We start from the raw sequence: 68,171 nt of genomic DNA on the forward strand, positions 1-68,171 counted from the left end.
CTCAAGATGCACGGGCTCTGAGGGTCAGGGCTGGTAGGTGGTTATGTAGCTCATCTCAACCTTAGGTTGCCCTCCAGCTTTCTAATCCCAGAGTCCCAGTCTTCAAGCCTGGACTTTCACCAGGTGACGCAGGCAGCGCGTCGGCATCAGTAGGTGTCAACCTGAAACTGGACCTGTGCCTGATTCATCCAGGAAGCTGAACCCAAGCAGCAGAACAAACACCCCTAAGCAGCTCCTGCCAGGCATGGTTGAGAGGTTGTCCGGTCAAACAGACAGCAGCTTTGTTTGCTTTGTTCTCCTCCTCTCTCCCACCCCCACTCAGCAGACTCCCCCCTTCCTTTCTCTCTGCCCATCTCTGGGTCAGGAGCTGTGTGGGTTTTTTTCCAGATGACCTAAGAAGGCTTTTTGATTTATGTACTTTTTTGGTGAAGGTGATTCTTGAGCAAGAGGCTTAGGGTTGAAAGGGGTACAACCGGAGTTGATAAAGGGGTACAGTGGGAGCTTCTGGGAGGGGAAGCCAAAAGGGGGAACTGGTTTGGATGGGGGTTAGATGGAACAAAAAGGTGGGAGATCTCTGCCCCCCGGGGTGACACCTGTCTATAGTTTAGGCAGGTCCTGCTCTTCTGGGACAACTCCAGCTTGACCTCACTTTCTGCGTTCATGGCTAGTTTATTGTTTTTGACACTAATTTCTGGACACTCAAGACCATTTAATTTTGTTTCACGTCCCCTCCTTCCTCCTTAATACAAATGAAAAACAGCGTGGGAATCCCCTTTCAGAGGAAGCAATGGTGCAGCTTTAAGAGAAAGGGAACGGAGGAAGAGGGCACTGACTCAGATCCTCCTACCATTGGCTGCTGGAGGGGATCCCACCTCAGGGATTGGTCTTGACAGAGTCCGCCTCCTCTTGCGATTGGCTCATCCAGGGAGATATAAAGGGGCTGTGCTGGCCTCCTTTTCAGTCGGAGGGAGGCAGGGAACCCGGCTGAGTTTGCGTGCTGAGACGCACCTGGCGCAACCCTCCTCTCCGAATCCGAGTCCAGGTCCCGCGGAGGCCGCAGCCATGAAAGAGCGACGGGCCCCCCAGCCGGTCGTGGCCAGATGTAAGCTCGTTCTGGTGGGTGATGTGCAGTGTGGGAAGACAGCGATGTTACAGGTGTTAGCGAAGGACTGCTATCCCGAGGTGAGCTGCTCGCCCTCCCGCTGGCCAGCTTTTTTCCTTGCCTGCCTGCCGCGGGGTAGATTCCCACCTGCCCAGGGGAGCCATCTCCCCCGCCCCGCCCCGCCCCGCCCCATCCTCAGCCGCCTTCTGGCTGCATGACCGCGCTGCCTTAGCCTCCCCTGAGACCTGTTCCACTTCTGCCGCCTGGCTGGCTCCTCCTCACCTCCTCACCCATAGGCCCCGATCAAATCCCCTCCTACCTCCTTTCATTCTGGAGTCTGCTCTCAGGAGAGGGAACTGGAGGCATTTGAGAGTCTGGGGTTTCTTCTTGACGTAATACCTCCCTGTCCTCTCACCCCGTCCTCGAAGGTTCTATGAGCATGTCCCCAGGGAGGCTGCTGTTGCCTGCTTCTGCTGTTCTGCTGGTCCAAGGGGCTTGTGGGGAACAGATGAAGAGCTAGAACTGGCTTGTGGCTCTGAAATTGGGAGACACAAATCTGGGGATGAGAAGACTCTGTGTGTGTGTGTCTCCCTGACCATCTGGGATATGGGGGGCTTGCCCCTGGCTGGAAGTCATTCACATTTCTTACTTCAATGGAGCAGAGTGCCTGTGCCTATACACTCCCCTCCTTCCTGTCCCATGTGGTCCTTCCTGCCCAAGGGATCCCGTCCTCTTGTCTCTTATCTCCTGCTACTTTAGTGTCTCACTAGAGTGAGTGGCTTCTTGTGTAGCCAGCACTAACGGGAGGGTTATGGGGGTAGGGGTGCCCAGGGTGTGACCAGTTCCTCTCTTTTCACAGACGTATGTGCCCACCGTGTTTGAGAATTACACAGCCTGTTTGGAGACAGAGGAACAGAGAGTGGAGCTCAGTCTTTGGGACACCTCAGGTAAGACTGCTGGCCCCAAATGCCCCCTTCCCACCTCCACTGGGCTGCTGCAGCCGCTGTCATTTAGAAATTGTTTCCCTCTTGGATGGGGAGAAGGAATATGGTGCTTGCCAGGAAACTGAAAGAAGGGGACCTGAAGATTCTTTGGTTGGGGATGGGAGAGGGGTATGGTCAACTCGGTTGGCTGGTCTAGGGGTGTAGAGTGGATGAACCCCAGAAGCTACTAATTTCTTTGAGTCTAGCTCCATCCTTCAGAGGGCTGGGATGGTGAGGTGAATGGACCCTTGGCTTCTTCATTTCCACTCCCACCACACACACACACACACACACACACACACACACACACACACAGCTTTTACTGCCCCAGAGGAAAGCCAACTAGAGGCAGGCAGCAGTGGTGCTGCTGGAGGCAGTTGTGGTCGAGGCTGGGAGACAAGCCCGCTTTTGGGGAAATATTGCTCCTGACTCAGTTTTCCCTCCTGCATTCCATCGTGGGCCACTGCTGTCCGCCTGCCGCAGCTCGGCTCCACTCGTCATACCGCTGCGGCTCAGGGACGAAGCGATGCATCATTGATGTTTTGGAGGGTGGGGAGATGGCTTAATGTGGAGCATAGGCACACCGTGGATAGTGGCAGGAGGTGGGGGGGTGTTGGCTCTGACCATTTTTCCCTCTACTGGGCTGAGGTAGAATGCCGTGTCTCTCTGGAATGTAGAAAGCAATATTTTTCCAGACTCTCAGTCCTAAACCCTCAGTGCTTGGCTGTTCTTTGAGTCTGACCCCTTCCCATTATCTCTTTCCCCCAGTCCTTTTTTAATAGCCTGGGCTCAGAGTCATAATGAAGGACTAAAAGCCAGGAATAGGAGAAAGAAAATAAAATCCACTCCTTTCCAAAAATGCATATTCAGGCTGAGTTTAAAGAGGAACTATAAATCACTCGGGGTTTCTTGTTACATATAATAAATATGCCGTCCTACGAGTTCCTTTTCCTATGATCTGATTTGAGGTTTGAAAAGATTGGAAGTAGGGGTGGGTGAAAAGAAAATGAGACTTCTCCTTGCTCCCCCCTCCCCAAAACAAAACAAAACAAAAATTCCTCCACCTGGTATGCTTGCCTCCGTTACAGCTGCAGGGGTTGGGAGGCAGGGTTTGGTTATCCTGGACCGTGCTATGCTGGCTACATCGGACTGGAATGCAGCTTGGTTGCATGATATATGGTTTTTCATCTGCTGTACCCTGCCCACCTCACACTCTTCCCAGCATCTTACTGCAGCTCATCTCTTTTTACTACCACCGCCTCAAAGCTCCCCACCCCTATTGCTTCCCTCCTCCTCCCACAGCCAGAATGCAGCCCTTGAATCCCAATCCAGATAATGGAAAATCAGCAAGGTGGTCTCTATTCCATGTGTCGCATCCCCACCCCTCAATTTCCGAAAGGATGCAGGCTCAAACTCCCTCTTTCAAATTAGGTGCCCACAAGGAAGGAGGAAGTGGCAGGGGTGTGTGGGATGGGGCTTCTCAGCAGTGGGGCCAGGGTCAAACCTGTTCCCATTATTCACTTGCTGGTCTTAGGGGAGGGGGATCGCTTGGAGCCAGATGGAGGCCTCCTCCCCTCCCCCTTCCCCAGTGCTGCAGTGCTCCCTTTGCTCAGTGCTGCCTTGATGAGACCCCACCTCAGAGAGGGGATGGGGGCGGATTGCAGAAGGAGCAGGCAGCTATCCCAACTCCCCTTTACTCCTTTTTTTTTTACAACCAACCCCCCACCCCCAGCTTGGATTCCCCCCGGTTTCCATGGCGATTACGGTGCAGGGAGAGGGGCTGCTTGCTATTCTGAGCACGGATTGTCTGGGTTCCAAATCTGCTACTGTTTCTTCTCCAGGGTGGAGGGGGCAGGCTCAGCCCCTAGCATTCTCCCATATTGGACCACCTGGGTCTGCATTGCCTATTTCCCTACCGGTGAAGGACCCTTGCTTGAGCCTCTAAATCCCCAGCTCTTGGTGCAGCTGTCTTTGAGACTGCCTCCCTGCGATCTTGGGGGATAAGGCTCCAGCTTTCCTTTTGCCTTTTTCAGTGTAACCTGATCTGGGTGGGAGGAGGAGTGGGACGCTGAATCCTTGATGCTCTCCCTGCCCTGCCAGCCTCCTAGAGTTCTGACCCCATGGCAAAGAAGCAGGGCAGCCAGTTATATAACAGGCAGGTTTGCTTCTTCACTGGGGGTACCCTGGAGCAGAAGAGGGGAGCAGAGGTTGGGCAGCAGCAGGCAGACTCTAGAAAAGAGACCTTAAACAGCCCTGGTCCCTCCGCAGTGGTGGAAGCATCTTCCTCTGGGACTCAGAAAACTGGCAGACCTTCACTTCAGCCCACTATAAGACCCAGATGGGGTCAAATTATACTCCACCCCTTTTATTTTGCCCCATTTCTCTTCTTCAGGACTAAGAAAGATGATATTCTTGCACTGCCTTCTGCAGGTGGTCAGGTCCCAAGCTTTTAGGCTGCAGCACATTCCCCTGGGAGATGGGTGGGCCAACTAACCTAAGGGACCAAGAATGGTATTCCCAGGATTCTTTCTGCTTAGATCTGTAGGAAAGGCAAAATGCCTTGGCTCACCATCAGCTGTTTCTCCCCTTTACCAGGATCTCCCTACTATGACAATGTCCGTCCACTCTGCTACAGCGACTCGGATGCAGTATTACTGTGCTTTGATATCAGCCGTCCTGAGACAGTGGACAGTGCACTCAAGAAGGTAAGGCTGGTTAAACTCTACCTTCTCAAGCTCAGGTTGAGAACAAAAAGGATTCTTGGGGACCTTGTCACCTAATCCCCACTGGTGTAACAGGAAGAAACTGAGGCCAGGGAAGGAAGAGATTTGCTCGAGGCCACACCGTTAGCTCCAGCTCTGCAATTAGGACCCAGATCTCCTACCCCCTCTGCCTCCTCCCCTTGCCATGCCCCTATACTGCTCTGCCAGAGGTCCAGAAGGGAGGGTGGTGTGGAAGACTTATGAAGTGAAGGATTGAGAGTCAGAGAACCTTTTGGTGATATGGTTTGAGGGTCGGGGATGGGGCCTTTTGGAGGCAGCTTCTACAGGCCTTGATACCAGGCCCACTGGGACTGGGCAAGCTAGGCAGGCCTGAGCTGAGCTGCTGGTAGGAAATGCCTTGGTCTGGGTGGCAAGGTCTGCCCATACAAGGAGTCCCAGGATACCACTTGGAACTAGCCTAGTTTTCCAGAAGACTCTAGGATTATCTCCTTCCCTGGGAAAGAGACTTAGCTTCCTCCTGGCTTTCTGGACTTGTGAAGCCCTTTGATTGGGTTGAAGGGGCTGACCATGCTCTGTATGCTTGGCAGAGGGTGCGAGGAAATTTGCCCCTGTGCTCTCTCTGGTGATGGGGCTGTTGAGTGAGAGCACAGGCTCTTGGGTCAGCACACCTGTGGCCCCAAAGGCCTCATGGGCAGGAAGATGATGTAATTAGTGCAGTGGTGATGCTGTGACTCAGAGGGAGGGCTGGGCTGGTGATAAGCTGGATGCTGTGCGTAATATTGCCAACTGGGCTTCTTCAGGTATCTGTCAGCCACTGACTCTCCTTCCTTCCTCTTTCCCCCTTTACTTCATCTTGCATGGCTCTTCAGTGGAGGACGGAAATCCTAGATTATTGTCCCAGCACCCGGGTTTTGCTTATTGGCTGCAAGACAGACCTGCGAACAGACCTGAGCACTCTGATGGAGCTGTCCCACCAGAAGCAGGCACCCATCTCCTACGAGCAAGTGAGTGTGTGTGTGTATTGAGGGGTGGGGTGGGGAAGGCCACAGGCAGAGGACCTGAAATGTAGCCCTTGCTCAAACTCTCTCACTAGGCAAGAGAATTGGTATTCCAAGGGGCCATCTATAATCAGCAAACTAGTCACCTGGATAGAGGTGGGGGGTACCTGTTTACCCAGATTTATGCTATAGGTTGACAGGTGAGACATTCCTGTGTGTGCCAGTGTTTCTCAGATTGTTTTTCGTGGACCAGCTACATTATACTCACTAGAAGTGCTTGTTAGAATTCCTGACTCCATACCTATAGAGTCACTCTGGGAGAAAGATACGGGAATTACATTTTTACTGAAATCTCTGGCTAATTTCTTATGCACGTAGGAGTATGAGGATCATTTCTTTTAAACCAGTGTTTCACATTAGAATCATCTGGGGAGCTCTTAAAAATACTAATGCCTAGGCCCTACTCCCAGAAATTCTGATTTACTTGGTCTGGCATCAATACGGTTTTGAAAGTGTTCCAGGTGATTCTAAGGTGCAGTCAGGCTTCACCTTCAGAAAACAGTCAGCAGAGGGTGGTAGTGGGGGACTGGCAGTTGGGTCCCATCTGGAGTAGCCCTGGGGAGTACCACTAACCGCAGAAGGCAGTGTTTCAGAGCCATTTTGGACCACTGCATTGATGACCTCATCCCATACCTATCACCCCTCACAGGGCTGTGCAATAGCCAAGCAGCTGGGTGCAGAAGTCTACCTGGAAGGCTCAGCTTTCACCTCAGAAAAGAGTATCCACAGCATCTTCCGGACAGCATCCATGGTGTGTCTGAACAAGCCCAGCCCAGTGCCCCCGAAGAGCCCCGTCCGAAGCCTCTCCAAGCGACTGCTCCACCTCCCCAGTCGTTCCGAACTCATCTCTTCTACCTTCAAGAAGGAAAAGGCCAAAAGCTGTTCCATTATGTGAAATGGGGGTTGGAGAGGGGAGACAACCTCCCACTTCCTCCCTTGGGTTGCAGAGGCACGGGGAGAGGGAGGATGAGACAATTTAGGACACTGGACACGAGTTTTTCAGACGGCCACGGTGAGGGCTTGGAAGGAGACAGGAATGGGACAAGGAAAGAGCCAGGCCCAGCTTGAGGACCTGACGCTGAGAAAGAACCATCACACCCCAAGCCAGGCACTAGGTGGTAGAGGGGGCAGCTGCTCCAGTGCCCCCCACTCCAGAGGAAGGAAAGGTGTGGGGGTATGGGGCATGCTGGCCTCATGGGCTCGGGGTCCTACAGGAGCCTCACCTTCAGTATCATGCCTCTTCCACACAGCGTTTCCATGCAGGCCAGGGGATGGGAGGGGTCCCTGAGCCCTTCTCTTCCCCCCTGAGGAGGCCGCAGAGGAGTGGACAGGGGGGAAGCCAAGAGGCAGCTCCCTTGGGAGCTGAGCCCAGGTGCTTCATAACTGGAATCAGAAGGGCAGGAGCTGGGCAGAGTCAGTGAGAAGGAAACCTCATCTTTGCATAGCCCATGCCTCACGGAGAGGTGACATCATACATTCACATGCTTCTCACCTAAGTCCCCAGGGTCCAAGGGAGAAGCCCCAGACCCCCTTCTCTCGCAGTGTGGGGGTGGTGGTGCTGCAGGGGGCAGGACTGGGTGGGGGTCACCAGACTCTTTCTGCCCTTAGGGCAGTACAGCTGGCATTTGTTTTATAGACTCTTGTCTTTGGAATCGGGGGGCGGGGGGAGTGTTTCAATCTGTTATATGTTCTGTGTTTAAAGAAGAAAACTTATTTATTAATGAAAAATATAACATATATAAAGAAGCTGGCTCTGTTTTCTTAGTTTCTTGTTGCCTTTGGTCTTTGATAAGGAGGAAAAAGCTGTCCTGGAGCCCTGTCTGTAGGGCTGCCTCCACTGTTCCCTAGCACCTCCAACAAGGATCTCCTCCCTGTCCCCCCACCTCTGCCTCATCCCCAACCCCACCCAAGTCCTACTAAGCCAAAGAGGATCTCCTTAGCCCTAAAGCAGAGTTTTCAACCTTGGAACTAATGACATTTTGGGTTAGATAATGCTTTCTTGTGGGAGCTGTCTTGTCCTTTGGAGGATGTCTAGCAGCATCCCTGGCCTCTACGTGCTAGATATCAGTAGCACCCGCCAGTTGTCACAACCAAGAATGTCTCTAGATATTGCTAAATGTCCCCTGGGGCAAAATCACTCCTGGTTGAGAGAGTCTAGAGAGAAACAAGGTTTGGTGACATCATCGGTAGGGGATCCACGCTGCTGAGATCCCAACCCCTGCCAAGTGTGGACAGACTGAAGCCAACATTGTGGGGAGGTTCCTGGGGTTCTGGTCTCCTCTGAGTTCATGTCTTCTGCTTTCTTGACCTTCCAATTCAGTTGCCTGTTGATGGCAGCTCAGGGGACTTAACATCCCTTCTCTTCAGTGACTTATAGCTCTTTTTTCCAAGTTTCATAGTGTGCTAAAAATAAAAGGCTGCTATGTCTTGAGTACTTACTATGTGCTCAGCACTGTGCTGAGAGCTTTACCTACATTATCACATTTAACCTCATATAAATGATAATAGCTAACATTGTTAAATGTTTACTATGGGTCAGGGGTGGCTATGAGTTCTTCATATGTTATTTATTCCTGCAATAACCCTATGGGGTACTACCTACCTCATTTTACAGACAAGGAAACTGAGGTTCAGAGAGATTAGTTAATGTGTCCAAGGTCACACAGCCAGAAACAGATAGAACCTGGATACAGATCAAGGCAACCTGGCTCCAGAACGTGCACTTTTCACTGCTCTGCTATCCTATCCTGTGAGGCAAGTGGCATTATTATCCCTATTCTATAAATGAGGAAATAGAAAAGCCAGAGAGGCCATATAACTCGCATGAGATCATTCTGCTAGTAAGTAATGGAGTCAGGATTCCAACTGGTTCTCAATGTTAAGTATAATCCCATGGGCCCCTTCTTGCCAGCCCTGTTGTACCTAAATAGGAGATTCTACCTATGGTCCTTACTAGAACGTAGTCCCCCTGTCTCCATCTCCAAAGATGCATGTTTGTGAAAGAACTATCAGGGTAATACAAACAACAATGAGTATCCTTTAAGCTCAGTGTCTTACACGTGTCATGAGAAAGATGTGCACAAGTACTGGGGGAACTCTGCCACTATGAACTTGGACAAGCTTCATCGCCTTTCTAGGTCTCAATGTACTTATGTTTAAAGACGGTTTAGAATGGCAGCCTGGAAATAGGGAAAGAACATGGTCTCTGGGTTTAAAAGAAACTGGAGTTGAATCCTGGCTCTCCTCTTTTAAGGCACTTTGAAGGCATAATTAATCTTTCTGGGCCACAATCTCCATATCAGTAAAGTAGAGATAATACTTATCTCATACTGTTATGAGAACTAAGTAAAGTAAGATAAGTGTCCAGCACAGAGTTGGGCACTTAGAAGATTCTCAGTAAATAGTAGCTGCCGCTCTTAAACATTCCAGTCCGAGTGTTACTTGGAGTTCCACTCTGTGAGTGGAGAGCCCTCCAGTGTTCACTGGGTGAATTACACCTAGTAGATCTCAGACATCGTTTTCCTTCAGTTCTCTCTGGAGTAGAAGTGGGCAGGCCAAAGGCTGCAGAGTTCTAAGAGCAGAAGTGTGCCTCTCCCAGGGTTACTATGGGACATTGTGCGTGATGCTCAGGGCTTTAGGATTATTTGAGTCTATCCTGAGGCGCTGCTTGAGGAGAATTGAAAGCATATTTAGAAAAAATAGCCAGACCTACAGCCATGTGGGATTAAAACCAAAAAGCTGATGCTGGGAAAATGAGAAGGAAGGAGGCATTAGATACTTCCTAGTATCTATCTAAACCATCCTAAAAATTGCAAGGTTTGGGGGGTTCTTTGGGTTTTTTTTGGGGGGAGGGGAGAATTATGAACCATAAGACCAAAAAGAAACAAAGTGAACATACAATTTGGGGTAAAAAAGCTCAGTGGAGGACTGAGGAGGGGGGACTAGGAGGAAGAAAGAAGCCAAAATATGAAGATAGCCTAACAACTGGCCACGTTGCAAAGGGCAAGAAAATGAGGAAGCCAGGGGTTCTATCTGGAAGGCTGAGAAAAATAGGTGCTACAGCCCAGGCGACACCATCCTTCGGGGAGGTCTTTGAAGGAATCCATCGTGTGCGCTCATTTTCAGCTGTTACAGTAACCGGGGGTTGTTACTGCGGGGCCAGGGTTGCTAAAATGTGCTCCTAAACTTGGGATAGTCCCGCACAATGAATTGTCCCACCCTCACTGTGAAATACTAGGCTACTCCTGTATCATAACCTTTAGTTTGTCACCTGTAAAATGTGGCTAATAATCTATCTCACAGATTTTTTTTGTAAAAACGCTTTTCCACACACGGTATTTGTTGGTGTTACTGCAGTTGCTAGTACTATTGATATCTAAGGTAGCCCTTAAATTCTTCCGTTATAAGCCACAGGCCGTGATAGTCCTTAACTGCAGTTTCCAGGAAGACTACACGGTGACAGAACCTTTTTAGGGCAGCCGACCCACGGAAGACTCTTCCTCCCGCTGACTCAAATATTTGGCGAACCACATTGCCCAGCAGACCCCGCGGCTCGGCCCGGCGCTCGCGCCGTGCATTCTGGGATTGGTAGTTCTCTGGCCTCAGTTGTCAACCTACGCCGCCGCAGACCAGGAACTCGCCTTCCCAGCTTGCCGCGCGCCCGGGGGGTGCGTCTCGGCGACCAGGAAACGGGAAAAATGGCGACTGCTCGGCGACGTTGAGGCCGCGTTGGGCGGTTCAGACTCAAGAGTGGTGAGTCCCGGGCGGTGGATGCGGTTCCCACGAGCTTGCAGAGAGGGCGAGAGTGGGGGCACTGCGGTGGCCCCTGCCTCCGGGACGAGGCGGGGAAGAACGCCTTAGGGAAGGGGCACGAGCTCGGAAAGCTCTGGCGAGCAGGAGCGAAGGCGCGCGGGCCCCAGAAGGGAGTGTTGGCTCCTGGGGGCACAGGCCAAGTCCCAGGACGATGTTACGGGCCAGACCTTTGCCCATGGGCACAGCACCCGTGATACCCCCAGTATGACCTTCCTTCCTGTTTCAAGTAGCCCTTGTTCCAGCCAAACTGGAACTCTGGCTTTTCTCCCAGAACCAGTCATGCTTTCCCGCCTCTCTGCCTCCTATATTATTTCTTTTGCCGGGAATGACTCCTTTTCTGCACCCTCAATTACACGTCTTCAAATTCTACCTATACTTAAACGCTCAAGAGCCACTTCCTCTGCACCTCTTTCCAAATCCCGTTTCACAAATGAAAGGAAACTTCTTTTTTGAACTCCTGTAATAACTTAATCTGAGCCTTCATTTTGGTATGTGTCTCATACCTTCTATTGTTCTGTAAGCTTCCTGTGGACAAAATCTTCCTGATTTCCTTTTGTAACTCACACGGCGCCTAGCACGGTTCCTTGCATATAGTGGATGCTTGATAAATACTTCGTTGAATGAAAAAAAGAACTTGCTTTCGCCCTACAAGAACTGAGGAACTCAAAGTTCTGGAAATTTGCAAGGAAGACTGCTGGGAAGCAATGGTCAGAGTGGGCCATTGTGATAAGTAGAATCTATAATAAAAGTTGTCTATTTTTACTGTTTTCTTATTCTCACCTCTTATTGTCTTCTAAAGTCACTCCACTCAGGCTTCTACTCCCTCCATGCCATGGAAACAGCTCTTGTCAAGGTCACCAACCGTCTCCATTTTTCCAAATGCAAGGGTCACTCCTCCATCTCCTAGTCTTTCTCCACTTGACACAGTTAACAGCTCCCTCCTTGGAATATGTGTTTGGTTTCTGGGATGCCATACTTTACTTTTTTTCCTCCTTTCTCACTGGCTGTTGCTTCTTTCCTGTCTTTTTTCCTGGTTCCTCCTGTGCCTGACCTCTAAATGTTACAGTGTTCCAGAGCTCAATCCTGGGTCCTCTTCTTTTCTATTTTCTTCTTTAACTATACTACCTACTTAGGTAATATCATTTAGTGTCTCATGGCTTTAAAAGCCATCTATATATTGATGACTGAAATTTTTGTCTCCAGGTACTCTCTCCTGAGTTCCAAAATTGCATTTTCAGCTGCCTTCCTGAAATCTCCACTTGGCTTTCTTACTGACATCTTACACATAACATGGCCAAAATGAAACTTTTGATTTCCTTCTAAACCTGTTCCTTCCCCAATCTTCTCCGGTCACTAATGGTACCATGAACCATTAGGTTGGTCAAACCATAAATTTGGGAGCTAACTTTGTGTCCTGTCTTTCCCTTTCTCCCTTCATCGCTAAGTCCTGTCAGCTCTGCCTCCGAAGTATACCCTGAAGCTGTCTACTTCTTTCCATCTCTGTTGCCACTTTCCTAGAACAAGCCCCTGGCATCTCTTGCCTAGACTACTATAATAGCATTCTCAGTGGTTCTGTTTCTACACTTGCCTCCCTGCTGTAAATTTTCTCCCAAGTTACCAAAGTAATTCTTTAAAAATGTAAAATTAGATCACATCACTTCCTGTTTAACACCCTTCTAAGGTTCCCATTGCAGTTAGATAAAAATCCAAGTTCCTTTACCCTGGCTCAAAACACATTTCCATGATCTGACTCCTGTTTACCTCCCTGAACTCATCTTGAATCAATCAGTCTTCCTCCCTGGGGCAGTGCCACTCAGCCACACAAGTCTGTTGTTAATTGGCAAACATACTAAGCTAGTTGCTGCCCCAGTGCCTTAGTACTTGCTGTCCCTTCTACCCATTAAGTTCTTTTCCCTGATCTTTGGAGGCTGTCTTTCCCATCATTCAAATCTCAGCTTACAGGTCATCTAAGAAATTCTTTACTGAGCCCTCTATCTCTTGTTCATACCCCTCCCTTTTATATCACCCTGTTTTATTCTCTGCATTAGCGCTATTACTATTTGAAATTTTCTTATCTTTCTGCCTGTTATCTGCTTCACTGGAATTTAAGCTTTATGAGATCAGGGAATTTGTTTTGTTTACTGCTATATCTCTAGTATGTAGAACAGTTTCTGGCACCTACCAGGTGCTCAATGAATATTTGTTGAAAGAATGAATGATGTCCAGGATGCTTTATAGAGAAGATAGCCTTTCTTCTGGCTTGTTTTCTTAGGGCTGTAAGTGGAAGAGACATAAGTATAACTTCCATGTGTTATGCATAACATACTGATAACAAAACATTCAGTAATTTCTCAGGCAGTTGTGAGATAAAATGGGTTGTATCCACCTTTTGAAAGTGTTAATTGTTCATTTTTCTTTTCTTTATACATTCTCCCTTCTTAAAGATATATGGCAGGAAATTACATGGGAAAGGGGGATTGTAAGCTAAGGCTTAGGGAACAGATATTCCAGCTGAACCATTTGGGGATAAAATAAGTTCTGAGAAATGTATCCCAAGTCTTAGGGATGATGATGATGGTGGGGGTCGGGGGGGTAGTAGAGGCAGATTCAGACTTGCTGTCCTTGTAGCTCCTAGCTGAAGTAGATTTTTGTAGTCTGAAGGACAGGTGACAGTGTTGCATGGTGTTCAGTGTCCCAGGCAGGAGGGGAACAGAACGAATTCCTGCTCAGACCTTTCATGGGACTTGGTAATGATCAAGGCTGTGAAGATCTGAGCAGGGAATGTCAGTCAGAGTGTCTGTGACCTCTAGTTTTTGCTTCCTTCCTTCCTCTCCCTTCCTTTATAGATTCACAGGAAGTTGCAGAAAAAGAAGTGCATGGAGGTCCTGTGTACCATTCACCAAGTTTTTCCCGTTGCATAACTAGAAGTACATTTTTTAACATCTGAGTAGTAAAAGTGAATTTGTTTCTCCATTTAAATTTAGCTTTTCCTTAGGGTGCTGGTTATAATCCCAAATCTCAAAGTTAAACTTTTTTTTCTCTTTTGAGCTTTCTTTATGAGCTCAAGAGAACTTACCTTTCTTAGATGTATGTGTTGACTGATCCTGGTGGGCTGGCAGATGTAATAGACTCCTAAGATAAGCCATACAGGATGTTTGTAGAGATAGCTAGTACACTATTCATTCACTAACATTTTTTTTTTTTTTGGTGGGGAAGATCAGCCCTGTGCTAACATCTGTCAATCCTCCTGTTTTTTTGCTGAGGAAGACTGGCCCTGGGCTAACATCGTGCCCATCTTCTTCTACTTTATATGGGACACCGCCACAGCATGGCTTGCCAAGCGGTGCAACAGTGTGCGCCCGGGATCCGAACCGATGAACCCCGGGCTGCCGCAGCAGAGCGTGCACACTTAACTGCTTGTGCCACCGGGCTGGCCCCTCACTAACATTTCTTTTTTCTGTCTTTTTTTTTTTGGTGAGGAAGATCAGCCCTGAGCTAACATCCATGCCAATCCTCCTCTTTTTGCTGAGGAAGACCGGCTCTGAGCTAACATCTATTGCCAATCCTCCTCTTTTTTTGCCCCAAAGCCCCAGTAGATAGTTGTATGTGATAGTTGCACATCCTTCTAGTTGCTGTATGTGGGACGCGGCCTCAGCATGGCCGGAGAAGCGGTGCGTCAGTGTGCGCCCGGGATCCGAACTGATGAACCCTGGGCCGCCACAGCGGAGCGTGCACGCTTAACTGCTTGCGCCACCGGGCTGGCCCCTCACTAACATTTCTTTTAATACTCTTGCAATCTAATTATAAAAATAAGGTATATTCATTGTATACTTTTAGAAATGAATAGATACAAAAAGAAATCACAGAGGGACAGTATAGTATAGTGAACAAGAGTGGGCCTCTGGAGCCAGACTGCCTGGGACTCTGCCACTTACCACCTGTGTGTCCTTAGGCAAGTTACTTTATATACCTGAGCTTCACTTTCCTTGTCTATAAAGTAGACATAACAGTGTATCTACCTCATAGAGTTGTTTTGAGATAGAGTGAATTATATATAAACAGTAAAGAGCAATACCTAGTATGTAGTAAGTACTCCTCATACCCATGACAGATGGCAGGAGAGCTGGCTGACAAGAAGGACCGTGATGCATCACCTTCGAAGGAGGAAAGGAAGCGATCTCGGACTCCTGACAGAGAGCGAGATAGAGACCGAGACCGGAAGTCTTCCCCATCTAAAGATAGGAAGCGGCATCGATCGAGGGATAGGCGTCGAGGAGGCAGCCGTTCTCGTTCCCGTTCCCGTTCTAAGTCTATAGAAAGGTAAAGTAACTTTGTATGTCTGTCACAGGGCAGGGAGAGTACATGTTAGACTTCTTCATTCTTGGTTTTTCTGATGCCTCCGGTTTTAGGACATCAGACTTCTATACATTTCTCTACACCTAGTGACCTAGTGGCTCTTAAAAGTTCAGTTGTAAGCTGAAGGTCCAGATGATCAAGGAAGACAGTTCATCTCTTCACATAGTCCGTGGCCTATCATTACCATTAGCATTTAGCGGTACAACTCTGAGCTTATAACCTATGAGAATTCCCTCATAGGGTATAATGCAAAGTGAAATAAGTCAGAGGGAGAAGGTCAAATACCACGATTTCCTTCATTAAGTAGTAGATAATAACAACAATAAACAAACACATAGGGACAGAGATTGGATTGGTGGTTACCAGAGGGGAAGGGGGGAGGGAGGAGGGTGAAAGGGATAATTCGGTACATGTGTGTGGTGATGGGTTGTAATTAGTATTTTGGTGGTGAACATGATGTAATCTTTGCAGAAATAGAAGTACAATGATGTACACCTGAAATTTTTACAATGTTATAAACCAATGTTACTGCAATAAACAAAAAAATTAAAAAAAAAAAAAAAAAAAAAGAATTCCCTCATAACTTCCCTGGGAAACACATTCCCCAATTTGTAAAATGTTACTTTGGGGAGAAAAGAGCATGAGAACCTTCTTAGGGCTGCAATAAAGCAGCCTTCCACTTGATGGAAACATCAAGTGATTTCTTAAATGTGCTGTCTTTAGAGAGCGGCGGCACAAAGAACGAGAACGAGATAAGGAGCGGGATCGGAATAAGAAGGACCGAGATCGGGATAAGGATGGGCACAGACGGGACAAGGACCGGAAACGATCCAGGTACCTGAGGGAATGGGGGTGGTCTTTAGGGGAATGCTCCTTTTCTTCCTCTCTGCGTCTGAGCTGGCTCAGCTTTGTAGGAAAGTAAATTTTTCTTAGTGGATCTTATTCGTAGTTACTGCAGAGCTGTCTTTTAGAAGGTATGTGTCTTCTTTATAAAGTATAACCAGTTAGTGAAGTCACAACCCTTTGGGGGTCAACTTGTTCTTAGAATTTAGAAATTAGTTTGAAAAGGTTACCAGCCTACAAAACATTCCTTTAGCTTCATCGGACCATTCAGTTTTCTACCCAGGATGTATGATATATATTTGTTGGGATAGCTTAATGCCCCAGTATCTTGATCTTTTTCTTTTGGAAACTTTCTATGCAAAGGTTTTATTAGGCCTTGAGTGTGTAGGTTAGAATTCAAGGCAAAGGACAGAATTCTCATAACAAACACAGTGGGTTGTTTGAGATCTCTTGTAGGTTAAACTTATGGTAGGTGTGGGGAAAGGATTGCTGCGTCTGGTAGGAGGGAAGAATGAGGAGGGGGCATATATAGCAGTATCTGGGAAAGGTGTATGTGAGTGGCCATGTATGTTAAAGTCATTGTGTATTATAAAGTTAAGCAGGATTTTCTTTTTCAATGGGCAACTGCTATTTGGAGGAAATATTTTTGATGGCAGTAGTGAAGACCCACTTTTCTAGAAGAGATTAGTCTCAGAAAAGGAGATTCAGATAGAATGGGGCCAAGACAGGGCTATCATTAGGTTTCAGAGCAAGCAGAGTGACCATGTCTGCAAAGGGAGCTGCAGGACATGATGGATGACCATGGGCCAGTCTTGTTGAGTCATGGGAAAACTTCCATCCTCTTTTTGGGGCTCAGCCTGAACCTCATCGAGGGCTGGGGTAAGACAGTGATAACGGAGCTTTCTTGTTCCTTTGCTTAAAGTTTATCTCCTGGCCGAGGAAAAGACTTTAAATCTCGGAAAGACAGAGACTCTAAGAAGGATGAAGAGGATGAACATGGTGATAAGAAGCCTAAGGTAAAGGAGAGAAAGGATTTTCTTATCTTCCTTTTCAATTCAAGCCCAACTTTGTTGATCTTCAAAGGAAGAGAGCCTTTATGGACTGTGTTTTATCTTCAGGCCCAGCCATTGTCTCTGGAGGAACTTTTGGCCAAGAAAAAGGCTGAAGAAGAAGCTGAGGCTAAGGTAAGAACTTGAGGGTCTATATTAATTATGGCTAGGGCTGCCATAACAGAACACCACAGACTGAGTGACTTGAGCAACAGAAATTAATTTTCTCACCGTTCTGGAGGCTAGAAGTCTGAGATCAAGGAGTCAGTAGGATTATTTCTTCCGAGGCCTCTCTCCTTGGCTTGTAGATGGATGTCTTCTCTGTCTTCACATGGTCTTCCCTCTGTGCATGCACATCCCTGGTGTCTCTCTGTGTGACCAAATTCTCTTCTTATAAGGACACCAGTGAGATTGGATTAGGGCCTACCCTAAGAGCCTTATTTTACCTTAATCATCTCTTTAAAGGCTCTGTCTCCAAACACAGTCACATTCTGAGGTACTGGCGGTTAGGGCTTCAACATATGAATTCTGAGGGGGACGTAATTCAGCTCATAACAGGGTCCAAGGCCTATTTGTGTTTTCCTTACCAGGTTTAATGCCTGAGCAAATATGTTTGGGCTCCCTGCCGTCTCCCCATCAGTGATGTGATTATACCCTGCTCCCAGATCCTTTGTTTACAGTTGTAATGTATTTTGTAGCCCAAGTTCCTCTCCAAAGCAGAACGAGAGGCTGAAGCCCTAAAGCGACGGCAGCAGGAGGTGGAGGAGCGGCAGAAGATGCTTGAAGAAGAGAGGAAAAAAAGAAAACAGTTCCAGGACTTGGGCAGGAAAATGTTGGGTTCGTTTTCCTACCCTGGGTAGCCCCTGAATGGGGTTGGAAGGGGTGGGATGGGATTGTAGTGTCATTCAGGAGACCTAGAAACCTGTTTGCTCTGGAGTTTGGAAGAGGGAAGGATGGGGAAGTTTATGAGAAAAATACCTTCTGTTACGTCTCCATTTCCCTTGTATCATAAAACTCCTCATTTTTTTCTTATTTGGTGTCCGTTGTCTGGATCCCCTCCAGGCCGTCTTTTTTCTTCTGCTGAGCTCTTCTGCAGCTTTGCTTTCTTTGGTCTGCAGAAGACCCTCAGGAACGGGAGCGTCGGGAACGCAGGGAGAGGATGGAGCGGGAGACCAACGGAAATGAGGATGAGGAAGGGCGGCAGAAAATCCGGGAGGAGAAGGACAAGAGCAAGGAACTGCACGCCATTAAGGTACAGGCCTTGGCTCTGTCTTCACCCCCCGACACACACAAAAATGAGGTTTAGTTATTTGGCCATTCTGATCTCTGCATGTGGGGTTTGGGCCTCGAGCTTGATGGGCTTTGTGTTCTGTCCCTGGGCAGGAACGTTACCTGGGTGGCATCAAGAAGCGGCGCCGAACGAGGCATCTCAATGACCGCAAGTTTGTCTTTGAGTGGGATGCATCTGAGGACACATCCATTGACTACAACCCACTGTGAGTGGCTTCAGGCCTAAACTAGAGAGAACTGTGACTACAGAGATGGAAGTAAGATAAGCTGAGATGGGGAAATTGGTAAACCAGTAGTCCGCCAGCCTTCTGGGTGAGGAGGGACCCTGACCAGGAGGGGGGACTGGTACATATTGGCAGTCTGGCAGTCTGCCCGTCCCTCCTACTGCTGTAAGAGCTCCTCTTTTTTCTTCCTCTGTCTCAATTCCAGGTACAAAGAACGGCACCAGGTGCAGCTCTTGGGGCGAGGCTTCATCGCAGGCATCGACCTAAAGCAGCAGAAACGAGAGCAGTCGCGTTTCTACGGAGACCTGATGGAGAAGAGGCGGACACTGGAAGAAAAGGAGCAGGAGGAGTGAGTGGTTAGGGTTGGGGTGGTTGGGCAGAGCCCAGAGACTACAGGAAGGAGATGGGGGAGACCGATCCCACTTATTCCTCACGTTCTGCTCCAGGGCAAGACTACGCAAACTTCGTAAGAAGGAAGCCAAGCAGCGCTGGGATGATCGGCATTGGTCCCAGAAGAAATTAGATGAGATGACAGACAGAGACTGGCGCATCTTCCGCGAGGACTACAGCATCACCACCAAAGGTGGCAAGATCCCCAATCCCATCCGATCCTGGAAAGACTCTTCTCTGCCCCCACACATCTTGGAGGTCATTGATAAATGTGGCTACAAGGTAAGGAGGGACAGGTTGGTCCAGAAGCCTTGACATATTCCTACATTCTGGGGGGTACAAACTTAATTTGGGAACAAAGATCTTTTTTCCTTGTCTATGTGATGGCTTCTCTGCCAGTGGACACCAAGATGACGTTGTTTATCACTTTCTGGTGGAAGTATTGGCGTTCGGTGATTGTGTTTCTTCTTGGGTCCCCATTCCTGTATACTGTGCTTGGTGTCTTCCTGTTGTGCTAGCGTATGTGCCCACTCTGTCAGCCCAGGTAGTATAATTCTGCCTGTTCTATTACTCTCTCTGCGTCACTGCAGGAACCAACACCTATCCAGCGTCAGGCAATTCCCATTGGGCTACAGAATCGTGACATCATTGGTGTGGCTGAGACTGGCAGCGGCAAGACAGCAGCCTTCCTCATCCCATTGCTGGTCTGGATCACCACTCTTCCCAAAATTGACAGGTGGGGTCAGCTGACACCAGTTGGAGTGGGTTTGAGTGGGTAGGAAGGGTGAAAGTGGCCAATGAGTGTTTGGTTTTCTTTTTAAGTCTATAATCAGAAGCTCCTTCTTTAGTCTGGGTCAGATATTAGGGAATGATGGGGTCATGATATCAAAGAAGTATATGATTTTATTGCTAGCAAGGACCACTTACTGGAGAACTTGGCTGTCCTGGAGTCTCTGATTTTTAAGGGAGCTCATTGCATCCTTTTCCCACTACCCTCCCCATTCCTGTAGCTGCCCTTAAAAGTGACTTTGTCTTCTCCTGTTTGTGTTGGATGAGAACCAAAGCTCATGAAACTGTGGGATGCCCCATTTACCACAGGATCGAAGAGTCAGACCAGGGCCCTTATGCCATCATCCTGGCCCCCACCCGTGAGTTGGCTCAGCAGATTGAGGAAGAGACCATCAAGTTTGGGAAGCCACTGGGCATCCGCACTGTGGCTGTCATTGGCGGCATCTCCAGAGAAGACCAGGGCTTCCGGCTGCGCATGGGTTGTGAGGTTCGTTCACCCTGCCAGCAGCCAGCCCGCCGTTTGGGCAGGTGCTGTTTTGGGGCTCTGTTTCTAGTTTCTGCCATAGATGTACAGTCACATGAGGAAAAGGGCTGGTTTATATATATGCTCTTATTGAGAACTGATGCACCAGGGATTGGACTGTACACTTCATTAATTCTCACAACAAACATGAGAGAGGTGGTGGTATCTCCATTTTACAGATGAAGCTGAGGCTCAGGTTAGTAACTTGCCAAAGTCACACATAGCTGGCTATGGGCAGAGCTGAGACTCATAACCAAAGCCTGTGCTCTTAATCACTCTGCCAGACTGAGTCATTGACTTTGTGTGTTGCCTTCTTAGGAGAGGGGAGGAGAGCTTTTTACAGGAAGTCTGCTGTAGAAATTGAGTGTTGTGCAGACTTCTTAGTGTAATCCCTTTATATAACACCCTCCACAGTATCCCTTGGTCCCTCTTCCATCTAAGAAAGTTCGTTTTGGGGCCGGCCTGCTGGCTTAGCGGTTAAGTGCGCGCGCTCTGCTACTGGCGGCCCGGGTTCGGATCCCGGGCGCGCACCAACGCACTGCTTCTCCGGCCATGCTGAGGCCGCGTCCCACATACAGCAACTAGAAGAATGTGCAACTATGACATACAACTATCTACTGGGGCTTTGGGGAAAAAAAGGAGGAGGATTGGCAATAGATGTTAGCTCAGAGCTGGTCTTCCTCAGCAAAAAAAGAGGAGGATTAGCATGGATGTTAGCTCAGGGCTGATCTTCCTCACAAAAAAAAAAAAAGAAAGTTCATTTTGATTTTGCCTTCTCTGTCTAACTCCTGGACCTTACTCAGAGACCCCATTCATTCCTGAAAAAATCCAAGGTAGCAACAATGTCATGCCAGTTCTCAGGAACCTTCCTTGCCAAACATAACTGGAGGTTGGGGTCCAGGTCCCTTAGCATTGGGGGTATGTTGCCCAAGTGGGTGGATAGTTCACAGAAGGGAGAAGACAGGGGTAGTTGCTGGGGCTGCATATGATTCCACTGTACCCCCTAGATTGTGATTGCTACCCCGGGACGTCTGATTGATGTGCTGGAGAACCGCTACCTGGTGCTGAGCCGCTGTACCTATGTGGTTCTGGATGAGGCAGATAGGATGATTGACATGGGCTTTGAGCCAGATGTCCAGAAGATCCTGGAGCACATGCCTGTCAGCAACCAGAAGCCTGACACAGATGAGGCTGAGGACCCTGAGAAGATGTTGGCCAACTTTGAGTCAGGAAAACATAAGTACCGCCAGGTAAGATTGCTTCCCTAGGCTGGGAAAAGTTGGGCAAATTGCCAAACCATCTCTAAGGCCCTTCTTGGCCTAGGTGGGCCCAGAGTACAAGTTTCCAGAGTGGTGAGGCATGCCTAGGTACAGTCCTCTCACAGTCCTAGCAGTGTAGCCCTTTAGCTTAGCCCTGGAAAAATGATTCCAAAGAGCCATGCTACTACCCATCATAGGTGCTAGCAAATGCTCTCAGCCCTTCCTCTCATTGTAAGATGTAAAGTACCCTTACGAACAGGTACTGAGGAGAGAAATGGGAAGGCAAAGGACGCTATTTCCTAAGGTGATGGCTGTCAAAACTTACAGCATGGCTCATTTTAGATTCTTTAGCCTGGGCTGCGCTGCCTGTGCTGATGGTGGGATATGTGATGTGTCTGCCTGGGTCCAGGGCTGAGCCTCCTCTTTTCATAGACAGTCATGTTCACGGCCACCATGCCCCCAGCGGTGGAACGTCTGGCCCGGAGCTATCTTCGGCGACCTGCTGTGGTATACATTGGCTCAGCAGGCAAGCCCCATGAACGTGTGGAACAGAAAGTCTTCCTCATGTCAGAGTCAGAAAAGAGGTATGGGGGCAGCGGAGTCAGAGGAGCCGGGATGGAGAGGGAGGTTTTTTCAGTGGAGTGGTGGCCGGAGGGCGATTGTTCTGCTGTGTTGAAGAGCTTCTGTTCTTGTTCAGGGTGCCATGGGCATTGAAGATCCTGGAATTGGTATTCATGGGTCAGGGTTGGGCGTTTGACTTAAGAGTGGGTGGTAGTATGCATCTCATTTTTATCCTCTTCTTCTTCTCCCCAGGAAAAAACTGCTGGCAATCTTGGAGCAAGGCTTTGATCCACCCATCATCATTTTTGTCAATCAGAAGAAGGGCTGTGATGTTTTGGCCAAATCCCTGGAGAAGATGGGGGTGTGTCTGACAGGGGAGAGTCTGGTCTCTTTGGTGCTGCTTTCTGAAACTAGAGGGGCCCCCTAGGCTCTTGCTTTCAATTCTCACCCATTCTTGAACCTCTCCAGTATTCAACAAGTCATGGCCTGAGGGAAAAGGGCAGTTTCATGGGGACAAGGAGGACTGGTCACTTGCTGGGACTCCCTGTCCATTTCAGCAGTGGCAGCCAGAGGTGGTTGGGTCTTCCACCAAGGAGAGGTTTTGAGACATATCCTGGCAGGCTCTGAGGATGTGGAATAGAGTGGGTCAAAGTTTTTGTGTCAGTATGTTTGGGAGAGGGGATGGTGTGGTCAAGAGGAGATGCTGGTGATCAGTCTCCTTGACTCCTGATACTGGTGTTGGAGGGGAAGGGTGTGTCCCCTCCACTCAGTGCTTAGACCCCCCTTAGACTTCTGGTCCCTGCCTTCCACCCTCATCTCTCACCCTCATTCTCTGACTGCTTCTCATCTGTCTGCCTCCACATCTCACCCCTGATTGCTTTACCTTTGACCTTGCCCTGTCTGTCCCTGCCACCCGCTCCCCACCATGTTCTCTTCTGTCCCTTTCTTCAGCTCACCTCTTCTCTCCTTGCTTCCAATTGCACTCATTCTTTCTCCTGCCTCCTTTCCCATCTCCTCTCCTGCTGCTCTCTGCAACCCTCCCTCTCTGTCCCTACTCCCTCTTGTGTGTCTTCCCCTGACCCCATTGCTCTGTCTTCACCTCACCGTTCTTCCAACAGTACAATGCTTGTACACTGCATGGTGGAAAAGGCCAGGAGCAGCGAGAGTTTGCACTGTCCAACCTCAAGGCTGGGGCCAAGGATATTTTGGTGGCTACAGATGTGGCGGGTCGTGGTATCGACATCCAAGATGTGTCTATGGTTGTCAACTATGATATGGCCAAAAACATTGAAGGTAAGTCCAGGGGAAAGCAGCTTCAATCCAGGTAAAGGGAGAGTCCTTGTCTCTTTCCACTCGAAGTCAGGGCACTGCACTGAGGTGGCTGTTGCTGCCATCTCTCCCAGCTCCGAGTCTAGAATTGCTTGTCCCAATGAGAAGAGCTCCTGCCCTTTATCTTACCTGGGTTTGTTATCCCAGCACCTGAGACAGCTCTCTGTCCTCAGGATGTGGAGAAGAATGGAGCTAGGCCACTCGCGCTCTGTCTTAGCGTGGTAGGATGACCCTCATCAGTGGTAGTAGTGGGGAGACAAACCCCAGCAGAGAGCTGTGGGCACTAGAGGTTCAGGCAGCACGAGCTCATTTACTGCCCTTGGAGGTAAGGTGGGAAGGAGGATGCCTTAGGAAGCGGAGGCTTCTGACAGTGCCCACCAGAGCATCTGGCCTGGTGTCCTAAATGACATTCCTCTCCCTCCGCAGATTACATCCACCGCATTGGCCGCACAGGACGAGCAGGCAAGAGTGGTGTGGCCATCACTTTCCTCACCAAAGAGGACTCTGCTGTGTTCTATGAACTGAAGCAAGCCATCCTGGAGAGCCCAGTGTCCTCCTGCCCCCCAGAGCTAGCCAACCACCCAGATGCCCAGCACAAGCCAGGCACCATCCTCACGAAGAAGCGCCGGGAAGAGACCATTTTTGCCTGACACAGCTCTCTCCCACAGGGTTAAGGACATGCTCTGAAGCCTATTCTTCAGGACCCTCACATCTCTCTTTCCAGGTCCTCACTCTTGGGTTATGGGGGCTTAGGAAACAATCAGACTCCTTGGCCCAGACCCTCAGGTCTGAAGGCCTGAGTGTGCGGCTGCAGACAGAGAGGAAGCTGCTATAGGAGGCAGGGAGAACAAATTACCACAGATCTTGGCCCAGCTCTGCACCTCTGGTGGGCTTTGGGATTGCATTGGGCCATTGGCTCTTGCCAGTCAGGGGGGCAGCCAATTGACATTGCCTCTCAGACTGAACAAAAACCTGGCTGCCGGCTGGGACTTCTTCGGCACAGATGTTACTGCATAGCTGCAGCAAAGTCATTGCCCTAGATGACCCAGGGGATCTGGCACTGTGAGGATTATGGACCTTGGACTCTTATTGTCATTTTGACAGCTGTTTGCCCATTTGGCTCATAAAAGAAGTTGAGAGCCTTGTTTAGAGCTGTGCACGGCCCCTGTGCCAAGGGGTGCTGTGCACTCTAGGCATCCGTCACCCAGGGAATTTTTTTAGTAGATGTGGGGACAGGGTGAGCTGGCTGTGTCCATCTTTAAGTCACTGAGTGAAATTTCTGTTTTCTATTCTCTGAGAAGATGAGTTTGTATGTTCTGAGAATAAATACATGAATATTAAGGCTGTGTCTAGTTCTAGCCAAACGCATCTCCCAGGTTCTCCCTGGTACCACAAAAGACAGGACAGCATTGGGCACGGTTGACTTGGGAGATGAAAGAAAATCACGTCAAGAGAAGAGCCTAGGGTCTCAGCTGATAGTCTAAGCCTACAGGTGGCACTTGAGGGGAGATGGAAAAGCCATTGACAGCAGAATCATAATGCATCTTATCTGTCCTGCTCCAGCCTCACATAACTTGTAGCTCTGGCCTGGACACCCTCTAGGGAGCTTTGCAGGAGGAGGAGGAAGGAAAGCAGTTCTGAACTTTGACAGGCGAGGCAGAGTCAGAACCCCTCTCCCACCCTGCTGCAGTGTGCCTGACAGCCAGTCATCACTACCTTTGCTTGTTGCTCCCTAATTGCTGAGCCTGCAGCTCATGGGAGGGGATGAAGAGGGCCACCAGAGGCATCAAAGAATGATGAGCTGGACCCAGATGAGTTAGGTTGTGGGGAGAGGGCTGCAGGGCCTACTTCCTCCCCGCCAGTACTGCTCTTATTCACATGCTCTTCCTTACCCCTCAAAGAGCTGGGCAAGAACATGGAGTTCAAGTTGCAACTACTTCTAGGGCCTTTTGGCCTGCAGCAGGGACAGTGTAAAGCTGTGACTAATCAGCCTCTTCCCCACCTCCCAGAACAAGTGCTTTCTGTGTTGCTAAATGCTTCCCTCCAGGCACCTGGGCAGGAGAGGGTGGGGAGGGGGGCCTGGAAGTATAGTGCTTCCCCCAGCTCTGTCCTTTTCTCTTCCCACTCAATGGATCCTTTGTGAAAGAAAGGAGGCAAGGTTACTTCACCTCCTCCAGACTTGGGCCACGCAGTGAGGAACTCAGCCACCTGAGCCAGCAGACATAGAACAGGAGCCTGAGGGACTGTGCATGGTGTTTATTAGTGATGACAGTGACGTGGGGCAGGGTCTTGTGGAGCATGCTCTGTAGGTCACACACTAAAGCCATAAGGCAAGGGTAGCTGGGTAGACAGGGCCTCTGGGGGCTGTCACTGCATCCTATCTGTCCCCATCTAACCCTAACTTAACAAGCAGCAGCTATGAATCAGGAAATAAAGTCTGGGGTCCATACTCCCCAGGAGACATGAGGGCCAAGAAGAGAAATGACAGGATGCAAGAGCAAAGAATGAGGGGGACAAGGAAGCCCCCAAAGCTGTTCCATACATCCTCTGCTACACACGCCCTCCCTTTCCAAACCCCCAATCCAGGTTGGCTCCCGTCCGCCATTGCGTTTGACCATGGTCCTGGTCCCTGATCCTGTCAGATGTTAAGAAGCTTCCTGGCAGGGTGAGGAGAGCCCTTCCCTTCAAGAGCTTCAGCTGTGAGGCCTCTGGCCACAGCCTAGCCTGCCTGCTGCTCCAGAGCCTTGTGTGTGCATGCCCTGCCCCAGCTGATGGATGGGAGTGCCACCCTGTCGGGCTTTGATTGTCTCATTTCTAATGTGTGGCAGTGAGGTGAATGGAGGCCCTCGGACCCCAAAGCACAACCCCTGAGTCCCTTGACTGTTAGGACTAGTGCCTGCTCAGGGACCTTGTTTCTTCCTCATGCCATGCTGCCCACACTCCCACCCTCTTGTCACTTTGAGGGGGCATCCCTTCCCTGAGTCTGGTGGGAAGGCCCCTGCTAAGGGGATCCTGGCCTGAGGGCACTGCCCAGTGGGGCAGCTTCTTGTGCAGGAGAGGAAGGTGCCAGGGGTGCAGCACACACAGCTAGTACCTGGAATGGGATCCTAGGGGGGTCACTGTGCCCAGGAGGTGAGGGGGCCCCCTGCTTCTCCCAGAACCTTGGGACCACAGGCAGCCTTGGAGCTGGGGCTGGGCAGGGGGTTGTGGGGGCTGAGCCTAGTGCCAGCCTAATGCCAGTCTAACTCCAACCTGCCTGGAGTGGGCGCCCCAGCCAGCTGTGCCTGTGCCTGCCAGGGTAGGGCAGCAGGGGGCTGTCAGTAGCTATCCTTGGGCCAGGGCCGGTTGCGCTGCCAGTTCCGGTCATTGTGGTTGTGCTCCGAGTCCTGGGCTAGGAGCCGGTCTTGGGGGTCATGCCCATTAGCACTAGGCAGCCCCGAGGTGTGTTGGCGGTGAGGCTGGTACAGGTCCTGGTAGGCGTCTGCATAGTCCTCCTCCAGGTGGCGGGAGCTACGCTGTGAAGATCCTGTCCAGGCTTGGCGGGAGCTCTCGCTGGCCTCATCTGAGGGCATCAAGCTGTCCCGCTCGAGCGGTGAGTGCTCCTCACCACGCTCCCCCAGCAGCTGCTGGTTCTGTGGGCAACACAACAGCTCTAAGTGACGCAGTGCAGACCTCGCCTTGGCCTCCCTCCCACCTCTAGTAGGTGGGGGATTCTCCCCGCTCCACTCTCAGTTCCTGGGTAGGAAGTACTAGTGCAAGGAAGGGAAGCATACTGGAACATTCTTCCACCTCAGACATGGAAAACTGGAGCTTTCAACTCCCGCAAAATTCAGGCTCTGCCTTCCAGACAGACAAGGAGAAAGGTTTAGAGAGTGTGTTTGTTTTGAGCCCTAGAAAAATGATCTCTTTTACCAATCTAAGGATTGAGTTCTCCAATCCTTTGGCCTTCGAACTGGAGGCCAAGGTCGATCCTCTGTGTGGGGAGGGAGCAGTGCTTTGGCTGGCTCAACCTGAGCATCTGTGCCCACTGGAAATGATTACCTGAAGTCCGGGGATGGCACTAGGAGGGCCCAGAAGTCCAGGGCCGGGGGCTGGGTGGTGGGTGGCCCGCCAGTAAACCTCCAGGTACTCAGCCAGGTGCTCACAGGCATCCTCTAGCTGGTTCTCATCCAGAATCACATCAAATGATTCCTGGGGTGTGAAGAGAAAGGGGGAATGTTGGCTTCCTCTCAGCAGCAGCCCCCCCACCCAACTCCATCACTCCCCCAGCCTTGGAAAAGCAAGAGTGGGCACAGGAGTAGCTGCCCCAGGCACTCACCGGTGGGCACTGAACCAGCTTATCATATGCCATCATCTGTACTGTCAGGTGCTTCATCTGTGACTTCCCCCGGGAGCGGATGAGACGCTGGAGTACCTGAGGGGAAGGGCAGAGCTGGGCCCAGAAAGAACTCGGTACGTCCCCCACTTGTGATACAGCATCAGTAGCAGGCAAGGATGACTCAGAAGGGTGTTAAGGGGCAGCAGGAAAAGGGAACTCAGGAGCCCTTGGGCATGGACCAAGCTGACTGGTGCTGCATTCTAGGAGGCAGCCCTGCCGGCCTCCGTCACCACTGCCCACTTACCTTTGGTGAAGATACTTTGACAAAGACGATGATGGGGGCCAGTGAGGTCTTGGCCAGCTGTGCTGGGTGGTTGATGGTGTCAGCATCCAACACTACTAGCTGCAGGGACTTGGCCAGCTCGAATATGCGCTCGATCTCACTCTGTACTTCAGCTGTGGAGGGAGCCAGCGAGCAACAATGCTCACCAGTGGCTCCGCCCATTTATACTCCAACAGGGCTTTGGGGGCTCCCAAATAGGGGACGGGAAGGAATTGGAAGGAGACAGTGTTCATCAAGGCCCGGGCAGGCAGAGAACAGGGAATTGAGGAGACTGGCGTGGGTTCTTGCCAATCCTGGGGCAGGTAGAGAAGGAGATGCGCAGGAATGCAAGTTGTGGGGAACAGAAAGGAGGAAGGCTCTCTGCTGGAGGGGGCAGAGGGCAGGATGGGGACTTCTCACCAATGCTGGAGCGGGCGGAGGAACGCTCAATGATAGTCCTCTTGCCAGGATTGTTGAGCACAGATCGCTTTGCCAGTGAGAGGTCAGCTGTGACTCGGGTGATGGAGATCCTGGGGTGTGGGTGGAGAATCACAGCTCACCTCTAAATTTCAAGCCCTAGGCCCCTCCTTACCCAGGTCCTACTGACTTGCTACAGGCATCTGGAAGGCGGCAATGATCTCCCTGGTTCTCATGCCACCCCAGGCGAGGGCAGCTTACCTGCCATCAAACCTATGTTTGAGGAAGTCGAAGAGAGCCTTTTGCATCATGTCTGTGACCTGGGTGAGAGGGGTGGGGGGAAAGGCATGGAACTGACTGAGGGCCCTTGTGGAGAGTGGCATGGCCCCCCAGGCATGGCCCTGGAGCCCACTGCCTCCACATACAGACCTTGGAGGGGAAAACACCCCATCCCACTGTCACTGGGGCCTTCCCATGGCAGGCTTGGTAGAAGTGACTCTTTGGGGTCAGGGACCTCCTCTCACCTCATAACCTTTCAGAGAGGGTCCCACCAGTACCACAGGCCGCATGGAGGGCACCACATCATATGGGGGAACATGTTCTGCCTGCAGAATTGACCTGAGGTTAGGCAAAGTCATGGCCCTGTGGCCTGCCCTCTGCCTGACTGATGTGGGCAGATTCAGAAGTCCTGGGCTCCCTCCCCTCTGTGTTCTTCTGCCCCTCCAACAATGACTGCCCAGAAACCTGTCCCCACAGCCATAAGGCGTGAGCCCCCCAGTCCAGGTCCCTTCCTTGACTCACCTGCTTTTGCTTCTGCTTGGCTTTTTGGAAAAGGAAATAAAAGATTAAAGTTGGTGAAGGGGGAAAAGGCCCTGGGGGCATGGTGTTCCCTTCCCCATGGGAAACACTGGGCTTCTCCCAGCTCTTTGGATCCCTCCACCAACCCCTTCCCTCACAGTTCACCTGGGGAGAATCTCCCTCCCCCTGTATCTTAGTTACCCACCCACCCAAGGCTGCTGGTGGTGGTGGGGAGGCTACCTAGAGATGGAGGAGGGGAGCGTCGGTTGCCAATGTCACTCAGGCTGGAGGGGTTCCCGGATCTCCTGAGAGCAGAAAGAGAATGTCAGTAAGCGTCTTTTTGTGTGTACGTTCTATACATAATTTAATAACTATACGTTTCCTTATATTGTAGCTAGTGAGGGAGATGTGCGTGTGACATAGGTGCATTTGTACGTGTGACATAGGTGCATTTGTACGTGTATGCGTGTATATTTGTGTAAATGTGTACAGCTGGTTATGACTTTGTGTATCTGTAGGGGGGATATGCATGCATGTGTGGTGACGTGGACTGTGGGTAAAGTGCACACATTTGGGGTGTGTGTTTATTGAGTCACAGCCCTGCTCTCACCTGGCCTTCTGCTCCTGCTTGAGCCGGATACTCTCCAGGCGCTGGGGGCTGGGGATGAAGGCGATGTCCCCGCCCTCTTTCACTAGCCTCCCGATCCACCAGTCGTTGCTGTACTTCTGGGGGTGGGTGGAGCAGGAAGGGGCGGTGAGAGGAGGCGGTCCAGCCCTCAATCCTGGCTCTTCAACTTGAAGGAGCCAGGAAGGCCTTCAGAGAGCTGGTAGAGGAAGGCAAGGCAAGGGGAGGGGGGCAGAAGAAGGTGCCAGAGAGAAGGGCAGCCAGGGTGAAGCCACCGAAGATTTCAGCGTGAGGCATCACAGCTGTCACAAGGGACCTAAGAGGCAGCTAATCTAACTGCGCACTTTACAGACATGGAGACTGAGGCCCAAGCCAGGTCTCAGAAGGATGGAGACCCTGGGGCTTGGGTCTTGGATATGAGGGGTGTACAGGTGTGTGTTAAGGATAAGAGTTTAGGAGTTTGGGGACTTGTTTATAAATGAGGACTGAAGTAAGAGGCATGGGAGCTGGGGCAAGAGCAGGGAAATTAAGTGGCTTCTATTTGGTGGGAGGGGCTGGTCACCTCTTTAATGTGCAGAAAATCTTTGGCCTCAAAGTTGACTCCAGAGCCCTGGACTGGGCACTCCTCGTCCAGTACACCACAGTAGCTGACATTGGTCCTCACAGCAAATGCCACGGGTTTGTGCTGGAGAGTTTGGCCATTGGTGCAAATGAGGGGAGCCTCAGAGCACCCCTTCCAGTTTCAGCGCCCCATCCTTCCACCCATCACACACACACTCTTTCACACTCCCGTACATCCTGCCCATTGACCCTCGGGACTTAGGACAGAGCACAAGCTTCCACCCCGCCTGTCCTGTCCTACTGTAAGCCCACAAGATGGTACCTTGGCCCTTTCAAGCTGCTGCTGAGCCTGGCTCTCCACCTCGCGCCGGGCACTCTCCCGGTCCTCCTCCAGGGAGACGTCTGAGTCCAGAGATGGGCGGCTGGTATAGGAGTCAGCTGAACCCTGGCAAGGGGGAGAGGCTGTGACCCCTGGGCTGAGGTGTGAAGGGCACTACAGAGGCACCTTCTGAACCCTACAGCAATGCCTCCACCAGCCCCAGCCTCTCCATGTCCATGGGGGTGGCTAGGCCCCAATGGTCCCTCCTATCTCTCTGAGAAGGGCCCCCGTGCCTCTGGGGCTACAGGAAAGCCGGCCCAATCAATATGTGCTAAGATCTAGGCCCCTTCCCCCAGGCCTATTAATACTGCAGCTTTGAAGAGAGCCTTGACTTCCCTCCTTCCTCCCTTTTCTTCCCTCTACCATGTCCTCCAAGGCAGAGCGAAGGGAGATGCATTGAAGATGATATATTGGAGATGACTCTGAATCCAGGAGACCCAGCCCTCTTGTTCCTATCAGTCTGCAAAGCAGCCTGGACATTTTCCCTTTAAAATCCCTGGCAGGAGTACAGCCAACAGGGAAAAGAGATGCTGGTTGGCATGGCACTGGTCCTGAGTGTCGGGATATAGCCATCCACCCCCTTAGAGCTCATCTCCCCCAGTCCCTACCCTTCCAAGGTGAAGAGGAGGACACAGAGCTGCCAACTCCTGGAAGTCACTTCCTCTTTACTCTCCCCACCCCCTACTTTCCTCTCACACCTGCTGGGTCAACTGGCCAGGTGTGGGCAGCAAACAACACACAGACTGAGAAGGCAACACAAAGCTATCTCCCTGGGCCCCAGTGAGGCTGGGCCATGCCTACCACCTGGCCTACATCTCCCCACCCCTTCCCCAAGGGGGTACCAGCCCTGGAGCAAGGCCATGTTTGTGCCAGGCAACTCAGCCAAGGAGCAGGAGCCTGGGGATATAGGGAGGGGTTTTGGTAACTTGAGCCAGGAGAGTCTCTGCCCACAGGAAGGGTCTTTGGGCAATGAGGATGCATTTGGAGGGTTGCAGAGCCCACCTTCAAGGCCTTGAGGGAGACGCACAAATGAGCAAGGGAAGCTGGAGCTTAGGACAGGAGGATAGAAATCAGGATGTCTGGGGAAAACGGAATCTTTTGTTTTCTGCCTCAGTTTCCCCTCTTTATGATCAGAGGCCTGAAGTGGTACTTCCATCAATTCTGAGGTTCAGGTGGCAGAGATAAGGTAGGAGCCTAGATAAGGAGTCCATGTGGGAATGTGTGTGTGTGTGTGTGTGTGTGTGTGTGTAGGGAAGGGGTTTTACAATGTTCTCAGGCTGAGGAACATTCCTTCAAGCCCACTGTGCATGACCACCTACAGAAGGCAGCAGAGGCCAGACTCTCAGTGGGGAAGACAAACACACACACCTGGTGTCCGCCATGCCCTCTGCCCTAGCTCCACCTTGGCCAAGAGGGCTCGTCAGCATGATGTCAGCCCAGGCCCTACAGCCTAAGCTAAAGACAATGTCTGGTAGCCCAAAGGCATGAAGATAGCACAAGGGGGAAAAGTCTTCCATTTTAATGTAGGGTCTGCCTGCTGGAGAACAAAATCAGGCTGGCTTGGCAGCAGGATAAAGAGCAACTAAGCCCCAGGAAGAACCTTTGCACTGTCAGTATAGTGGGGGACCTCCTTCCAGGGGCCTTAGACACAGGAGATACCTCTGTGGGAGACGGCTGTCTGAAGTGCATAGGGGCCACAGGCGGCGGGCAGGAGGCGAGGCAGGATGACCCTCACTTTGATAAGTATACATTAGATGCCTCCTAGATGCCTAGACCTGGGCGGAGAGAGGAGTCTGACCTTACTCTCTGATCTCCAGGCTCTCAGCCTAATTTAGTAATCTTAATGTCCCTGCCTGGGACACCTGGGTTACCTGGCTTCTCACCATAGGATGGGAATGACAGGATCTCTCCCTAAATGTTTAATGAGTCGTGCTCAGAATGGACCCCCCTCTGCATTATTCCCAAGTCGTCAGAACTCACCTATCTCTCATGCGCTGGTATCACTCGGGGAGGCCAGGGCTGCCCTGCCAAGCACACTCTGGGGTCTTGCCCATCCTTACCCTCTGTTATGCCAAAACAGCCAGAGGCCCAGTACTTTGGAGCTGCCAGGAGTTGGCACAGTGCCCTGGTGGTGCCCCCCTTGCCTGGTGAGTGTGTGGGCAGGCTGCAGCTCCACTCTTGCCTGGCACGGGGGAAGGAGAGGAGGGAGATGAGCCGGTGGATTTATTTAGAGCCTGATCTCCCTCCTACTGCTTCAGAGGGGGCCTCAGAGAGAGCAAAGAGCCAGGCAAGAGAAAGAGAAGTGGGGGAGGGTGATCCAGGAGCCAGAGAGGGGTGGGGAATGAGCGAGGGGTTAGCAGGCTGACCCCCACACCATCCACATGTCAGTCTTTACCTTGCAATAGCCCTTGCCTTCTCACCAGAGATAGGAAGAACCTTCTAGGGCCCTCCAGCCCCACAGAAAGGTTCATTCTCAAGCTCACCCTGGCACCCTGGGCCATGCCAGCTGTCCCTTCAACCATCAGAAAGAGGTGTCCACCAGAGCCTTGAAAATTATCTGCTCTCGCTGCATTGTAATTAGCCCCAGAGGCCCAATGGGAAATTGGGCCCAGCAGGAGCCCAGCGCCAGAAAAGGACTGATAGCTGCCTATTCTGAGCCCTAGAACTCATCTATCCTGGGCAGCAAGAGATGGGAGAAGACTCAAACACTCCTCTTTCGACCCTGGAGTGCTCTGCCCTCCGCACCTATTAGGGACCCCTTCCAAGCCATCTAGTTGTCCTCTCCTAAGGAGGCCTTCTTGCAAGATGTTTCAGAGGAGCGATTAAGAAGCTGCTCCCCATCCTTGCCCTCTCTTTCCAGGCACTCACCCTGCTCTCTGAGCTCCGGGAATCACTGCCTAATGAGCTGATTTGTCTCAGTGGGTCAGGAGATAAAAGCAAAGAGGAGAATTAAATATTTATCGGTTGCCTGGTTCTCTGAGCAAAGAGCTTCCTCACCATCCCCAGGCCCTCAGCTCCTCTGGCCTCACATCCAGGCCCTTCATGCTGAGCAGGAGCTCAGGATGCCCGCTGCTCTGAGGATGCCGCCTCAGCAGGAGTCGTGGAATGGATGGGGCCCAGTCAGCTGGCCCACCCATGTGCTGGGTACCCAGTTTCCAGCCTGGGAGAGAAGCTGGGCTAGAGGCAGGGTGACCAGATAAGGCAAGGCTGAAGGATGGACTGAGGGAGAGAATAATGGAGGTCTTCAAGTTTTATGATCCTTCTGTCTGAAGAGGCTGGTACCTGACTCTCTGATGCTCTCCCAGGCTCCCTAAATTTGTCCTTTACTTGAGGCACAGGAGGTCAGGATTGTCCCGGTCCCCAAGAGCCCCGGCTTCTCCTGTAGCTGTTTGAGACCCCATAAATCCTCTCTTGGGAACTCCAGATGTTGTGTGTGCCCGCTTTAAAGCCTCGGTGCCCTAACCCTCCAGCCCTTCCTCCCTCTACCCTCTGTCCCGGGCTTGGAGCCACCTGCTTGAGCCTTTCCCCCACGCTGCCCCCCTCCTTGCACACACCCGATGACCCTTGGTCTAGGACTGGGGCACTGGGGAGCCCTTGGCATGAAAATCCATCTCCCCACTTTCCTGGAGCGCCCCCCTACACGCTCTGCCCCGCCACTGAGGCGTTTTTCAAAGTCCTGAACTGGGGGAAGGGTCCAAGGGAGAGGAGGTGTCACCCCACCCCCACCCTCACCGTGGGCACTCACCGCCTCCGAGTCCTCAAACCCGGGCACGTAGGAGTCGTCATACATGGGGGAGTCCGGGTGGGGGGAAGCGAGCGGCGCCGGGGGCGGGAGCGGCCCGGAGGCAGGGGCGAGAACAGCGGGCCGCGCCCGAGAGATGCCACCGAGCCCCGCAGCCCTGCGGGAGGCGGCGGAGAGCGAGAGAGCGCGAAGGAGGGAGCGAGCCGCGAAGACCAGCTGCTCCAAGCTCAAATCACCGTTCCCCCCACCCCACCCCCCTAAACCCTGCCGGTCCCACCCCGAGCGCGGCTGAGGAATCTGGCGCCGGCTCCTACAACAATAGTGCCCGCCCACCTGACCCCCCTCCCCGGGAGCAGGCGAGGGTGGCGGCGGGGGGCGCCGGCCACCCGGGGAGCCCGCGACCCGGCCGGGAGAGGGGAGCTGGCCAGAGCTGGGTAGAAGGTGGGTCCCCAAGCACCTATGGGGCTGAGGGGCGGCGGGGAGGAAGGGGAGGAGAGACTGCGGGCGGGGCGGATCCAGGCTTGGAGGAGGCGGGGCGAGGAGAGATGCGGAGACAGAGACGCTCAGCAACCCAGGAAATACTCCGCCGGGAAACAAAGGGCTGGAGCGGGGGAGGGCAGGGCAGGGGGCGTGCCAGACTTGGGGGGAGACGGACCAGAGGAGAGAAAGGACAGGGCGCAGGTTACCGGTAGGCAGGAGAGAAAGGAGGGATGGAGGCAGAGGGAAGAAGAGAGGAGACAGGAAAATGGTGAGACTGGAGGAGACGGAGGAGGAGGCGCGGAGGCGGGGGACGGGTGGCTGACGGGGGAGGGGCCCCAGGTGCGAGGGCGGCGTGCCTGGGCCCTGGCGGTCCCGGAGACTCCAAAAGCAACCCCGGCAGTGGTACTGGGGAGTAATGGGTTTGGCGACCCCAGACTAATGCCATGAAAGTAGTGCTTGCTCCACCAGATGCTGGGCCCCCTCGGTCCTGGGACCCTGCAGCAACAGTCCCTGTCGCTCAACCCGTGCAAAGGGGGAGGTTTTGAGTCTGGCCGCCCCACACCTGTTGCGCGGGCAGATTTCATCCTAGTCTGGCCAGGATGGGGGTTCCCGTCCTCACTTCCTTGCCAAGGACTGTGCCAGGCGTTGCCAAGGCATCCGTGGGAACTGGGGCAGGGAGGGGCTGTTTTAGGTGAGCCTAAAGGGAGGGGGAAAGAAACCAGAGAGTCGAGGGAGGGGGATTGTTGTGGTGGGACAGAAGGTGGGATCCTGGCCACACTGGGGTTGGGAGGGGGAGGGGCAAGTCTCCCCAGAGTCACTCGTGTAAGGCCAGATTCCCTCCTTAGCGAAAGGATGGGGATGAGGTGGTCTACCCCTATCTTGGTTGGAGCCACATGTACCGCTCTGCACCAGTCAGTCCTTCAAAGGAGCGCTGAGATTTGAGGTTAGAGACAGAGCAGCAGCCCTTATCTTGAGCAGACTTACCCAAAGATCCACTCATTTGAGCTCGCTCCTTTTTTCCATCTCCTGAGCAAAATTATTCCTTTGAATTTTGATTGCCTACCTGCCTCCCCCACCTCCCATCCCGAGGAAGATGTGAGAGAGACAGAAGGTTACACTGGGAGAGCTTCGGAGCTTAGTCCTGCTCCATTCCCAGTTTCTCACACCCAGGAGGGTGAATCAGGAGTCTGCTCATCCCTTTACCTTCCGCAGGCTACAGGGGAATCAAAACCAGAACTCTCATGCAGCTTGATGAGATCTATGGTAGGAAGCACTGTGCATGGGAGAGAGAGGAGGACCACCCAAACCAACTGGCTTCCCACTCATGTCACTGTTCATGTCCCCTCAGCAAGAAAAAGAGAGAAGGGACTCATCTTAAGACTATCTTTCCTCTGTCTTTAGTCTGTCTACCCCTGTGAGTGGTGCAGTCCAGCCCTGCCCAACATCTTCCTCCTGCTGGATCTGGCCAGCAACTTTGTTGGAGCCCCTGTGGCTGAAGGGGGCCAATCAATCACTACTGAAGGAGGCAGTCCCCTTTCACACTTCCCTCTCCTGGGTCCAGCACCATTTGGGGGTTGGCTATATGTTGGATTCTTCTGTACTGGAAGTTCCCAGACACTCTGTTTTCTTACTTTTGTGCCCTCTCCCAGTTCCTCAGTATTCCTTTTATTCTCTGCCTCTTCAATTCCTTCTGTCCTTCCAGAGGGGCAGAAAGGAGGCATGGGATTTGAAAGAATAAGACCCTCAAGGTGCTCTCTCTTGGGAGCTGCTCAGGCATCTGCTTCTCTCCCCATCCCTGAATCTACTCTCCTGGCCTCTCCTTTTGGGACTCTCCCCATCGCCAGGGGCTCCTGGGGACTGTAGGTAACAGTGGATCTGCCATTAGCCTTACTGTTTCCTCATAGACCTTGTTGTCTTCATCCCCATCTGGGACAATGGTGTCTAATTGTCTCAAGTCTGCTCAAGAAGTATGAGTTGCCATGCCAACCACCCCCAGGAGATGGGTTCAAGTTCCTCATACCCGGTCCCATCCCCTGGGTCTTTCAGGAGCTTCAGAGCCTCTCTCCCTTCCTCCCTCCCTCATCTCTGAGTTGCAGCCTGCCATTTCTCACCTCACCCACAGCTGCCTGCTCCAGTTCTCATGCCAACCTAGTGACTTCCCGTCCTGTAACAAGACGGGTGCCTCTCAGTATCCATATGGCCCCCAGTCCCTTTTCTTTTCCATGGCTGAGCATAACGGGAGAGAGCTGAGGATGAAAAAAAGGATTTGAGGAGAGGATTCCTCCTGCCCTCCTCTTTCTAGGAGAGAGCTGTTAGACGGGCAGCTGGCAGGTACCTGAGGCATGGAAGCAGGACATAGTGGGGAAAGCCGGAATAACCAGGTTTGGGAGTTGGAGTTCTTGAGGGCCTCTAGAATACATTCTAGCTTCTCCTATAAGTGCACCAGGAAGCTGGGCAGATCCTAATCCCTGAGCATTGAGTCGGGAAACTGAGGAAGGAGTTAGGACCTCTGGGAAGTCTTCCTCCCTAGGAGTCTTTAAGATCTGGACCAAGCCAAAGCCCTTAGTATTCCAGCTGCTAGGCTGCCCCTGGGGCACCCAAGGAGGGACAGCGGTGGAGCTTGGCAGACCCCTCCTCTCTGGCCTCTTTTCTAGCCCCTGTTCTGGCTCCCCTCCCATCCCAGTCCCAGGGCTTAGCAGCTGCCAGCTCTGGCCGCTCCTTTCTTTCTTACCGCCTCTTCCACCCGTAGCCTCACCTCTGGTCTCCCTCCCTCCCAATCACTGCAGTTTTCCCCAAATGCGGGCCCTCTTCCTAGCTTGGAGTGGGGCTCTCCTCCCACCCACTGGGGAGGGGTCCCCCGCGTTTACCTCATTCAGCAGGAAGGTTGCACTGGAGTCAGAAAAAGACATAGACCGGGCTAGCGGCGTCTCCCCCTCCCCCGGGCCTGGGGCTCCGAGGCGGGAGCAGGACGCGGCCGCCGCTCTGCACACTGGCTCCCGCCTGCACGCCTGGCCTCGCCCCGCGCCCTCCCGGCTCCGCCGCCTGCTCCCTTCCCTCTCTCCGGGTTCCCTCCTCCTCCCTCCTCCCTCCTTCCCTCCCTCCCTCTCCCTTCCTTTCTCTCCGCCTCTGTCACTCTCCCTCTCCCGTCGCCTTTCAGTCCTGCTCTCTCCATTTCCGTCTCATCCTCCTCTCTACGGTCCCTATTCTCTGTTTGTCTGACTGCCTCCCACTGTCCTTCCATCCTCATATATCGCCTCCCTTCTCCGTTTCTTCCCTCCCTCTTCCCTCCTTCTTCCTCAACCCCTTCCCCAGAAAAGGTAGGGACTCTGGAGCGCCCATCGCCGCAGACAGAAGGGCAGCAGTAGCTCAAGGGCTGCCGCGACTCCGGGGCTCTGGGCGGAAGGTTCTACTCCCTCCCGGCCCCTGCTCTGTGCCCCCGGCGCCCAGCCTCCCGCGCCCGAGGAAGAAGGCGCTGCGGTCCCAGCAGAGGAAAGGATCGAAAAGGAAGAATGCTCGCGTACGGCTCGCTAGCCCCAGCGCCAAGGCGCCCCCTCTGGGTTCCGGGGAAGACACGTCCACCCACCCGTCCCAGGCCCAGACCCTATGGCTCCTGCGGGATCCAGTTGGAGACAGCCCAGCCGGGATGCCCCCCGCGCCTGGGTCTCGACCGTTACTCCTCTCTCCTGGGTTCTGGCGCCGCGGGACTCAGCCCGCGAAGGCGAAGGGCGAGGCGAGGCGGCTCCTCCCCGACCCCCTGCAGCGCCCCCCCCGCCCCTGGGCGCGCTCGCCATGTGACCGCACACGCCCTCCAGGTGGCGGCACCCGCCCGGGGGTCCCGCCTGTTGGCTGGGAGGGGTCCGGCCCTGCCAGCAGGAGGCGCTGCCCTGGCCGGAGCAGAGGGGGCCCAACTCGGAGCCAGACTCACTCCGAAGCCTGGGAGTAACCCTTCTCCCCCTCCTCTTTCCAGGAACTGCGGTCCCACCTCCAGACCTCTAGTATGGGATTCTAGGCTGCACTCTCCACACCCTCGTGGGGCTCCTTTGAGATACTTGGCTTCTCTGAGGCCCTAGACCGCTCATACCTCCATCCTGGTCTCCAGGGGCGCCCGCGCTGAGCCCAGCAGCGTCCCGCAGGGCCTGGGCAGCAGGGAGGACAGAGTCGCCGGACCGCTCCTCCGGTCAGTACCCCCTCCCACCCCCTTCGGCGGGCACGTCAAACAGGACAAGCCCAAGTTCTGGCGGGGGAAAGGGGGAGCAGGGGTGTAGCCCCAGTCAGCTCTCTCCCTGCACCCTTCTGAGCGGATCAGCCGCTCATTGGTCCTTCCACACCCCCGACACCCCCAGGCTGGACTCTTCTCAAGACTGCGGCTGGTGGGGAGGAGGCGGCCGACCCCCTTGCGGAGACAGACACACCCTGAAGCTGAATGACCCGGGTCCCCAACTTCCACTCGGCACCAGCTAGAACTCTTCCCTTTCAGATCGAGGGTGCTCCACCGTCTTCCTCGGCCCTTCTTTTAACTCTCTTCCCCTGGGGGTTCCCGGAACCCTTGCCCTCAAGCCTCCCAGGCCCTGGGGATCTTGGAAAACTTCCCAACCTCTCTGTTCAGGTGACCCTCCGCTTGCCCCCATTCCAGGAGGAGCTCACTTAGGGGAGAGTCAGTTCTCTTCTCGCCATTCCCAGCTCCTCTTCAGGCTGGACTTAACCTGGCAAGTGCTTTGGGAGGACACCTCCTCCCCTCTGTCTGTGGTCCAGTCCAATTGGTCCAAGGATCCCCTACTACCCAGCTACCCACAAGTTACTCAGCTTCAACAATTCAAAGGAGATAAAGAGGTTGTGTGTGTGTTTTTCAAATGTGCATGGAGGTTTTTACGTTTTTTGTTTTGTTTTTGTTTTTGGCTGTAAAGAAGGAGCAGAAGCTTTGCCTTTCATTTGGTGATAAGACCTGGAGGGAGAGAGGCCCCCCCCCCCCCCCCCGCACCCCCGCTGACTACAGCTAATGGACTAGCTCCTCTGGGCCTTGGGGCAGCTTAAGTTTCCATAAGAGAAGGGGGGTTGGGGGGTGCTGGCCAAGGCAAGCAATTGTCCCTGGCTTCCCCCCCCCCTTCTTCCCTCCCTCCACTCTCCCAGAACCTACAGCCTAGAACACCATCCCTCTCTCCACCCCTTACTTTAAAATAGAAATATCAATGATTTCTCCCTGAGCCTATCAGAGGGAATCCGAGGTGTATAGTGGCAGCTCTGCACCTTTCACATTTTCTCATTTCCAGTCCAGCTGCTGGACCTCACACCCCTCTCCCTTCTGCCTGGAGAGAAGGTAGGAACCTCAGAGCTAAAGCTGGGAGCCTAGCCCCCAGGTCCCCAGAACTGTCCTCTCCCAGCCCCCTCCCAGTGAGATGACTGGCAGGATTATCCCTCTTTGTGCCCTGTCCAGGACCCACACCCTCTTCTTCCTCACTCTGCCTCCCGCGGGTCCCCCATCTCTGGCTCTCACCTCGCAGTATCTGGCACCTTGCTAAGAGGGGCCTCTAGCCTGGCTGCACTCCTGGGAGCCAAGTCTCAGCTTGGCCCCTTCCGGTCCTCAGCACCAGCATACAGGCCCCCAGGGCTTCCCAGGCAGCCTTCTTCCCTTCTCCTTGGGGTCAGCTCACCCTATTCTCTGACCTCCCAGACCCCCGAGTTGTAAGGACCTCAGGATATTTGGCAGGGCCTCTGTTAGCCCTTTTGGCTAGTCTTTGTGCAGACACAGCTCTGCACTGGGTTGGGGTGGGGGTTGCATTTCTATCCCCACTTGCTTCCTCAGCAGGGCATAACCTGCACCACTATTGTACTTACTGACCTTGGCACTTGAAAATCTGTGTACCACAGGACAGGGAACAAAGATCTCTGTGTCCATCCCTTTGTAGCTATTCTACCAAGACCAAAAAAGGTCTCCCCATCTCTTCTGAGAAAGCTCTGGGAAAGTAGCTTCCACAGGGAATCCCCATTGCCAGCACTAGATATTACTCTGGGGAAGTTCCTCTAACATCAAACCTCAATCCCTCCTGCTGCAATCTGTCTTCTTTTTCTGGGCTCCGCCTCTGGGCCCATGGTGATATTTGATGCTTCTAGGCACTTTGAGGCTCCGTCCCCTGACGCAGCATTTGCTATAAATATGTCTGAAGAGTTTCTAGCTGACAGTGCCCAGCAAGATTGCACCTTCCTTCTCACACAGGGCCTCTCTGGAGAGACTGGGCTCTCAGCTATGGCCTCAAGACCCAACTCTTGCCCGCTCTGGAGCAGGCAGTGTGACTGCTCTGTGGATTTGGGAAGGAGGGAGGGTGAGAGGGCTGAGATGCTTGGCTCTCAGTCCCTTGCTGCCAAGAATCTGGCTCAGCCTGGCACACAGTAGGTGCTTGATGGATGTTTGTTTTAGTCTTAGATCTCAGTTTCCCCTCTGGGTCCTTTGCGTGTGATTGGTGATTCCAATTCACAGAATGGATTGGAGTGAGGAATGAGGCTGGGTCTTGAACAGAACTCTAGGGCTGCCCTGATGGAGGAAGGGGGATTAGCAGCAGGATCCTGGGGATCCTGGGGAGGCCTGGGGAAGGGGGCTTCTCTCCTTCTCTCCTGCCAAACCCTAACACTTTAGGACTCTGAATCACAGCACTGCCCAGAGTTCAAGTCCTTCCTCCACTCCCACATGTTTACAAGCCTCTTAAACATCAGAGGTTAGCCAGGGAAGCTGGGGTTGAAAAGAGATGGGATGGGGGAGGGGGTGGGGTCACCTGAGGCATCCCATGGCTTCCAAAAGTCTGGGACAGAGGGCACTTGGGCATCCTTCCTTTAGAAGAGTGGCCTGGAGAAGGCTCACAGCGTTGGGGGAGGAGGCTGACCCTGAGGAACAGCTGGAGTGAGTGGGGATGGGGCACTGCGTCTGGATCCTTCCTCTCCGCCCCGAGTCTCTGCAGTTCCTGGGCTCTTTTATTTCTCACTGGATCCCTGACCTCTGCCCGGATCAGAGCCCCAGAGCCCCTCTGTAACAAAGAGGATGGGAGGTGCCAATGGTGAGGCTGGAGGCTGAGTACCCTTCTCCTTGCTCCCACTAGCCCTCTGCTCCACTCCCGACTCCCACCACTCTTACTTTAAGGATCTGAGCTGTGGTAGCCATTTCCAGCTCAGAATGAGGGCATGGTGCCTGCAGCCTCCCTGGGAATGAATTATTGAAGGGAGCATAGTGCTGGCCGCTCGCAGCTGCTGCCCCTTGGGCCTACCATTGCCTCTGCTCTGCTTCTCACTGCTCCTTCACCGGCTCAGAGGGGGATGAGGCTTGGGGTCCTGGGGAGAGGGGCTTAGGGAGAGGCAGGAACTGGATAGGGCTGGGGAAGTATGGACTCTGGCCTTGGAGAGAAGCCTACTGGAGAGGAGGGCTGGTGAAGAGTTGTAGCCCCTCATCATGGATGAGAAGGGCAGAGGGAGCTGGCAGCCACCCTGGAGGGAAGTCAGGCTGGGAAGTGAGACTGCAAGACCCTTGACCCGAGTGACTGCCCAGCCATTGGAGGTCTGGACTCCCATGTGCCTCTAGGGTAACACAGAGCCAGAAGGAGTCTGGGTCCTTCTTTGCCCTGGAGTCAGCACCAGGAAGGGCATTAGGTCGTTCAGGGATGCTCCGTGCAGAGCCCTCTGTCCCGCCCTGGGGAACAACAAGAACTGTAGAGCTGCCAGAAGCAGGTGTGGGTGAGGACTGGTGCAGGTAAGTGTCAAGGTCCTAGATAGGCCATCTAGGGTAGTAGGAAGAAGGCAGGATTTGGAGTCAGAGGGCAAGTCCTAATTCGATCACTTACTAGTCATGGGCAAGTCACTATCTCAGAAACTGAATTTTCTTATCTTGAAAAAGGGAAAGAACAGTGCTTGCTTTTTTTTTTTTTATTAAATTTTTTTTTTAATAATTATTTTTATTTATTTCCCCAGAGGCCCAGTAGATAGTTGTATGTCATAGCTGCACATCCTTCTAGTTGCTATATGTGGGACACGGCCTCAGCATGGCCGGAGAAGTGGTGCGTTGGTGGGCGCCCAGGATCCGAACCAGGGCCGCCAGTAGCGGAGCGCGCGCACTTAACCGCTAAGCCACGGGCCAGCCCGAACAGTGCTTGCTTAACGAAAGGTTCTGTGAGAATTCACCAGGAACACGTGTGTTTCATAAAATGTAAATTGCTATGTAAAAGGTAGTTATGATTGGAGTAAGAATCTCATACACAGGGAAGCAGCAGGGGGTGGAGAGAACCTGTGCAGAGTTGTGACCTGGATTTTAGTCCACGATCCGTGACTAGCCCTCAGGAGGCCTCTTACAGCTGAGGTTAAATGACTTTTCAAAGGCCGCAATCCGTCAACGGGTTCAGACCCAGATCTTCACATTCTACCTCCAGGGTTCTTTCCATTACACAGCGTGGGCCGGATACTCTCTTCCACTCTGACCATCTGCATGCTCAGCACTGGGGACTTCCCCTGAAAAGTCCCCCGTCCCATGGGATGCCACAGCAATTAGTACTTTATTCCTTTGTATTATGCGTGGCCACACCCCTCTCTCCTTCAGGAATAACGTAGCAAGTGTTATTTCTTGACTTTCCCCTGAGGCAGCATGAATAATATTGTCAAGTATTTGGAATACAGTTTAAAAATAACCTTTAATTATTACAGAAGCAGTACTTATTTATTGTAGAAAATGAGAAAATACAGATAAGCAATAAGAAAACAAATCAAAACACAGTATTCCCACCACCCAGAAACTACCACTGTTAACACTTTGGGTATAATCCTTCTGGATATTTTTTCTTAAATTTTTTTAAAAAATTGAGATATAAAAATTGTATAGAGTGCACAAATATTAAAGGTACAACTCGATGATTTTTTTGCATGTATATCTACATATCTATATCTGTGTAATCACATCCAAATCAAGGTCTGGGACGTTATCTTCACCCCAGAAGTTTTCCTCATGCTCCTTTATGGTCAGTATCCAGGCTCCCATGGTAATGCTATTCAGGATCTTACCACCGTAGATGAGATTTGCCTGTTCTTGAACTTCAAATAAAAAGGATCTTACAGTGTGTACTCTTTTACATCTGGCTTCTTTCCCACAGCATTGTATTTTTGAGATTCATCCTTGATGCATTTATCAGCAGTTTGCTCTTTTTTATTGCTCTGTAGTATTCCATTATTAAAATATAGCATAATTTATTTATCCATTCTCCTGTTGCCGAACATTTAGAATGATTCCAATTTTGTCTATACTTAATAAAATTGCTATGAACATTCTTGAACGTGTGTCTTTTGGTAGACATATGAACTCCTTTCTCTTGGATAGATATACCTACAAACAGAATTGCTGGGTTATAGGGTAGGCTGTATCTTTTTTTATGTACACACACACATGAATGGTTTTGTTTGTTGTTGTTTTAGCAAAATGAGATCATAATGAACATGCTATTTTGAACCTGCTTTTTTTCAGTCAATGGTCTCTACCTTTCCATTTCATTAATTTTCATTTTATCTACTCCCAGTCAATATTCAAATCTCCCCAGTTGGCCCCCAAATGTCTTCTACAGCTGATATGTCCCAATCAGTATTCAATCAAGGACCACACATTGCAGCTGGTAGTTGGCATCCTGTAAGACCTCACCTTAGGTCGTTGTTGGCTGTTGGCTGGATACATCAGTGACTTGTCATGTGGACACAGGGCTACACACAACATGGCAGCTTACTTCTGGGAGAGAGAGAGAGAAGAGAAGCCACAGTCTTTTTGTAGCCTAATTTTGGAAGTGACTTTTCATCACTTGCTGCATTTTATTCCTTATAAGCAAGTCACTAGATTCGGCCCACACTGAGAGGGTAGGGATTACACAAGGACTTAAATTCCAGAAGGTGGGGTCATTGGGAGTTATTTCAGAGCTGCCTACCAATACATTACAGATGATGATCCATACTCTATCACATGGGAAAATATACGATAATTTAAAGGGCACTTTCGTATATACATGAAGGCAAATACTCCTACCTCCATTTTATAGATGAGGAAACTGAGCCTCAGAGAGAGCTTTCTTTTTCACCCTATCTAAAGTAAGTCCATCCAGGGGCCGGCCCCGTGGCTTAGCGGTTAAGTGCGCGCGCTCCGCTGCTGGCGGCCTGGGCCCGGATCCCGGGCGCGCACCGACGCACTGCTTCTCTGGCCATGCTGAGGCCGCGTCCTACATATAGCAACTAGAAGGATGTGCAACTATGACGTACAACTATCTACTGGGGCTTTGGGGGGAAAAATAAATAAATAAAATCTTAAAAAAAAATAAAGTCCCTCCAGTCACCCTTTACTTATGTTAATCTCCCGCAACACACTTGTTTTTTTAGACTTCGTTTTTTAGAGCAGTTTTAAGTTCACAGCAAAATTGAATGGAAAATACAGAGATTTCCCATATACCCCCTGCCCCTACACATGCGCAGCCTCCCCCACTATTAACATCTGCCACCAGAGTGGTACATTTGCTAAAATTGATGGAGTCTGGTTTTGGCGCATCATTATCACCCCAAGTCCATAGTGTACATTAGGGTTCACTCTTGGTGTTGTATATTCTGTGGGTTTGGACAATGTATAGTTACATATATCCACGATTATGGTATGGTACAGAATAGTTTCAATGCCCTAAAAATCCTCTGTGCTCTGCCTATTCATCCCTTCCTCCCCCCAACCCCTAGCAACCACTGATCTTTTTACTGTCTCCAGAGTTCTACCTTTGCCAGAATGTCATATAATGGGATTCATATAGCATGTAGTTAGATTCTGCAATATGTTTTTCATGAGATACAATTTTCTTATTCGTTCATCTGCTTATTTATTATCTGCCTCCCCGGACTGGAATGCAGTGGCAGGAGGGCAGGAGCCTTGTCGGTCTTCTTTGCTTACCACTGTATCCCTGGTACCTAGAATTGTGCCTGCTACCTAGTAGGCATTAATGAATATTTGTTGAAAGGAAGAATATGTTTTGAGGTTTGTCCATGTCGCATTCTAATTGACTGGAATCCAGGTCTCCATGACTTCATAGCCCAAATGGATCTGTTCATTACACCACAACTAGGAAGGAAAAAAGGCAGTGGTGGGGTAGCACAGAGAAGGGAAAGGGCAGGAGGAGAGAAGGGAAGAGAGTAGGAGGGTAGGGGGCAAAAGCTTTTCTACAAAACATACTTGGCCAAGGGGACAGCTCTGTAAGGCTCTCCTTTCCCCTTAGAGCTCTGCCCCAGTGGGAGCATCACCCCCTTGTCCTAGTTCTTCCAACATAGTTGAGAGAAGCTCACATTTGTTTTTGTGTGTGTGTGTGTGAGGAAGACTGGCTCTGAGCTAACATCTGTTGCCAGTCCTCCTCCTTTTGCTGAGGAATTAACCCTGAGCTAACATCCGTGCCCATCTTCCTCCATTTTTGTATATGGGAGGCCACCACAGCACGGCTTGATAGGTCGTGCATTGGTCCGCACTGGGGAAGCGAACCTGCGAATCCTGGGATGCCAAAGTGGAGTGCGTGAACTTAACCACTACACCACCAGGCCGGCCCATGTTTTAAGCAAACAAAAAACTTTGCCTAATATTAAGGAAGAACAAAAAGAAAATAAACAATGAAATTGCATGAACTGTAAAATAGCCCAGGGTAGACTGCAGTATAAAGTTGCCATTCTCACTCCAGCTAGCTTTATCCCTGGACTGCCAGACTTGGGTCCTTTGCGTATCTTGCCTCCCAGATAACAGCTACCCAATTCCAAAGGGCTTTTAATTTTGCAGCCCCTTGTGCCTTCCTGGTTTCCCTGCCTCCCAGCTCCCAGCCTGTTTCCCTTGGTAGATGTGGGGACACATTAAGGTGCCCTAAGCATTAAAAAGATTATGACGATCCCTGTGCAGTGAAAAATAATTCAACACACAATTCAACTGTAAAAAAATTTAAGAAGTCTACCAAAATTCTGAAAATTCGCTTGACAAATTTGATGTTTAGAGGAAAATGTCAAATATCAAATTATTTCTTTATTTTTTCCCCCCAAAGCCCCAGTACATAGTTGTATGTCATAGCTGCACATCCTTCTAGTTGCTATATGTGGGACGCGGCCTCAGCATGGCTGGAGAAGCGGTGCGTGGGTGCGCGCCCGGGATCCGAACCTGGGCCGCTAGCAGCGGAGCGTGCACACTTAACCGCTAAGCCACGGGACCGGCCCTCAAATTATTTCTAAATAAATATTTTTCAGGGCCCCTGCTTTACTGGCACCAGCACTCAGTGTGCCCATTAAGTACATATTCACTGTTGCAACTCTCCTCCCGCCCCCCGCCCATGGGAAATGTAAAATTTAGGGGAACCACAGTATATTGTCACTTTCCTCATTTGGAGTATTTTCTTGCTGGCATTAAAACTCTGAGTTGGCATTTCCCCAAATTTTTATCTTTAAAAATTTAAAACTTTTCTGTAGGTCTAAAGTTGCAAGAATAATATAATGAGTGCATATACCTTTCACCTAGATTCACTGGTTGTTAACATTTCCCCACCTTTGCCATGTAGATGTGTGTTTTTGCTGAACCATTTGAGAGTCAGTTATAAACATCAACTTTATTCCTAGATACTTCATCCTCTATTTATCAAGAACAGAGACATTTCTACATAACCACAAAACATTATTGTACTCAGGAAATTTAACATTGTTACAATATTATCTAATATATAGTCTGCTTCAAATTTCCCCACTTGTCCCAACAATATCCTTATTACTTAAAAAAAAATCTGAGGATCCAATCAAGCATCATACATTTCATTTAATTATGTCTCTAGTTTCCTTAAAACTAGAACAGTTTCCCAGCTGTTTTTTTTTTCTTCCATAACATTGGTATCTTTGAATAGTGCAGGCCAATTGTTTTAGAAATATACCTCAATTTGCTTCCTTGCGATTAGATTCAGTTTAAACATTTTTGGTAAGAATACTACACAGGTGACATCGTGTCCTTCTCAGTGCATCCCATTGGAGGCATGTGAGGTTAGTTTGCCCCATTTTTGCTGATGTTAAATTTGATCACTTGGTTAAGGTGGCATTTTCTTAATCAGGGAGGATGTTACCTTAGAGGGGAGGAGAGGAATGAGGAGAGCTGGAAGGAAGAGTGAGGAGACCAAAGAGAAGAGGCCCAGAAAGAAAAGGCCATGGTTGTTCATCATTTTTCACATGGCCAAGACAGCATGAAGCGACGAGGTGCTTCACTTCCTGCTGCAGAGCCTTAGATCCAGCCTGAGCCAAGCCCAGCAGCAACTGAAGCATCTTCCTCTGCTCCCTTCTCTTTCCCAAAGCCCAAGTCCTGAACTAAGGGCTGAGATCCACCTGGGTCAAAACCAAATTAAAAAGGATCCCTGTCCTGACCGTCTGCCCCCTACATCTGTATGATAGTGCTGGCAACCAGCAGGGCCATAACTGATTTCTGGGAGTTGGTTCTCCACCCTAGGCTTTCTCTAGGATCCTTTCTCTTCCTGATCTGAGCATCAAGCACAACGCAGTAGGGGAAATGCCATATGCTGAACACCACTTTTTTATTGATGACAATATCTATAAGGCAATGACAACCATCTTCATTCTCCAACCCCACATTCTTTTTTTTTTTTTTGTGAGGAAGATCAACCCTGAGCTAACATCCATGCTAATCCTCCTCTTTTTGCTGAGGAAGACCAGCTCTGAGCTAACATCTATTGCCAATCCTCCTCCTTTTTTTCCCCCAAAGCCCCAGTAGATAGTTGTATGTCATAGTTGCACATCCTTCTAGTTGCTGTATGTGGGACACGGCCTCAGCATGGCTGGACAAGCGGTGCGTTGGTGCGCGCCTGGGATCCGAACCTGGGCCGCCAGTAGCCGAGCGCGCGCACTTACCCGCTAAACCACGGGGCCGGCCCAACCCCACATTCTTTTGTCCAGGGTTGATGGAAGAATTTTAGTGAATTTGTATATATCTTTGAATATATATTCACAGCCCTCAAATGGGAGCCCTCTGAGGCTTATGAGATGAGGAAGTTTGATATTTGTTAAATATTATTCCTTTTAATCTCTTTCACTTCTTATACACATATATAAAGCTGGCTTCCTGGACCATTTTTGGCAAGAGCAAAAGCAACTTTTCCCATGGCAACTACTTAGCCAGGGAGATTGGGAAACAAAGGGAGAATAACCTTATGACTCGTCCCTCACTACTCTGAAATATTTTAAAGAAAATTGTGGGCATCATGATATTCTACCACTAAATACTCGAGTAGTATCTCTCAAAAATAACATTTTCTTATAGTACCAAAATAACATTATCCCTCCTAATACAATTAAAAATAATTCCATCTAATACCTAGTACATCTTCAAGTTTTCCCATTCGTTTTTTTTTTTTTAATTTTTTGTTTATTGCAGTAACATTGGTTTATAACATTGTAAAAATTTCAGGTGTACAACATTGTACTTCTATTTCTGCATAGATTACATCATGTTCACCACCCAAATACTAATTACAACCCATCACCACACACATGTACCGAATTATCCCTTTCACCCTCCTCCCTCACCCCTTCCCCTCTGGTAACCACCAATCCAATCTCTGTCTCTATGTGTTTGCTTATTGTTGTTATTATCTACTACTTAATGAAGGAAATCATATGGTATTTGACCTTCTCCCTCTGACTTATTTCACTTTGCATTATACCCTCAATGTCCATCCATGATGTCACAAATGGCTGGATTTCATCGTTTCTTATGGCTGAGTAGTATTCCATTGTGTATATATACCACAGCTTCTTTATCCATTCGTCCCTTGATGGGCACTTAGGTTGCTTCCAAGTCTTGGCTATTGTGAATAACGCTGCAATGAACACATGGGTGCATGTACCTTTACAAATTGGTGTTTTCAAGTTCTTTGGATAAATACCCAGCAGTGGGATAGCTGGATCATATGGTAGTTCTATCCTTGATTTTTTGAGGAATCTACATACTGTTTTCCATAGTGGCTGCACCAGTTTGCACTCCCACCAGCAGTGTATGAGAGTTCCCTTCTCTCCACATCCTCTCCAACACATGTTGTTTCCTGTCTTGTTAATTACAGCCATTCTGACGGGAGTCAGGTGATATCTCATTGTAGTTTTGATTTGCATTTCCCTGATAGTTAGTGATTTTGAACATCTTTTCATGTGTCTGTTGGCCATCTGTATATCTTCTTTGGAGAAATGTCTGTTCAGGTCTTTTGCCCATTTTTTAATTGGGTTGGTAGTTTTTTTGTTGGTAAGATGCATGAGTTCTTTATATATTTTGGAGATTAAGCCCTTATCAGAAGTATGGTTTGCAAATATCTTCTCCCAATTGTTAGGATGTCTTTTCGTTTTGTTGATGGTTTCCTTTGCTGTGCAGAAGCTTTTTAGTTTGATGTAGTCCCATTTGTTTATTTTTTCTATTGTTTCTCTTGCCCGGTCAGACGTGGTGTTTGAAAAGATGTTGCTAAGACTGATGTCGAAGAGCGTACTGCCTATGTTTTCTTCTAGAAGTTTCACAGTTTCAGGTCTTACATTCAAGTCTTTAATCCATTTGGAGTTAATTTTTGTGTATGGTGTAAGGTAAGGGTCTACTTTCATTTTTGAATATGGCTATCCAGTTTTCCCAACACCATTTGTTGAAGAGACTTTCTTTTCCCCATTGTATGTTCTTGGCTCCTTTGTCAAAGATTAGCTGTCCATAGATGTGTGGGTTTATTTCTGGGCTTTCGATTCTATTCCATTGATCTGTGTGTCTGTTTTTGTGCCAGTACCATGCTGTTTTGGTTACTACAGCTTTGTAGTATATTTTGAAATCAGGGAGTGTGATACCTCCAGCTTTGTTCTTTTTCTCAGGATTCCTTTAGCTATTTGGGGTCTTTTGTTGTTCCATATAAATTTTAGGATTCTTTGTTCTATTTCTGTGAAAAATGTTGTTGGAACTTTGATAGGGATTGCATTGAATCTATAGATGGCTTTAGGAAGTATGGACATCTTAACTATGTTAATTCTTCCAATCCAAGAGCACGGAATATCTTTCCATTTCTTTGTGTCTTCTTCAATTTCTTTCAGAAATGTTTTATAGTTTTCGGTGTACAGATCTTTCACCTCTTTGGTTAAGTTTATTCCTAGGTATTTTATTCTTTTTGTTGCAATTGTAAATGGGATGGTATTCTTAATTTCTCTTTCTGCTACTTCGTTGTTAGTGTACAGAAATGCAACTGATTTTTGTATGTTGATTTTGTATCCTGCAACTTTACCATATTCGTTTATTACTTCTAAAAGTTTTCTGGTGGATTCTTTAGGGTTTTCTATATATAAAATCATGTCATCTGCAAATAGTGACAGTTTCACTTCTTCCTTTCCAATTTGGATCCCTTTTATTTCTTTCTCTTGCCTGATTGCTCTGGCTAGGACTTCCAGTACTATGTTAAATAGGAGTGGTGACAGTGGGCATCCTTGTCTGGTTCCTGTTCTTAGAGGGATGGCTTTCAGTTTTTCACCATTGAGGATGATATTAGCTGTGGGTTTCTCATATATAGTCTTTATTATGTTGAGGTACTTTCCTTCTATACCCATTTTATTCAGAGTTTTTATCATAAATGGATGCTGTATCTTGTCAAATGCTTTCTCTGCATCTATTGAGATGATCATGTGATTTTTATTCTTCATTTTATTAATGTGGTGTATTACGTTGATTGATTTGCGAATGTTAAACCATCCCTGCATCCCTGGAATAAATCCCACTTGATCATGGTGTATAATCTTTTTAACGTATTGTTGTATGCGATTTGCTAGTATTTTATTGAGGATTTTTGCATTGATGTTCATCAGTGATATTGGCCTGTAATTTTCTTTTTTTGTGTTGTCCTTGTCTGGTTTTGGTATCAGGGTAATGTCAGCTTCGTAGAGTGAGTTAGGGAGCTTCCCCCCCTCCTCAATTTTTTGGAAGAGTTTGCAAAGGATAGGTATTAAGTCTTCTTTGAATGTTTGGTAGAATTCACCAGGGAAGCCGTCTGGTCCTGGACTTTTATTTTTGGGGAGGTTTTTGATTACTGTTTCGATCTCCTTACTGGTGATTGATCTATTCAAATTCTCTACTTCTTCTTGATCCAGTTTTGGAAGGTTGTATGATTCTAAGAATTTATCCATTTCTTCCAGATTGTCGAATTTGTTGGCATATAGCTTTTCATAGTATTCTCTTATAATCTTTTGTGTTTCTGAGGTGTCTGTTGTAACCTCTCCTCTTTCATTTCTGATTTTACTTATTTGTGCCATCTCTCTTTTTTTCTTGGTGAGTCTAGCTAAAGGTTTGTCAATTTTGTTGATCTTTTCAAAGAACCAGCTCTTGGTTTTATTAATTTTTCTATTTTTTTGGTCTCTATTTCATTTATTTCTGCTCTGATTTTTATTATTTCCCTTCTTCTACTGATTTTGGGCTTGGTTTGTTCTTCTTTTTCCAGTTCCTTCAGGTGCATTGTTAGATTGTTTATTTGAGATTTTTCTTGTTTGTTGAGATAGGCCTGTATCGCTATAAACTTCCCTCTTAGAACTGCTTTTGCTGTATCCCATAAATTCTGGCATGTCGTATTTTCATTTTCATTTGTCTCCAGGTATTTTTTGATTTCTTCTTTGATTTCTTCGTTAACGCAGTCGTTGTTCAGTAGCATTTTGTTTAATCTCCACGTATTTGTGGCTTTTCTGATTTTCTTCCTATAGTTGATTTCTAGTTTCATACCGTTGTGGTCAGAAAAGATGCTTGGTATTATTTCAATCTTCTTAAATTTATGGAGACTTGTTTTGTGGCCTAATATGTGATCAATCCTGAAGAATGTTCCATGTGCCTTTGAAAAGAACGTGTATTCTTCGGTTTTTGGATGGAATGCTCTGTATATATCTACTAGGTCCATCTGTTGTAGTGTGTCATTTAAGGCCAATGTTTCCTTATTGATCTTCTGTTTGGATGATCTATCCGTGTAAGTGGAGTGTTAAAGTCCCCTACTATTATTGTGTTACTGTCTATTTCTGTTTTTATGTCTGTTAATAATTGCTTTATATATTTAGGTGCACCTACATTGGGTGCGTAGATATTTACAAGTGTTATATCCTCTTGTTGGATTGTTCCCTTGATCATTATGTAATGCCCTTCTTTGTCTCTTTTTACAGTTTTTGTTTTAAAGTCTATTTTGTCTGATATGAGTACTGCTACCCCAGCTTTCTTTTCATTGCCATTTGCGTGGAGTATCTTTTTCCATCCCTTCACTTTCAGTTTGTGAGTGTCTTTAGGTCTGAAGTGTGTCTCTTGTATGCAGCATATATATGGGTCTTGTTTTTTTAACCAGTCAGCCACCCTATTCCTTTTAATTGGAGCATTTAGTCCATTGACGTTTAAAGTAGCTATTGAGAAGTATGTACTTACTGCCATTTTTTAACTTTTTTTTTTCTCAGTGTTTTAGTAGTCCTTCTCTGTTCCTTTCTTCTTCTATACAGAATTGATGGTCACTTTAGTTTGACCTCTGTCTGAAAGCTGTACTCTTTAACTACCCTCCTCCCTCATGTTTTTGATATCATATCTAACCTCTTTGTTGTGCATTTGTATCCATTACGTTCTAATCATGGAAATAGATAATTTTTCCTATTTGTGGTCTTTTCTTTTCCCCTTAAATCAGTCCCTTTAACATTTCTTGTAGCACTGGTTTCTTGGTGACAAACTCCTTTAATTTTTGCTTATCTGGGAAAATTTTGATCTCTCCTTCCATTTTGAATGATAACCTTGCTGGGTAGAGTATTCTTGGCTGTAAGTTTTTTCCTTTTAGCACTTTAAATATATCGTGCCATTCTCTTCTAGCCTGTAAGGTTTCTGCTGAGAAGTCAGCTGATAGCCTTATGGGGTTTCCTTTGTACGTAACTTGACATTCTCTTGCGGCTTTTAGGATTCTCTCTTTATCTTTAATTCTGGACATTTTGATTATGATGTGTCTTGGTGTGGGCCTCTTTGGGTTTATCTTGTTTGGGGCTCTCTGTGCTTCCTGTACCTGGATGTCTGTTTCCTTCCTTAGGTTAGGGAAGTTTTCATCTATTATTTCTTGAAATAGATTCTCTGACCCCTTGTCTCGCTCTTCTCCTTCTGGGACACCTATAACACGGATGTTAGTGCGCTTGATGTTGTCCCAGAGGTCCCTTAGACTGTCCTCACTCTTTTTAATTCTTTTCTCTTTTACCTGTTCACCTCGGGTAATTTCTTCTAGTCTTTCTTCCAGCTCACAGATCCGTTCTTCTGTATCCTCTACTCTGCTTTTGAGTCCCTCTAATGAATTTTTCATTTCCAGTATTGTATTATTCATTTCTGATTGGTTCTTTTTTATATCTTCCATTTCTTTGTTGACATTCTCACTGAGTTCATCTATTCTTCTCCCCAGATCAGTGAGCATCCTTAACACTCTTAGTTTGAACTCTCTGTCAGGTAGGTTGCTCATTTCTGTTTCACTTAGTTCTTTTTCTGGGGTTTTGTCCTGTTCCCTTACTTGGAATGTATTCTTTTGCCTCTTCATTTTGCCTCTTTCCCTGTGCTTGTGTCTACGTATTAGGTAGGTCAGCTACATCTCCTGCTCTTGGATAGGTGACCTTATATAAGTGATGCCTTAGGAGGTTTCCAGTGTGCTTCCCTCAGTTCTCAATGTTCCAGGGGTGACCCCTATGTGGGCTACGTGTATCCTTCTGCTGTGGCCTGTTTGCTCTCCCTGTAGGCGCCCAGGGAGGCTGAGTTATGCTCCTGGCCAGCTGTTGTAATGCTCAGCTGCTTGTAGTTGTTGTGGGCCCTTCAGTCTCTTTATCAGGTGTGGGGAGCCCCAGCACAGTTGGCTGCAAGTTCTAATACCACATTTGTGTTGCAGTATTTCTTTTAAGTGAGTAGGCCCCCACCGTGGCAGGTTGTTAGGCTCAGGGCCTTACAATTGCTGTAAGCCTCTAGCCTATTAGGTCTCTTGTCAGCTCTCTGAGGATTGCAGCTGGGTGGGGCTGGCCTCAGGCACAGGAGCACCCAATTGTTTCAGGTTTTGGAAGGTGGAGCAAACCTCCTATGTGGGTCTTTGAGAAGCACAAGTCATCTGCGGCTGAGAAGCCCTGTTGCCCACAGGTCCACACACACAGTCAACACAGTCCTGCCCCGTGTGAGCGCCCCGACCTCCCCAAGTGGACCCAGTCTCTCCACGGCGGGAGCCCCACACACTCTGCCACCACCCCACACTCTCCACCCGCTCCTTGTGCACACCCTGCCCCGCTCAAGTCGGCTCAGTTGCCAGGCTGCAGAGAATCCAGTCACCAATCTATGCAGGCCCACAAGTTGCCTGAGGGCTTGTTGTTGGGTGGGGCCAGTCTCTAGGGTGGGCTGCCTGCCCTGGCTGAGCTGGATTAAATCGGTGCTCTAGCGGGTGGGGCAGACCCTGGGCTAGCAGGCCTCAGGGAGAACTCCAATGGCGTCTGTGTCAGCATGCCCACACCAGGCCACAACAGTGGCTGCCGCCAATGTCCCAGTCCCTGGAGAGGTCTCACCCCTCACCGAGATGCACTCAGGGCCTATTAGGTGAGTCTCTTGTCACCAAAGCACTGTACACCTTTCTTTCTGGTGATTTCAGGATGCTTCCTGAAACGGGTGAGTTTGTGCGCGAGCCCTTTAAGAGCCAGTTTTAGTTTCTTTGTGAACCGGGTTTTCTGGGGGTACTCCCCAGTGTTTTAGTAGCAGGCACAGTCAGATATTATGCCGCTGGTCTCAATTGTGCTGGGTCCACAAAATGCCCACAGCGGGTGCGCTCCCTGTCAGGGCCCCGCGTCTCCAGGGAGGCTGCGTACCTGTGAGCTGCTCCCGGCGGCCATGAAGCTGGCGGCTTGTGAAGGCGGCGTTTTTCCTCTCCAGAGGGAGTCTCTGCCTCTTCCACCTCAGTTAGGATTGTCCGTTGTTGCAGGAGTTCCTCTCATCCAGTTTTCAGTTCTGTCTCAGGGGTAATTTTTCCACGAGTAGTTGTAAATTGGCTGTGTCCACGGGAGGAGGTGAGTTCCGAGTCTGCTTACACCGCCATCCTGACTCCGCCTCCCAAGTTTTCCCATTTGTAAGAGAGGTTAATTTTGATGCGTTTGGGTTAAAGAGGGACTTGAAAAGCCTTCAAGAAGGAAGTGGGCTTTTGAACAAGTCCTTGAATGATGACTAACGGCTACCTCATTGTAGCAGGCCGACTCCAAGATGGCCCCAGATGGTCCCCATCTTCTGGTATTCATGCCCTTGCATAATCCCCTCCTCTTGCGTATGGGCTGGCCTAATGGCTTGATTCTAGCGCATAGAGCACAGCAAAAGTGATGGAATGGCATTTCTGTGATTAGGCTACCGGAGATTGTAACTTCCATCTTGCTGGCAGACACTCTCCCTCACTGGCTTTGATGAAGCAAGCTACCATGATGGGGAGGCCTGTGTGGCAAGGAGCTGAGGCCCTCAATCCAACAACCTGAAGGCACTGAGTTCTGTCAACAACCACCTGAGCTTGGAATTGGCTTCTTCCTCCTTCGAGCCTCAGATGAGACTGCAGCCCTGGCTGACACCTTGATTACAACTTTGTGAGATCCTGAAGCAGAGCACCCAGCTAAGCCATGCCCAGAGACCTGATCTACAGAAACTGTGAGATAATAAATGTGTGTTGTTTTAAGATGCTGTGTGCTAATTTGTTATGGAGCAATGGATAACTAATACACTCACTTAATAAGACAGCCTGGCATATGGAAGTCATTGTTATCATTCCTTTTTAATGAGGAGGAAACTGGCTCAGAGAGGCTTGATCAACTGTCCAATATACCGGTCATCTTCTTGGTTGCAAAAACAGAAACAGACTCCAACTAATGTGAGCAGATAAAACATTTATTGGAAGGGTAGGGAATAACGTGCTCACAGAATTGATGGAAAGTCCATAGCACCAGGCTTAAAAAACAGGGACAAAGAGAAATTAGGCAGCAGGAAGCATCATGGAACTAGGCATCATGGACGAGTCTGGTTCAGGGGCTCCTGCCACTGTCACTGGATGCATTGCTGCTGACAGCAGAATGAATTCTAAACTGCTCTAGCTTCTAAACTGCTCTAGCTTCTTCCCGTCACCAGCTCCAGACTCAAAGGCCTTGGTGGGAGTGCCTGATCATCTGAGCTTGGCTAAGCTTTGCACATGTTGGTGCCTGGGATCAGCTCACAGTGGGTACTCAAAAATAGTTTATTCATCTCATAAACAAAAGATGAATCTGGCAATAGATGGAGGGTTAGCTCATGCCTCTAAGGCTCAGAAACCAATGTGGCTCTTTACCTTAATGCAATGATATTCCTAGCCCTTCCTAAGATTTCCGAATTTCCCATACTGCCCCGGGAGTATGTAGTTAGAGAAGAAGGTTGTAGATTGAGTAGTGAAAAGCTGAGGAGTAACTATAGGCTGTAGTGTCAGAAATGTGCCACCAGAGGGCGCATGAGACTAAAAAATCTACCGAGGAAGCATGAGGGTGTTAGGGCAGCAGAATGGGCTGGTGGAGAAGGCTGAGGACGTCTGGCTTGACTGGGGCTCTGGTAGGGGACCCAGAGAAGGACGAGCAGTGATGTGGGCACCAACAGGTTTCTCTTGTCCTCGTGGCCCTGGATGCACCCTCTCCCCAGTGTTGGAGCTTTGGGCTCCCCTGGTCTTTGCTCTGAGATCTTGGGAGAACTTTGGACTGTTTTTTTATGGCATCAATTCTCCAACTGTAAACACTCCCCCAACCCCATCAACCCCAGCTTAGCATTGGAGTAGAGTGCAGGGGTGGGGTGAGGGGTGTGCCTCTGGCCCTGAAAATGAGGCAGGGTTGGGATGGGCAGTAGCTTCCCCAGCCTGGAGCTTCCTATGGCAGTAGGGCAGGAGGAGGTGGGTTTGTCTTCTCCTCTGGACTGTAACTTCAAGTGCCTAGCACAGTGCCTGGCACATCATAGGTGCTTGATAAATATTTGTCAGTTTTCGATAATTATTTGATATGGATAAACCATGCAGAGGGAACCAGGTCATTAGGTTACTCGAACTCCAAAACGTTTCCTGAGTCCTTCCACTTCTCAATAGCCCACTATTACCATCCTTTCTAAGGCTCTTTTCTACCTGAACTGCTATAATAGCTTCCTAAGTGGTTTCCCTTGCATCTCTTGATCCCTTGATTTATTCTCCACCCAGCAGCCAACATGATCTTTTAAAACCATAAATCAGATCATGCCACATCCGAGCTTAACATCTTCCAAAGGCTCTCATTACACTTTGAATGAAATCCAAACTCCTCACCCCGGCCTATGAGCTCCCACACCAGCCAGGGCACGCCTCCCTCTCTGACCTCATTGTGTACTTTTTCCCTCCGACACACTGGGCTTCAGCCTCACTGACTTTCTTTCTGTTTCTTGAACACAGCGAGCTTGCTATTGCCTTAGGACTTTTGCATTAGCTGTCCCCTCTGCCTGGAATGCTCTTTACCCAGATTCTTTGCATGGCTGATTCCTTGTCATTCAGGTCTCAATGTGAACGTCACTTCCTCAGAGAGGCCTCTCCACAACCCAACTAGATTTCTCCCCAGTCACTTCCTATCCTTCCCTGTTTCTAATGGTCGCCATAGCACTTATCACCGTCAACTATCTTTTCATCTTTTCACTTGTTTCTTGTCTCCTCCCACTAGAATAGGGACTCAGTCTGCTGAGTTCAGTTACTGTAGCCCCAGCACCTATTAACTGAACAGTACCTGGCCACAGTAGGCACTTCATAAATACTTGTGGAAAGAATGGATGAATGAATGAATGGTAAGGAGGTACGGAATGGGGAAGGGAAGTTTGTATCCCTCTGGAGTTTATAGTCAATTATTCCATTTCCGTGGGTGGTAGTGGTTGAGGGACCGGTGATGGCCAAGGCCGCCTCCAATCCTGCGACCTAGGGGAGGCCAAGAGTCTCTGGGATGGTGGTGGTAGCAGCAGTCATGTTCCGGATGGTGAAGTGGACAGGGTATATTTGCTGGATTGAATGAATGTGGGTTTTCTTTACACATCTTTCTTATTTTTAGAAAATGTAACGTGTAGAAACCTTATCTTTAAGACAGAAAAGTTAGGGAATGGTTATTTGCACTGTAAAAGGAATCCTTGCTTTCTAAAAGGGAGTAGGCAGAAGCCCGCTTAGCTGTTTCCCAAACAACCCAGGGAAGGGTCACGGGACTCCAGCCCATCCATTAGTTACGTTACGGGGCATTTTCAACACTGGATATTTATAGAGTGTTGTCCAGATACACTTATGGCTACATGGAACTTGCATTTACATATAATACACTCTCCTTGTAGGAATTTCCTCTTCCTGAAAATGAGAGGTTGAGAATGTATCACTCTGTGACTGTGGTCTGTATTAGAGAAACCGAGGTCATTGAGATCAAGCTGGACTTGGAGAAACAGAAACAGTTCATGCCAGCTGCCTCTCTTTTTTTTTCCCTTCTCTTTGTCAGGGTTAAAACCTTCCAGTTGCTCCCTGACTTGCTGTTTATTTTCCACGCTGGGATAAGGAGGTCCTTTCTGAATATTTCACTTATTGTAGTGGTTCTCAGACTAGGCTCAGCAGGGCTGGTGTCCATAAGCTGGATCAAGGTGTTCTGCCATGAAACTGAGGAATAGCCGTCTTGTCCCAGTTCAAAGAAAAAAAAATTAATAGAATTTTCTCTGTTTTAAGGTTTTTCCAATATTTTTTTCTAAAACTTTGGTGCTGATGATTCTAGGCTCTACTAGATCTGGCATAGCACAAAATTATGTATTTAGTTATTTTGATATATTAATATTCCATCATATTCTGCTAAGAATACCATTTCTTCTAGGCACTCAGAGTAAGTCTGAGAACCACTGTCTTAGAGACTCGGTTTCCTACCAAGATACTCACCTGCAAGCTCTTTTACACAGCTTTGGTGCACTTCAGAGAGAGATGATTTGACTGCAATTCGTCCTGCACATACAATGCTCCAGACGGGGTTGGTGGAAGGCAAAGACTCTAACCTGCCGGTCGAACGAGGAGTCCCTGGCCTTTTGCAGGTGGTCAGTAGCAGAGGTTCTTACACTTTTTGGATCATGAAACTAGAGATCAAGGGCCCACTGTCCCCATCCTTCAGTGCACTCTCCACAGCCAAATGGGGACGAAGCCCACCCACCAGCAGAAGAATGTCTGTGCTTCCGAGGAAACCTCAGACACCACTGGCACAATTCACGTCTGTGACGTATATGGACGTAATCATAGTGAGGCAGAGTGGAAAGAGCAGTGAATTGGGGTCAGTGGCTATGGATTCTGGTCCTACTGCTGTCACCAACCAGCTGTGTGACTGTGGGCAAGTCACTTCCCATCTCACTTCCTATCTCTTGGTTTTCTGCAGTCAATGTAGCACGGTGGTTACAAACACAGACTCTGAAGCCAGACTGCAAGCGCTCAGAACCCGGACCTACCACTTTCTGACCTTGAGGAGATTATTGAATCTCTCTGGGCCTCACTTTTCCCATCTCCAAGGTGAGCATGATAATAACAGCATCATGTAGTCATTATGCGGATTAAATGAGTTATTTTATGTCAAGGGCTTAGAAGAATACTTGGCATATAGTAAATGCTATATAAGTGCTTGCTATTATAATTACTAAAAGGATAGCAGCTGAGTTAGGTAATCTTTAAGACCTCTTCCCACTCTAATATCCTATAAATTATAAATCCAATGATTGAGTATTTCCCATGTGCCTAGCACTAGCTCACGTTTCCTATCTAGGAAATAAGGGACTGGAATCATTTTTTTTTTTTTTTAAAGATTTTATTTATTTTATTTCTTCCCCCCAAAGCCCCAGTGGATAGTTGTATGTCGTAGCTGCACATCCTTCTAGTTGCTGTATGCGGGACTCGGCCTCAGGATGAAGGGAGAAGTGGTGCCTCGATGCGCACCCGGGATCCGAACCCGGGCCACCAGCATCGCAGCGCGCGCACTTAACCACCAAGCCACAGGGCCGGCCCTGGAATCATTTTTAAGGCCCCAACAGTCTATAGTGCTAGAAATAGATCCTCTGTGTAAGATGTTGGTGGTGGGGATCAAAGAAAGGTGCTGGTGGTGGCCTTGCCCTCCAGGAACTGGAAATGGAATTCAGGAGGCCAGACTAACACACTAGCTATACACTAGGGTAGAGGAGGCCAGTGTGACTTAAACATCCAGAGACCGACCCCTAGCATGTTTCTCCAATTGGTCGGCGTCCACATTTTTTTTTCATTCCAAAATAAAACAAAGGACAAAGCCTTCCATTCCAAAACATAAAATTTCATAATGCACACATTTCTTTTTCTCAATTGTCTTTTGCATTTTCCCCATATGGCCCACAAATATATTATTCTAAGAAGTAAGTGGCAGATACCAGATTCAGGTTGTCGAGGAAATTTTGATAGTGGTGAGAATATTGGCTCCTTGAAGGGAGAAGTCAGGTGAAGGTCAAATGCCAGGCCAGGCGTGCACACCTGAGGATCGTACATGGCAGAATAAACTATCCCTTTCTCTTTTTCATTTCCCATTTTCAAACATTGTAACCAACATTTTTCTTGCTGATCCTCAAAATCCTGGAAGAAAGACAAGGCAGGTAGTTTTATCCCCATTTTATAGATGAGGCTCCAAGAGAGGAAGTGATGATTCATCTGAGGTATATCGTTTGCAATTATAGATGCCCAATAAATGATGGAAACAGATTTTCCTAATTGTTTCTTCCTTGCCTCAAGCTCTGTCCTGGGTTTAGGAATCCCAGTTGGGATTTGGTGTGGACAAAAGTTGGGCCTTGAGGGACAAGAATGTAGGGAGAACTGAGTCTGAGGAGGGAGCAGCTTCAGATGGCTAGGTTGTGGGACCTTGGGTGAGGAAGGGGCTGCCAAAGGAAGGAGGAGCTACAGGTCTGGTCGAGGGAACCAGGAGCCGGCCTCCATGGGAAGCCAGGCAAGCTGCCCTCTTCCCAGCTCTGGACTGGCACCTCCTCTAAAGTGAGGCTCACCTACATCCTGGGAATTAACCCTCTACCCCTTTCTGGCTACGCCATTTTCTAACCCTCAAAGGGTTAAAGCAGCTTCCACGTGATTTTCCCATCACCCAGGTAACTTGGGCTGCTGCTCCGTGCTTGAAAACGTGGGAAATAAATAAAAGTCTCAAACAATTTCTCATTACGTGCACTAAGCAATGCACGCCCCCCCACCCCCCTCCCTCAGCAGGGAAGCACAATCAACCCTTTGAGTAAGAGGTGCCAGGGGACGGACTCGGCACGTTGGCAGGTGCAGGGGAGGGGCTCCCCAGAGAGCGTGGGGTCAGTGAGCAGCGTGGAGAGTGCCCCTTCCCTCTGGGCTCTGGGTGCAGCAGGTTCCCGTCGCGTCGCGTCGCGTCGGGCCGTGCCCCACTGGGTTGGGGGAGGAGGAAAAAAGTGGTGTGCGGGGAAGCAGGCCGCACACACCTGGCGCCTTGTGGAATGAAATCTTAATTAATTATTAAACAGAGTTCCCGCGGGAGGGAGCACGGCCGTGGCAGGCAGGGCGGGAATGGCGGGGTGGGGGCTGGGAGAGGGAAGAACGGAGGGGTGAGGAGTGGGCGCTGGTCACCGGTTCAGCCCTAGGGGACCCCAACAGGAAGGAAGCCGACCCTCCGCTTGCGGGGCGGGGGGGGGAATCGCCGCGAGAGGGTGGGTTTGCCGAGCGCTCCCCGAGACCCCTGGGGAGAGGGTGGGAGTAGAATGCTGGAGGATGCAGCACGAGGGGGGAGGGAAGGGGGAGCTGGACGGCCGCCCCCCCACCCCCACCCCGGGTCTTGATCCCAGAACAGTAGCCGCTTGTTTTCCCAAGACTGGGGGAGGGAGCGGCCGGAGGAGAGGAGGGGGCGCGCGGAGGGAGGGGTCCCATTCCTTGGTCTCCCTCACCCCTACCCTGTTGCTCGGAGGGGGGAGTGGGCCGCTCGGCCCGGCGTCTGGGGAGGGGAGGGGGTACCTAGACAAAAGGAGCTTGTGCCTTTAAGGCGGGGAGTCCGGGAGCTGGCGGGGAGGGGACTTCTGGATCCGGGGTAGAGGGCGGCTGCGCTGGACAACAGGGAGGGGGCGAGGGCCGGGCGGACTGCGGACGGCGGGAGGGACGGCCGGGACGCGCGGGCACCGAGCAGGACCGCGGGACGGCCGGCCGGCCGGCCGGAGCCCGCGGGGGCGGCGGGGCGGGGGCCTGGGGGAGGCGCGGACCCCGGGCGGCAGGTGAGACGGCGCCGGGGAGCTGGGGGAGGTGGCGGCGCCGGCGCTCGGGTGGCGGTGAGGCTGGAAGACTCCTGCACGGCCCCCGGGAGTTCTTTGGTGGGGGCGCGGAGCCAGGGATGGGTGGTGTCGGTAGTGTTGGGGGGAGCGTGTTGCCGCTGGGGCTGGCAGAGGGAGGTCTGGGAGGAGATGGGGGCTCGAGGACTCCTGGGTCCGGGCTCGAGGCTCCCCACCCTCGCTCCCTGCCTGCCGCCTGCCTCCCTTCCTCCACCCGAAGCGAGTTCCCGGCTGGCTTCGACGAGGGGAAAGGCATGCACTGGAGGAGGGGCTGTCCTGAGGTTTTGCAGCGGGGCTGTGGGGTGAGCCTCCGAGTTTGGGGTAGAGTGTGATTGTGTTTAGGGGAGAGGGAGGCAGCCTGGGCAGGGTGCGGGGGTATGCCCGCTGCCTGCAGGATGCCCCTTCCCCTCACCCCAGACCTTGAGAGTGAAAGGGGTGGTGTCAGGGCCGCTGCAAGGTGGGCAGGGGGAGCAGACTTTATTCAGGACGGGCTTTAGGGCCTGACTGCAAAGCTAGAAGTGGAATCAGGCCGTGGGGACCCCTTTCCCATACTCTCCCCTTTCCTGAGTACCCCTGTGAGTTGGAGGAACACCGTGGGGGTTGTATGGTTGGGGGTGGAGGTGAGAGCCCTCTGCGGTCTTGAGGGAGACCAAGGGCTGGGAAAGAGAGGAGAAGGCTGCGCTGGACCTTCAGACACAGGCCCTGGGGAGGCTCCTCTACATCTGGGAAGGCCTGGAATTGAGGCCCACGTCCCAGCACGGTGGGCGGTGCTGGCACTGAAGGGCCCTGCCTGGGCAGCGCCTTCTGCCATGAACTTTCTGAAGTCATTTTAAGTCCCCTGGAGCCTCCTTTTGCCAAGGAGGGCAGGAGCAGAGGGGCCCTGGGGACAGGACAGATGGGAGGCGGCCAGGAAGAGGGTTTGAGGGAAGCAGCAGGCAGAGCCATCCTTGGGGCTGAGCCTGGGCCTGCTTCAGACTCTGGGTCTCAGGCTGGAGGATCAGGGTTTGGGAGGGACTTGAGGTCTGGGAGGCACTGGGCTTCAGTCTGCTGGGCTGAATGGACATGGCTCCGGCTGTGGGAGCCAGTGGTGCCTGGAACAGCAGGTCTGTGAGAGAGAGCGAAGAGTCCAGGACCCAGGGGAGGAGGAGGTTGGAGGCACAGGCTCAGGAGCCTGTCTCTGGGAAAGAAGGAGGTGGTTTGTGGTTCACAGTGATGGGTTCCTGGACGAGGAGGGTTGGGGGACCATATAGGGAAGTTTTGTGGCTTTGAACAGTGCCCTCCCCTGTTCCCTGCCATTCCAGCCTGGCATGGGGTGCCAGGAGTGCTGGAAGCCTGGTGAGTTCTCCAAGATGGGCAGTGCCTGGAGTGGAGCCCAGGGTGGGATGGTTACAGTTGGTTGGACAATTACAGGCCTCTGAAGCTATCCCCTTGTGGGGTCAGAGTGTTCTTGGGAGGGTCATGTGTTCCCCTGGACAGGGTCTGCCCCTTCCTCTGTGAGTATGAGCCAGATGCTAGGATGTGCTTCCAGGGGGCTGGGAACCTGGCCAGAAACAGGCCCTTTGGGAACAGAGGTCTGGGCCAGTGGGGGTGGGGGAATAAGAACAGGTCAGGGGACCGGCGAGTGGGAGGAGGCTGAAGCAAAATGTCATGGGTAGGGGGTGGGAAACCTGCTCACTCTGGGCTCTGTCTTCAGCAGCTGTGGGGACTGACAGCCAAGGACACAGGAACTGATAGAAGCAGGCGTCTGACTGGCTGGAGAGATGTGTGTTCTTGCTCATGACTTTCTTGTCTTCCCATCTCTTGGACATGGGCCGAGTTTTGGGTTCAAAGTGGTATAGGGTGGGAGAAGAACTAATATTTATTGAGTGTGTACTATGTGACAAGTACTGTTAGATTCTTTCCTCACAACTATTCCCGTTTTACAGAAGAAGAAAGTGACAAGGAAGGTTAAGTGACTTGTCCAAGACTGTGAAGCTAGCAAATAATCACAGTATGGTTTGAAACCTGGTCTCACTCCAAAGATCATACTTCTAATGAAGTGTTTTGAAGAGCCAGGCTTTCTTTGGTGACCTTTTCCAAATGCCAGCCTGACCAGAAGTCTTAGATTTCTGATCCGTCCCTCCAGATGATGCAGTTGGTGATGTTAAGGGGTTGGAGGGCATGCCGGTCAGTGGGGTCTAGGAGAAGGGATGCCGAGGGAACTTGGTTGAGGGGGAACCAGGGATGGGGATTTCCGGTGGGCAGAGAGCTCCCCAGTCTGCCTTCTGCTTTGTGGGCCCCTGGGTGTCTCCTTGGAGCACCGCTTGTCTGGCTTGAATGTCTGGTCATCTGGCCACCTGAGGCAAGCACTGGGTACTCGCCCCCTGTCCCCTGGTGAGTACAAATGTCAGTGCTGCTAGCTCTGCAGGTTTAAGCACAGGAGCCCCTCAGGGTGCCCTGTGGGTGTGGAGGAGTGTGGCCCTGTGGGGACTCAGGCATCCATGGATGACAGTGCTCTCATCTTCACCTTCTCCTGAGGTGGCCTCAACTAGGAGAGCTGCATTGAGGGTGTTGTCATGGGGTCCTCTCACACCAGTTCGGGACACCGCCCTCCAGGAGACCTGAGCTCTGGGGCCGATCGGATTACTCCTCATTTCTATAACTTGCACCAGCCATATAAAACTGCTGTGGACCTCAGTTCTGTTTTTCCTTCTGTCAAATCTGTCCTGTGCCCCAGGTGGCCACAGAACCAGCTTCACAGAACCAGTATTTTGGTGAAGATCAGATGGAATTAGGCATGTGAAAGGACCTTGAAAAGTTTCAAGCACAGGGAAAGTGCATGGGCGTATTATCCATCCAGCCACCCACCCATCCACTCAATGAGCATTTATTTAGACCCTACGTGGTGCTGCAGACAGAGCAGTGAGCAAAACAGAGCCAAACCCTTGCCCTCATGAAGTTGACATTCCAGTTTGGAGAGACAGACAATGAACAAATAAGAAAAATAAATGGAATGGCAGCTGCTGATAAGAGCCGTGGAGAAAAATAAAGCATAAAGCTGGGAAGAGAGATAGGGAGCTCCCGGAAGGGGGTTGCTATTTTAATAGAGTGGCCAGGGAAAGCTCACTGATAAGGGGACATTTGAGCTGTGACCTGGAGGAGCTCTTGTTCCAGGCAGAGGGAACAGCAGGCACCAAGGTCCCAGGCTGGCCTATGCGTGGTGCATTGGGGAACAGCAAAGAGGCTAAGAGGGCCAGAGTGCAGTGAGAAAGAGGAATAATCGTAGGATTATCATTATTAGTTATTATTTAACGTTAGCTGCTCTCTACCAATCCTCTTGAGCTTTCTTTTCTTCTATCTTTTTAACATGTTTATCGAGTCCCTGCTATGAGCCAGGCTCAATATTGGTGCCTCACAAAATTTATAGTCAGGGGGTGGAAACACGCATTAAATAGGGACAATTTAATTATAATTGGAATAAGTACTATGGAGGAAACGTATGGAGGGTAAATGGCTCCAAACTTAGTCTGGGTCGGGGAGCTGGGACATCTTCCCTGAGGAAGTTACAGTGAAGCTGTGACCTGAGGAGAAGTTGAATTTAGCTTGGTGAAGTGTGCATAGTGTGTGAGTGTGTGTGTTTGGGGAAGATGGGGAAGGATGTGGAAAGAGATTCCCTTTTGTATAGAGGTTACCAATTGGCAGCTCACAGGCTGAATTCATTCCATAGATGTGATTTATTTGGCTTGCAGTGTTGAAGGATGTGAATTACTTGCCAATGTTTAAAAAATCAGGAGATGTGGCGTTAAAATCTACGTCTTTTTTTTTCGGCTTCTGTTGAAAAATCACATCAGTCTCCACTGGGACGCCAGTGGCAACAGTCCACTGGTGTGGGTGGTGCTTGTCCCCATGCTCAGGGTGTGACTCCCTCTCCAGAACCATGGGTAGCTTTGCTCATTGACACAGGCACTTGAGTTTGTAACCACCGAGAAATCAGTGCCTTTTAGGGAAGAGGCGAGTGTGTAAGTATACTGCTTGGGAGTTAGACGGATCCGGGTTAGAATCTTGGTTCTCATACTTATGTGGCTGCTTGGTCTTGGGCGGGTTACTTCACCTCCTTGGGCCTCGGTTTTCTCCCTTGTTGAGTGGGGATACCATCGTCTTTCTCAGAGTCATTGTGTGAAGATGGTGTGTCTGAAGCATGGCAATGGGAATGCTCAGTTAATGACAGCTGCTGGTAGTGTCGGGCCGTGGTGGTGGTATTAATACCATCTCATTCCTTTCCTCCTGCAGCATGTCGTGGTTTAGTGGCCTCCTGGTCCCCAAAGTGGATGAACGGAAAACAGCCTGGGGTGAACGCAATGGGCAGAAGCGTCCACGCCGTGGGACTCGGACCACTGGTTTCTGCACACCCCGCTATATGAGCTGCCTCCAGGATGCACAGCCACCCAGCCCCACCCCTGCAGCTCCCCCTCGGTGCCCCTGGCAGGATGAGGCCTTCATCCGGAGGGGTGGCCCAGGCAAGGGCAAGGAGCTGGGGCTGCGGGCCGTGGCCCTGGGCTTTGAGGACACTGAGGCTGTGGCGGCTGAGGTGGTGCCCAGTGTGGCCCCCAGGAGCAGGCGATCCTGCTGGCGCCGTCTGGCGCAGGTGTTCCAGTCGAAGCAGTTCCGCTCAGCAAAGCTGGAGCGCCTGTACCAGCGGTACTTCTTTCAGATGAACCAGAGCAGCCTGACGCTGCTGATGGCGGTGCTCGTGCTGCTCACGGCCGTGCTGTTGACCTTCCATGCCGCGCCTGCCCATCCTCAGCCTGCCTACGTGGCCCTGCTAGCCTGTGCCGCTGCCCTCTTCGTGGCGCTCATGGTGGTGTGTAACCGACACAGCTTCCA

At 50.3% G+C, this 68,171-nt stretch overlaps 4 protein-coding genes and 1 long non-coding RNA gene across 10 annotated transcripts in view; 4 read left to right on the plus strand and 1 right to left on the minus strand.

Moving 5' to 3' along the window:
* Positions 1–976: 976 nt before the first annotated feature.
* RND1 (Rho family GTPase 1) lies at positions 977–7,612 on the plus strand. Its single transcript, XM_004428962.3, has 5 exons — positions 977–1,182; positions 1,962–2,049; positions 4,681–4,790; positions 5,678–5,812; positions 6,516–7,612. The coding sequence occupies exons 1-5, from the start codon at positions 1,063–1,065 to the stop codon at positions 6,759–6,761; spliced, it is 699 nt and encodes a 232-aa protein (XP_004429019.1). The 5' UTR covers positions 977–1,062; the 3' UTR covers positions 6,762–7,612.
* A 2,891-nt stretch (positions 7,613–10,503) lies between these two features.
* On the plus strand, positions 10,504–24,632 carry DDX23 (DEAD-box helicase 23). 4 transcript variants are annotated; one of them, XM_087442471.1, is made up of 18 exons: positions 10,552–10,618; positions 13,525–13,560; positions 14,790–14,998; positions 15,758–15,868; positions 16,800–16,893; positions 16,996–17,061; positions 17,625–17,763; positions 18,045–18,178; positions 18,310–18,422; positions 18,646–18,789; positions 18,887–19,112; positions 19,421–19,566; positions 19,929–20,106; positions 21,150–21,392; positions 21,834–21,985; positions 22,215–22,323; positions 23,081–23,255; positions 23,718–24,632. In XM_087442471.1, the coding sequence occupies exons 2-18, from the start codon at positions 13,555–13,557 to the stop codon at positions 23,939–23,941; spliced, it is 2,469 nt and encodes an 822-aa protein (XP_087298597.1). In that variant the 5' UTR covers positions 10,552–10,618; positions 13,525–13,554; the 3' UTR covers positions 23,942–24,632. The 4 variants fall into 4 exon arrangements, with proteins under 4 accessions (XP_004429018.1, XP_087298597.1, XP_087298598.1 ...); XM_004428961.3 differs by lacking the exon at positions 13,525–13,560 and having other exon boundaries at positions 10,504–10,618; XM_087442472.1 differs by lacking the exons at positions 10,552–10,618; positions 13,525–13,560 and adding an exon at positions 13,586–13,605.
* A 900-nt stretch (positions 24,633–25,532) lies between these two features.
* CACNB3 (calcium voltage-gated channel auxiliary subunit beta 3) lies at positions 25,533–39,035 on the minus strand. Of its 3 annotated transcripts, none has more exons than XM_087442474.1 (13): positions 39,015–39,035; positions 30,655–30,777; positions 30,334–30,456; positions 29,757–29,872; positions 29,387–29,451; positions 29,150–29,169; positions 28,873–28,953; positions 28,610–28,668; positions 28,352–28,461; positions 27,914–28,065; positions 27,610–27,705; positions 27,333–27,482; positions 25,533–26,923 (listed from the first exon to the last, which is right to left on the minus strand). In XM_087442474.1, the coding sequence occupies exons 1-13, from the start codon at positions 39,018–39,020 to the stop codon at positions 26,609–26,611; spliced, it is 1,416 nt and encodes a 471-aa protein (XP_087298600.1). In that variant the 5' UTR covers positions 39,021–39,035; the 3' UTR covers positions 25,533–26,608. The 3 variants fall into 3 exon arrangements, with proteins under 3 accessions (XP_087298600.1, XP_004429015.1, XP_004429014.1); XM_004428958.3 differs by lacking the exon at positions 39,015–39,035 and adding an exon at positions 37,801–37,954; XM_004428957.3 differs by lacking the exon at positions 39,015–39,035 and adding an exon at positions 34,457–34,677.
* Positions 39,036–55,392: 16,357 nt separating this feature from the next.
* On the plus strand, positions 55,393–56,661 carry LOC147914738 (uncharacterized). Its single transcript, XR_015554885.1, has 2 exons — positions 55,393–55,550; positions 56,342–56,661. It is a non-coding gene; the product is annotated as an uncharacterized LOC147914738 (long non-coding RNA).
* Positions 56,662–63,471: 6,810 nt separating this feature from the next.
* Positions 63,472–68,171, plus strand: part of ADCY6 (adenylate cyclase 6) — a 19,868-nt gene continuing 15,168 nt past the window's right edge. The window contains exons 1-2 of the mRNA XM_004428955.3: positions 63,472–63,610; positions 67,578–68,171. The exon at positions 67,578–68,171 is cut by the window's right edge and continues 253 nt beyond it. Of these exons, the coding sequence (XP_004429012.1) occupies positions 67,579–68,171 (593 nt within the window). The 5' untranslated portion in view covers positions 63,472–63,610; position 67,578. The remainder of the gene's footprint in view (positions 63,611–67,577) is intronic.

The sequence above is a fragment of the Ceratotherium simum genome, chromosome 17 (assembly GCF_057802395.1).
Source record: "Ceratotherium simum simum isolate JZ-2026a chromosome 17, ASM5780239v1, whole genome shotgun sequence".
NCBI lineage: Eukaryota > Metazoa > Chordata > Mammalia > Perissodactyla > Rhinocerotidae > Ceratotherium > Ceratotherium simum.

Coding starts and splice junctions, on each gene's coding strand:
- DDX23 (XM_087442471.1), top strand. Junction 21,986..22,214: donor ATGTCAGAGTCAGAAAAGAG/GTATGGGGGCAG, acceptor TCTTCTCCCCAG/GAAAAAACTGCTGGCAATCT. Junction 22,324..23,080: donor AATCCCTGGAGAAGATGGGG/GTGTGTCTGACA, acceptor TTCTTCCAACAG/TACAATGCTTGTACACTGCA.
- CACNB3 (XM_004428957.3), bottom strand. CDS start 34,501: ATGTATGACGACTCCTACGTGCCCGGGTTTGAGGACTCGGAGGCG. Junction 30,778..34,456: donor GGTTTGAGGACTCGGAGGCG/GTGAGTGCCCAC, acceptor CCCCCTTGCCAG/GGTTCAGCTGACTCCTATAC. Junction 28,954..29,149: donor CCAAGCAGAAGCAAAAGCAG/GTGAGTCAAGGA, acceptor TCAATTCTGCAG/GCAGAACATGTTCCCCCATA.
- RND1 (XM_004428962.3), top strand. CDS start 1,063: ATGAAAGAGCGACGGGCCCCCCAGCCGGTCGTGGCCAGATGTAAGCTC. Junction 4,791..5,677: donor TGGACAGTGCACTCAAGAAG/GTAAGGCTGGTT, acceptor ATGGCTCTTCAG/TGGAGGACGGAAATCCTAGA. Junction 5,813..6,515: donor CACCCATCTCCTACGAGCAA/GTGAGTGTGTGT, acceptor CACCCCTCACAG/GGCTGTGCAATAGCCAAGCA.